This window comes from Rutidosis leptorrhynchoides, unplaced genomic scaffold (genome assembly GCF_046630445.1).
Source record: "Rutidosis leptorrhynchoides isolate AG116_Rl617_1_P2 unplaced genomic scaffold, CSIRO_AGI_Rlap_v1 contig113, whole genome shotgun sequence".
Lineage (NCBI taxonomy): Eukaryota > Viridiplantae > Streptophyta > Magnoliopsida > Asterales > Asteraceae > Rutidosis > Rutidosis leptorrhynchoides.
This window is the reverse complement of record NW_027266368.1, coordinates 18,360-90,448: the sequence shown is the minus strand read 5'-3', so window position 1 is coordinate 90,448 and position 72,089 is coordinate 18,360. Positions and strand designations below refer to the sequence as shown.

At 31.5% G+C, this 72,089-nt stretch overlaps 5 protein-coding genes and 3 pseudogenes across 5 annotated transcripts; 1 reads left to right on the top strand and 7 right to left on the bottom strand.

The window, feature by feature from the left end:
* The window catches only part of LOC139881101 (cycloartenol-C-24-methyltransferase-like), a 15,031-nt pseudogene extending 3,636 nt beyond the window's left edge, over positions 1–11,395 (bottom strand).
* Positions 11,396–11,987: 592 nt separating this feature from the next.
* Positions 11,988–17,564, bottom strand: LOC139881094 (cycloartenol-C-24-methyltransferase-like). The gene is made up of 13 exons (XM_071865625.1): positions 17,482–17,564; positions 15,454–15,520; positions 15,107–15,180; positions 14,891–14,975; positions 14,508–14,563; positions 14,110–14,164; positions 13,596–13,643; positions 13,374–13,457; positions 13,113–13,229; positions 12,800–12,883; positions 12,592–12,717; positions 12,386–12,483; positions 11,988–12,045 (listed from the first exon to the last, which is right to left on the bottom strand). Exons 1-13 carry the CDS (start codon positions 17,562–17,564, stop codon positions 11,988–11,990), a joined length of 1,035 nt encoding a protein of 344 aa, XP_071721726.1.
* An 8,663-nt stretch (positions 17,565–26,227) lies between these two features.
* On the bottom strand, positions 26,228–43,976 carry LOC139881100 (cycloartenol-C-24-methyltransferase-like; annotated as a pseudogene).
* LOC139881095 (ACT domain-containing protein ACR12-like) lies at positions 30,574–33,010 on the bottom strand (annotated as a pseudogene).
* Positions 43,977–45,122: 1,146 nt separating the features above from the next.
* Positions 45,123–50,230, bottom strand: LOC139881092 (cycloartenol-C-24-methyltransferase-like). Its single transcript, XM_071865623.1, has 13 exons — positions 50,148–50,230; positions 48,551–48,617; positions 47,918–47,991; positions 47,678–47,762; positions 47,167–47,222; positions 46,818–46,872; positions 46,652–46,696; positions 46,422–46,505; positions 46,170–46,286; positions 45,952–46,035; positions 45,732–45,857; positions 45,535–45,632; positions 45,123–45,180 (listed from the first exon to the last, which is right to left on the bottom strand). The coding sequence occupies exons 1-13, from the start codon at positions 50,228–50,230 to the stop codon at positions 45,123–45,125; spliced, it is 1,032 nt and encodes a 343-aa protein (XP_071721724.1).
* A 5,008-nt stretch (positions 50,231–55,238) lies between these two features.
* LOC139881099 (cytochrome b5 domain-containing protein RLF) lies at positions 55,239–56,611 on the top strand. Its single transcript, XM_071865628.1, has 5 exons — positions 55,239–55,271; positions 55,387–55,762; positions 56,126–56,260; positions 56,373–56,423; positions 56,535–56,611. Exons 1-5 carry the CDS (start codon positions 55,239–55,241, stop codon positions 56,609–56,611), a joined length of 672 nt encoding a protein of 223 aa, XP_071721729.1.
* A 3,017-nt stretch (positions 56,612–59,628) lies between these two features.
* Positions 59,629–60,378, bottom strand: LOC139881097 (uncharacterized). The gene has a single exon (XM_071865627.1). The coding sequence runs from the start codon at positions 60,376–60,378 to the stop codon at positions 59,629–59,631; it is 750 nt and encodes a 249-aa protein (XP_071721728.1).
* Positions 60,379–64,663: 4,285 nt separating this feature from the next.
* Positions 64,664–66,598, bottom strand: LOC139881096 (protein TEEBE-like). The gene is made up of 3 exons (XM_071865626.1): positions 66,518–66,598; positions 65,586–66,111; positions 64,664–65,184 (listed from the first exon to the last, which is right to left on the bottom strand). The coding sequence occupies exons 1-3, from the start codon at positions 66,596–66,598 to the stop codon at positions 64,664–64,666; spliced, it is 1,128 nt and encodes a 375-aa protein (XP_071721727.1).
* Between the last annotated feature and the right edge of the window lie 5,491 nt (positions 66,599–72,089).

The following is a 72,089-nucleotide window of genomic DNA, read 5'->3' as shown; positions in this document are numbered from 1 at the left end:
ACGGCAAAATCTTTCTCCTACACAACCTTCCACGTCGTCATCATAATGATAATTATACCAAAAAAATAATCGATAGTGTTCAATATAGGAAAGTTTTAAAATCCATTGTACCTCAAATCCTGCTTGCTTAAGAGCCTCCAGGCATTGTTTAGTGGTTCGAATATCCGGCAAGCCATTCCCGATCTCGATTTCGGCCTGTATGTACATTATCATGGTGTGAAGAAAAATATCACACCCGCAACAAAATACATAATATTTTATATTTTTATGTTAATTCATATGGACACGAATTTAATCTATAACCTTCATTAATTAGATCAAAGATAGATCCAAGATCATATGTCTGGTAATTTTTTTTTTTTTTTTTAAATGTGGAAATGCATAAGTACTCGGTTTCTAAAAAAAAAAAATGTATAAAAAATGTATTAATTGTTGAGTAGTTGAACAATCTTAAAATTAAATATTTTTAAAGTAAAAGTGGCGTTAAATGTCAAAATTAGGGTCCATTTATACTTATAAAGATAAAAAAGTAAATGCGAGCCAATCAAAATATGTACAAATGATTAATACGTTTATTTTTTGTAAAAAATTATGAGTTGAATATAAAAAAAGAAAAAGAAAAGAAGAGTAAATGTGAAAGCCTACATCTATAATAACATACAAGAATCGAATTTTCGAGTTCCCAAAATATGGCTAACACTGGCTCGAAAAAAAAAAATATATATATATATATATATGGCTAACACTTTAACCACAAACCCACTCAATCTTTTTATGCTTAAAAGTATATAATTAAGATACACGTCTATTAGGATAAATATAAAAATACTAAAAACCTTAAGAAAATTACCTTTATATCTTGGTGTTCTTTGCTCTCGGGATTGAAAGAATTGGTCATACACCATTCAAATGCACTAAAGCATTGCCCTGGCTTTAGCACCCTGTAGATTTCTTTGTAGCATCCGTACTGAGAAAAAAGAAGTAGATGTACGAGAAATTTCAGACATTTCGAATCAGTTCAGCTTTAAATCAAATTGGAAATTTAAGAAGTTGATTTCGGTTCAATCTCGAGTCATTTTATTTATTTATTTAAAAAGGCACATACAACATTTGGTGCGTGACAAGTAGCTTCACATGCATAAATAGCATCAAAACTGTTGTCAGGAAGTGTCATTTCATACAAAAATTAATTAAGTACACTATTATTTGGAGATAATAAAATATTTATACTGTTTGCATTCACCTATACTGATTTAATTTAGAATGTTTCAACACTTATAAGGTAATTAAGTATATTCGCAACATAATTTATGTGTGCACCTTGATGAAATCACATGTTTTGTCCAATCCGGCTATACGATTTAGCTCCTGACAACAGAATTTTCATTTTGATCATGAATATTCAATCGTGGAAAGGAACGAAATATAAATCAAAATTTAAACAAATAACCATAAAATCGAGACGTAAAGATTAAGAAGTTAAGCATTTTTTTGATGAACAAGAAGTTATGTATTATGTTGAATTTACCGACAGATATATATATTGGGTATGAATATTTATATTAATAAATAATTAAATTTCGATATGAATACATTATGTGTTACCTTTCCTCTGTTGATTTGATACTCATGGTTGTTTATTCCTGTCACTGATGTTAAACTAAAATAAATTTGAATCACGAACCATTAATCCGAAGCATCATAAAAAAGAAAAAAAAAAACGAAAAAGAAAACCATTAATCCGAATTTATATCGATAGATTAAAAGCTTTTTTTTTGTTGGTCAAACGAATTGAATTTTACATAAAATTAAGAAAACCGATCGAAATAAAACCAGTTTGATAATTGATCAATTCGGTTAGAAGTTGACTCGGTCCTGAATGGGATAGATCATAAAGAGGTAGATTCAAATTGCTGATGGGCCGAATTAAGGCTCTTTGTCGGACACATCCATACTTTTAGTGACAAATGAACCAAAACGGCACAATTAAATCCTTGATAAATGTACCTGAATTGAGCAATCTCTCTTAATGGGCCTCCAATTCCACATCCTACGTCCAAAACCTATTACAAACAAACCTCGATTAGTCGATTATATAACAACCGGAAAATTAATAATCACCTTATATTAATAATTTTCTTCAATCTAAACATGCGATTATTTTTAAAATCGTATATCAAAAGCTAATAATATTGATTAGTTGATTAATTATAATGATCTCGATATTCTTAATTTAAAGATGTACAATTTTTTTAAAAATGTCAACAAAAAGAAAAAAAGTCTTTTTGGTGGTAAACTGCTCACTACCATCATTGAAGTTTATTTTATTCTTTTTATTTTTTTGGAATACAAACCATAAAAGTCTTAAATATTTAAAATAATTAGAGTTGACGAACCTTTTGTCCAGGTTCGAGACTAAGTTGTAAAGTAATAAAATGCTCATATCTTTTGATACCATCTCGCATACTCTCTCCTTTCAAACTAAAATTCAGTACAAGAATGAGAATTAAATATAATCTATATATTATGAAACAGAAAATGTGAAAGTAGAAGAAGAAGAAGGCAAACATGTATAAATTAATTACTAATAATTAGAATCGATGAATGTATTAGTTGACCTGGGTGCAAAGTGGAAAGATTCAACCCACTTACATGTCACACACAACTTAATATAATGACATTTTGGACTCAATTTTTATGAAAAATATGAAGTTTATATTTAAAATTTCAAAAAATTCTATTTTTGTCGTTAACCGAAATTATCTAATTTCTGCCAGCAGTCTGGTCCCCTCTCACGACGGTACCGCCGTAGACCATCATCAAAAATTGATATTTCTTTTACATAGTTCGATTTTTTTCGATGATCTAAACGTGATGATGATGTTATTTTTTTCATATTTAATTATTTTAGTGTAGATCTAAACTAAAAATTTCGAATTCAAATTTTTTTTTAATCTAATCTCTACATTTATTTATATATGTTAAATTAGACATTCTAAAAATTATTTTTATGTGATATTCAATAAAAAAAGAAGAGATTAATGATTTTCATCCGTCGTAGACGGCGGATGTAGGAAGTCAGCTTTCAAGGACAGTATGGATGAGGTTTTTTTTTTTTGAGATAGAAGGATAGCAAGAGATAAACGGCCCAAAATTAGAACATCATAATTACGATAGAATTGTTTTTTTTTTTCTTTTTTTAAATTAATTTTGATAGAATTGTTAATTACAGTATGTATGTATTATCTATATTACCCTTGATCTACGGTACCACTGTAGACTCAGTAGACTGTACGTAATTTTTTCTTTTTTCTGAAAGTCGACTGTACGTAAAATGAATATCGATATCTATCTCATACATATAAGTATATGAATAATAATTATCGTTAAAGAATGATACTACTTACTGTAGCTATGATAAAAAAAAACAAAAATAGATACAGTACTGTTGCTATTAATTGAGAGCTAGCTTTAATTAAATCGGGAGTCTTTTTGTTTGGATTCCTAAAGTAATTTTGATATAAATATTCAGTGAGCAGCTCGCGTTTTCAGCACCAACCGCCTTAGAAGGACAAATGGCAATTCAATCAGGTAGTCTAGTTTCATTGTCAGAGCTAGCAACGATTGATAGTTGTGATAATTCAAAATGTACCCATGGATGCAATGGAGGTCTCGTGGAATCTGCCTTTCGATTATGGCTGGCAAAAAGGTTGTTCGGACAGATACGAGCCGAGTGGAGTCGAGCCAGATACGAGCCGAGTGGAGTCGAGCCACAAAATTTTTTGATCTTCAAAATCGAGGTCAGAGTCCGACTCGCTTTCGATCTCGAACCGATTTCGAACTGTTCGTTTAAAATTTTTTTAAAAAATACTTTGATAAAAAATTAATGAAAAAAATACTCACTTGTTAAAAAAAAATTTCGAAATACCAACTTATTAGCTAAATTTCATTTCAAATATAATAATATAATTATCCGTATAGAAGCTTGTCACAAGGTCATAGTACTTGTTAACTTGAAAATTGAAATTCAATAAATGGAAAACAAGACCTCATAATTTACACATTATCATAATAATAAACTATATATCTCATACGGCATAATTATTAATCAATATATAACTAAATAAAAATTTTCACTCATATGATATCATTTAAAAATAATTTATATTCAAATTAAATGATAAAAAAATTAGGACCTCTTGATTTAATGATTATCAAAATAGATTTTTATTTTAAAAGTTATAGAATCGACTCTTCAAAATCGTAATTCTATAAAAACTGTTTAAATTGAGAGAAGATTATCCCTCTTTATATTGTGCAATTCAAAACCGTTGAATAAAAAAATATATATAAAAAAAATTATAATCAAATTACTTTTATAATTATTAATTTATTTTTGATTTAAAAAAAGTAACAAAAACTTATCATAAGGGAGCCTAATATCATACCAAGTCAGTGTACTGAGCTGTTCTCTTTTCTCGCGGGTGCGCTACAGTCTTAGTGTTTGAAACGGAACTGTAAACGGAAATAGAGTAATCGAAAACATCGTTTCCGATTATGGATTAGAGTGCGGTAATTAAACAAAATCGGTAACAACGTTACCGATTATGCTATAATTAAGTATAATTAAACAAAATCGGCAACGTTGTTACCGATTATGCTTTGGCTTGCATGATAATTAACCAATAATTAACCAATGATTAAGCAAAAACGTTAACAGTGTTACCGATTTTGCTTAAGCAAAAACGGTAACACCGTTTCCGATTTTCATGTCCAAAAAAAATTAAATATATATACTTACTAATTAATCACTTGCATATATATACTAATTAATCACTATACACTTGCATATATATACTTACTAATTAATCACTTGCATTTTCGAAAACACTGTATTCGATTTTCCTTCATATATACTTACTAATTAATCACTTACATATATATACTAATTAATCAATCATTTGCATACACTTGCATATATATACTTACTAATTAATCACTTGCATATATATACTAATTAATCACTATACACTTGCATATATATACTTACTAATTAATCACTTACATATATATACTAATTAATCATTATACACTTGCATATATATACTTACTAATTAATCACTTACATATATATACTTACTAATTAATCACTTGCATATATATACTAATTAATCAATCACTTGCATATATATACTTACTAATTAATCACTTGCATATATATACTAATTAATCACTATACACTTGCATATATATACTTACTAATTAATCACTATACACTTGCATATATACTTACTAATTAATCACTTGCATATATATACTAATTAATCACTATACACTTGCATATATATACTTACTAATTAATCACTTGCATATATATATATTAATTAATTTTTTGCTTAATCCAAAATCGGAAATGGTGTTGACGATTTTGCTTAGTCCAAAAATCAACCAATCACAGCAATCCAAACCAAGCAAAATCGGAAATGGTGTTGACGATTTTGTGGAGAACCAAAATCGGGAACCATGTTACCGATTATGAGTGTAATTATTGTGTAATGATGTGCTTAATAATGTAATTCGTTTACACCGTTACCGATTATGGATTAATTAAGTGTAATCCGGATTACTAAGCAAAGTCGGAAACAATGTTTCCGATATTTCTAATACTCTCCACCTCACAATAACAACCACAAAATCTGTTCACATTTTGGATTCAAACCACGTTTATGTATTTACTTGCTTTTCTCGCTCACCGCCATAAATAGTATGGTACTTCTCATATCTGAAGTACACAATAGCCAATAAATGCCACATGCACAACTAATTATATATAGTTACGTTACAATTAAAATTTACTTCCCATCTCTTAATACATACTATTTAAATTTTTTTAAATACATTTTATAAAAAAATAATATATTCATTAATATTAAATAAATATATTTTAAAGTGAAAAAATAAAAGAATCATGGATATATGGTTGCACTATTCAAAATTAACAAAATAAGATTGACACCGACAATTTATATTTTTTTAAATGAATAATTTATGAAACTCGTTAATAATATCAACTGTTAGACGAAATTATTATGTGAATAAATATTCAATTATATATTATAAAATTAACGATAATGATATTGAAATACGTTGTCATAAATATAAACCAATAAATATATATTATGTTTGATTATGGATAATATATTATTATTATGGTCTGTTTGGAAGTCACTGTATAACTATACGACTGTATAATTATTAGATTGCAATTATATGTTTGTATAATTACGTTTGGTTAATATTATATAATTACGTTATAATTACAAATGTTATGTGTGTACAGTTGGTATTTATAATATTAGATTATAAACAATATAACAAGAAAAAAATATAAACCGTATAATTACACCAATTCCTATGGGAGAATGTCGAAATTGAAACTGTGTAATTACATCCTCCAAATTACACATAATTACATAATTTCAAATAATTATATGATTACCCAAACACAATTACACAGTTTTTCAATCCCCACTTGACTTTCCAAACACCCTTAAAATTATAATTAAACAAAAAGTCTTAACCTCATTTTAATGCATAAAACCGAAATTAAGAGGGTAAGACAACTTAACTTTTGTGTCGTTTGTCTTTCTAGAAAATTTACAAATAGATATTTATATTACACATCACCCACTTATCATCAGAACCAAATTCAAACCATTAAGGCGGAAATATTAACTCACGTTAACGAAAGTAATGTTTCTATCATATTCTTCCTTATTTCCCTTAATTAATAACCATACGACCGGACCTATTAATGCCTCCGATCACGATTTCATCACCTATGTTTTCCCAATCAACGTCCGGTGATGACATCCTGTAACACCCATACTTCATATTAGAGGTGAATAGTATAATACGATAGAAATTAAATAGAGTAGTATGATTTGGTAAAATAGATTATAGATATTCGAGTTGATAAAACTAATAGTCGCAAAACGTTAAAAGCTACACCATATAAATTTTATAATATTTTTCTAGAACAATTTAAATTTAATCATGGGAAGAATAGAGCCATAAGATAATAAACTTGCACTATCAACAAAAATATATCTATTATTTAGTCAACTAAAATTTACATGGTAATCGAAACAATAACTGTAGTATTCTTTTTCATCTTGTCAATAAGAACTAATTATACATCCCTAACATATTTTCAACTCTACATACCCATATTGTTAAATTACCATGTACATTTTCCAACTTGTCAGTCAACTTCTCTCGATAAATTTCACTTGCTTTGCCACAATTCAAACATAAAATAGGAAACACTGACAATCACAATGCAATTGTCAAAAAGCCTACCGAGAAGGTCGTTGAAGCCTCTCCTAAGTTTATTAAATGAGATCCAATAATTCAATAGACGAGAGGCTCGTTATAACAACAATCACAGTTCTAATGCAAGACACAAAATTCATAATACAACCAGTCCAAATATACAATATGAAGTTAAAATCTCTACCTAAATTAAGACTAGCTACTGTCTAAATCGAAAACTCAATCACCTTCAACAGAAAACTAATCCAAGCTAACAACAACTGTCTATTCCGGCCAATTAACTATTGCCACCGCGGAACTCAAATCCCGGCGAACTGTTTTCCAGCCAAATCGACGCAAACCAAGACGAGCAGAGCCGAGTGGACGCGCGACGGTCGTGGGAAAGGAGACGCTGCCCGCATCGCCATCCATCGAATCTTTAAAAAGTGTTAAGTCGTCCAAAACACCTCGATTCAAATTGAAACTTATATAGAAAGAGTCATTAGTAAGCCTATTATAACATATCTAAAAATTAGACGAAATGAAAGATTTTTAAATTTAGAATCGAGACTTAAAACCTTGACCTAGGCCAAACCGTTTCGAATTAGGGAAAACTAACCTTACCATTGTGTTCCTCATGTCGAAAACTAATGGTTAGAGACTAGAAATCATGATAATCGGCGACGAACGCCGCCGGTCACCGCCGACGCCGTATATCTTGTCGAGAGAAAATTTTGAGTGAGAGAGAAAACATAAATAAATTAAAAGAAAATTAAAAGGAAAAGATGTTTATATTGACTTTGACTAATTAATTACGCACATAATGATATTTACATAATCAAATGGACCGGTAATATGACCAATTCAATTTGATTAACATTTATATTTTCATCTTATATAAAAAATCATACAAAGATAATAACATGAACAATAATCAGAATATTCATGCTAGATGATCAGAATCTAATTAGGATAATATAATTAAAAAACAAAGATATAGGAGTTAAATATTATGTTGATAGTGATAACTATAATCGAATAAATTAGTAAAATGTTTTGTAATATTACGATAGTGAATAATAAATTTGAATGAAGAAATATAATTTTTAAGATCAGAAAATAATTAATTATATATCCTCTTAGTAGGTAACGGGACTACGAATGATATGGACGCTATAGCTAATATCGATTAGCAAATTTCAATCTCCAATATTGTGAGTAGATTTTTAATTATAGAAGACATATATATTTTTATTATGTATCTGCATGCATATTGTTTGTATATATAATATATATAATAGCTATTTAGAATTGGTTGTATTATATATACAAATATACATATATATACGAATTGGAAAAATATCTTGAAATAAATTGATATATATATATATATGTATATATTTTGGGAGAAAATATTATGAACTATATGATAAATAATCATAATATATATAATTTGGGGAGAAAATATCTGGAAATAATTCTAAAATAAATTTAGCGGATAAATGTTCGTAAAAAATTATAATAAATTACTATTACATGTAACCACATGTGGGAAACGTGGATAAATACATAAATCGATTCCTGAGTTCGACGGAACTCAGAATAGGAATCCGCGCTGGTTCTATGGAATGCCTAGAACGGTTGTCATGACACGACGCTGGGCTACGGAGGGTCTATGAGCCGTAGTTCAGTAGCTCGACCAGAGCCTGGTTGAGGAGTAGTAAATGTAGTTGTTCTGACTAAGGAGACTAGACTTTATCGATCACCGATAGAGGTTCGATAAGTAGGATAAAGTGGTTATCATAAAAATTGAAATAAATAATTGCTCTATAATTGGCTGAATTGATTGAAAGTTGATTTTTATTTCAAACACATAAAATTATTTGATATTAAAATCATCGACTCGCCTAGTCGACTGGGTTAGATATTGGTGATGCATTACATGATAATATTTTTAAATATTACCGTGGGTAGAATCTAGAATATATATAAGGGAGGAAAAAAAAATCCTCTTATAATTAACGGCCTATTCACGAGATTTTATATCTCATAAACGTTGAATTAAATTTTTACAGGTAACGAATAGTTGAGAAGTTTAGTGTGGACTAGTAGAATATGATCTTGTACGAAGACTGAGATAGATTACTCCACAACCTCGAGCAAAGCATAGTATTTATCTTTATTAAATAACCCATATGGGCGACACTTGTACCGAAGTGTGTCTTAGACTTAACCTAACTGCTATTATTATAAATTTATATGAAACCGAATTATGTTTTAATATATTATGGTGGATATAAAACTCGAATAAAGATTTATTTGTTAAATTGATAAGTATGAAAAACAAAACCCCTAACGCCCTCGAGTGATCTCCCTTCCTTAGAGGGAAATCACGAGGAGGTGTCACACATCCCCTATTTTTTCCCGATCATGGTTTCACGTTAAATCTCCCTAACAGTGAAATCGAAAATTTGAAAATTTTGGTGACGAGATCTATGAAAGAGGAAGCGAGATCTGGTGGTGTGGTGCAAAAGTTCTATCAAATTTTTGACAGAATAGTGTGATTTGGTGGTGTGGGGATGAAATTCGGTCGGGCTTTCGAGAGCAGCGGTGAAGGTCAAATGGTTTTTGGGAGTGGTGGCGAGATCTGGTGGTGTTGCGATGACGGTCGATTAGACTATGTAAATAGTTTCGTGATTTGGTGGTGTTGTGACGACAGTCAAATGGCTTTTAGCAAAGGCGGCGAGATCTAGTGGTGGTTGGGACAGACGTAGATCGGGTCGAAACTTGAAAGAACTTGATTTGTCAGGTCGATGAACAATAACGGCAAACGCAATTGTTTTCATAAAAGGACTGTTACTTTTGTTTTTAAAGTGGAGGTGATGATTAAAATTTCCGTTAAAGAATATTAAATGCTGAATAGATATATATATATATATTTACTTATAATTTTTTTAAAAAATAATTAATCCGTAAAAACATAAAAAATTCAACATGTAAATCTTATTCAAATTATAAATAAAAATATCACATGTCAAATTTTAATTCGATAATAAAATTTACAGCGAGAACAATTACTCCATACTATAAGATAAAGATATGCTTATTAAAAAAAGAAATTCATTTCGTTGTCATATTTGAGTTGCTGAGTATGATAAAAATATTCGACTTGTTCTTATATATGTGATATGTCAGTATTATATATCATCTCATTGGACAATAAAGTCTACAAGTAAGATCGAGCCAAACACTCGAGGACTTTTATACATAAAGTTCATTAATCAATAATTGAATAATTAAGTTCATTAATCACATTTTTTTATGTAACGTGCTCAGCAATAAGCGAATAATTAAGTTTTAGTAAAAAAAGGAAAGTTGTCGCGAGGATACGTAAATGAGATAATGTAAAATATGCAGATTGTGATCCAAGCAATAATTCATAAAATGTAGCCATCAGTATATATAATATTTTCTTTAGCCCACAAGGTATTATGTATTTATATATTTCTATTAATATTTTTATGTAAAAAAAAAATCTAGCTCTAATTGCAGCTCTTCCTAACTTATATTCAGATCTATCCATGGATACAAGGCAGTTGAAAGACTAATACCTGCATTTCCTTTATTAAGTAATCAAAACAGTATAGTTTCCAAAGATTAATCAGATGTACACCATATACACCATATATATGCTTATTATATGATAGTGATTTACAAGCAAAAAACACAAAAAGATTTCGGATTCCATTGTAGTATTGTACTAAATATATATATGGACGGTAGAGTTTTCCTAAATTAAGTTAATTTCGAGGCATGATCTCAAACCAGAGAATCAGTAAGTAACGTTTTAAAATTTTAATTTTTGTTTTTTTGATAATAATAAACTGTATATTTAACGTATATATATGAAACTTTATTTCTAATTATGGAGTGTTGGAAATAATATCATTTTCATTTCATGGACAAAGGTGTTCTTCGTCAAGGAATTAAAAGCTTACTCTTCAACAGCAGAGAGGACATGAGTTTTCTCCAGACCTCCACCGATGCCCGAGGCAAGATCCATTGCTCCACTTTTCGACATCCTTCAGACTGAATTATATTCTCCAGAACCAGTCAGAAAATGCAAGAAAATGAATGGAAACTATTGATCATATATATACTCTATACTAATACTATAGTTCTAATATATTAAAATAACTTACTAAAGAGATAAGAGGAAGTTTAATTATATAGTGTAATTGTCTCTGTGTATGCTTGCATGCAGCTGCTCGTGCGTGGTCTTTAGGATCGGTCTTGTGTATATAGAGAAAGTTTTTGTACGGAGTATTATAGTAATATATAAAGTAAAGAAATATTTAAAAAAAGTTACTGCTTTACCCTCGTTAATCTTTCAAAAGTTAGCCGTATCCGTCTGCCCCTAATCTAAAGGATCAGAGGAAGTTTATATAGTGTAATTGCTTTTTGAATGGAAAAAAAGAAAAAAAAGAGCAAAATGGATAATTAAAGTGGAGTGGAGGGAGTATTATAAAAAACAAAATAAAAATGTAAACAATACATTGCATGGCTAAACAAAACACACTCTTTTAAGTAGATTCAACTTCTATTTTGCTGATGCATAAAAGAAGTCTAATGGTTATTCATCGGTTCACAGTACATCAATATAGTGCATGCTCTTAGTCTGAAGCAGGTTTACGAGCCAGAAAGAAATACATTGGCGTGAATATCTCTTTCCTGAATAAAAATTGTACAATAAATAAGTACATATATATAGATGGAAACAAGAGTATGATCATGTACTGATGTTAATAAGTAACAAGATTTAATGTGTAATTTATACGAAAGATTTATACATGGTCTAGTTGCAAAACAAACATGCATGACTAATCATATCTCAACGTCCAAATGCTTGAATTAAATTGAATTGGGAGATGTCAGATCATGGCAATATTCCTAGCGCAAGTCCATCATAAAGAAACCAAATTCATTCAAAGATTTCAATATTGAAGCTTGATTACCACAAGAATTAGTCTAAATCGGCCAATAGAAAAATTAATTTTTAAGTGTCACTTACTTTCCTCCAGCTACCAAACCTTCAGCAGCTTGTTCTAGGAATTTTAGAACTCTTAGACTTCCTTGCGGAGCAATTCCTACAGCTTCCAGGAACTTAACCTGCAAAAAATTGGTTTCGATCGAGAACAGACAAAAAATTAGTGATAATATAACTACAAAATTAGGTTGAGTACATATTATTATTAATTTATATATATGAAAGCTTACCATAGTTCGAGTAACGAAACGGCCTAGGCCTGTTGTACGAAAGTTAGTCAACGAGAACTGACTAGTGTCCAAGAGGGAATACCATGGAATCGGTGAGTCCGCGGCGACATCTTTCTCCCACACAACCTTCCACGTCATCATCATAATAATTATAAGAAAAAAAATTGATGTAGTGTTCAATATCGGAAACTTTTAGAATCCATTGTACCTCAAATCCAGCTTGCTTAAGAGCCTCTAGGCATTGTTTGGTGGTTCGAATATCCGGCAAGCCATTCCCGATCTCGATTTCGGCCTGTACGTACATTATCACAACGTGAAGAAAAATATCATCCCTCCTTCATATCAAAATACATAATGATTGTATTATTAGGTTTATTCATAAGAATATAATATTTAGTCAACAATCTTCACTATATATATGTCTATATAAATAAATCTAAATTTAGAAAATATAGTGTATTTTAATATGGAGGAAGTAATAAATTATGGTATGCAATGAAGTTAAATAGTAAGAAATTTACCTTTATATTTTGGTGTTCTTTGTTATTGGGATCGAAAGAACTGGTCATACACCATTCATATGCACCAAAACATTGCCCTGGCTTTAGCACCCTGTAAATTTCTTTGTAGCATCCGTACTGAGAAGAAATAAAAAATACTGCATGTTACGAGTAATTTCAGGCATTTCGAATCAATTCAGCTTTAAATCAAATTGAAGTTTGAGAAGTTGATTTCGGTTCAATCTCGAGTCATTTTATTTATTTATTTAAAAAAGCACATACAGCATCTGGTGCGTGACAAGTAGCTTCGATTGCATAAACAGCATCAAAACTGTTGTCAGGTAGTGGCATCTTCATGAAATCGGCCTACAAAAATTAATTAAGTACACTATTATTTGGAGATAATAAAATATTTATACTGTTCGCATTCAACTATCCTGATTTAGAATGTTTCAACACTTAAAAGGCGATAAAGTATAATCACAACATAATTTATGTGTCAACCTTGACGAAATCACATGTTTTGTCCGCTCCAGCAATACGATTTAGCTCCTGACAAGAGAATTTTCAATTTGATCATGAATTCAGTTGTGGAAACATACGAAATACAAATGAAAATCTAAATAAAATAACCTTAAAAATCGATAAGTAAAGATTAAATAGTTGAGTATTATATTTATATGTAACAATACTATTAGGGAGCCCATATTACACGAGATATATATACACATATATAATTATCAGGAAAAAAAAAAAACATAAAAATTGGATATCTGTCAATCATGGGTTGCAAGAGCGGTTTTTTTTTTTTTTTTTTTTTTTTTTTTTTAAAAAAAAAAAATTAGGGCTTTGCACTTATATTGTGCCACGTGACGCAAAATTAGATAATGAATGTTATATATTCAGTATTATTATACAGGTATAAAGAGATAGATAGATTTACCAATAGATATTAAAATAATGGAAAATAGACTGTAAAAGCATGAATAAAATTGGTATAAATACACTAATGTGTTACCTTTCCTCTGCTGATTTGATACTCATTGTTGTTTAATCCTGTCACTGATGTTAAACTGCAATAAATTTGAATCACAAACCATTAATCTGAAGTATCACAAAAAAAACCATTGATCCGAATTTATATCAATCGATTAAAATCTATTTTTTCTGTTGGTCAAACAAACTGAAAAAAAAAAACCGAACTGAATTTTACGTAAAACTAAGAAAACCGATCGAAACGAATGAAACTAATTTGACAATTGATCAATTCGGTTAGAAGTTGATTAGATTCTAATGGGACAGATCCAAAAGAGAGAGAACTCAAATTGCCGATGGGCCGTATATAGCGTTTGTCGGACACATCCATACTTTTAGTGAGAAATGGACCCAAACTGTCCAATTGATTCATAAATGTACCTGAATTGAGCAATCTCTCTTAATGGGCCTCCAATTCCACATCCTACGTCCAAAACCTATAACAAATGAATCTTGGTGAGTCGATTATATAATAGCCGATAAATTAATAATCTCGTTAAATTAATAATTTTTTTAATCTCAAAATACGATTTTAAAAATAATTATATATAAAAAATTAATTAAAATCTCGATTAATTAAATGATCCCATAATTATTAATTTAAAGAGATTCGGCAATACTGAAAATGTCAAACAAGAAAAATGTCTTTTTGGTCGTAAAACTTCTTACTATCGTTATTGGAGTTTATCTTTTACATTTTTCCTTTTTTCGGAGTACAAACCATAAAAATCTTAGGTATTTTAGAATAGTTAGAGTCGACGAACCTTTTGTCCAGGTTTGAGACCAAGTTGTAAAGCAATAAAATACTCATATCTTTTGATACCTTCTCGCATACTCTCTCCTTTCAATCTAAAATTCAGAAAAAAAATGGATTTATATATAATCTATATATTATGAAACAGAAAATGTGAAAAGAGAAGAAGAAGACAAACATGTATAAAATTAATTAAGAATTAAAATTGATGAATGTATTAGTTGACCTGGGTGCAAAGTGGAAAGATTCACCCCACCCATACTCATGAAAGCTTGTCACAAGGTCATAGTACTTGTTAACCTGAAAATTGAAATCCAATAAATGAAAAACAAGACCTCATAATTTACACATCATCAGGATAATAAACTATATATCTCACAAGTGATAATTGTTAATCAATATATAACTAATTAATTTTTCACTCAACTTACATCTGATATCATTTAAAAATAAATTATAATCAAATTATTTTTAATGTTTATTAATTTAATATTTGATTTAAAAAAAAAGTAACAAAAACTTATCATGATGGTTTATTAAGGCACAATACTAAGGGAGTGTAAGATCATATACCAAGTCACTGTACTGAGCTGTTCTCTTTTCTTGCTCACCACCATAAATAGTATGGTACTTCTCATATCTGAATGATGCAAATAAATGCCATATGAACAACTAATTATCCTCAAAAAAAAAAAAAAAACTTATTATATTGTCCCGCTATTCAAAATTAACAATAAAAAATAAATCATATAATATATAATCTAATAGTGTATTTATTTTACTTAGGGATAGTACCATTCAGTAAGACTAACACTGACAACTTATAAATTTTTTAGAATGAATTATTTATGGAACTCGGATATATTAAAAAAGAAATTCATTTTGTTGTCATATCTGAGTCGAAGAGTATGATAAAAATATTCGACTTATTTAGACTATTACAGAGTCTGCAAAAAAAATTAATTCCGGATCGGGTTGTTGCATCCTTATATATATGCCGGTATATTATCTCATTGGACAATAAAGTCTAAGTAATAGTAGGTTATGAGCTGAACATAAAAATAAAGTAGGTTATGAGCTAAGAATACATTTAGCTTGTTTCTGTAATTAGTTCTGGTGTGTAATGACTTCGTATGTTTCATCTTTTTGGACAATAAAATTATATTTTGACAAAAAAAATAAAAAATCGAGCCAAACACTCAAGGACTTTTATTTTTATATATAAGCTCATTAATCATTAATCGTGTGCATGTCATGTTTTTATGTAACGTGCACATAATTCTCTTTTGTTTTAATAAGTGCGGGTTCCATTCTTCATATTATATCAATAAGTGAATAATTAAGTTTTATTAAAAAAGGAAAGTCGTCGCGAGGATATATAAATGAGATAATGTAAAATCTGTAGGTAGAGTGATCCAAGCAATAATGAATAAAATGTAGCCATGGTAACAGAGCAGCAAATTATAAAGGAATAACGGTCAAAAAATCGGAATCAAGAAGAATACGAAAGAACTGTTTTATCAACGCGAGAGCTGTATGGAGATGATTGTTTAGTAAAGGACGACTATGGCTGCGTCTCTTGCCTTTACGCCGATCAAGCCCACTGTCAAACGAATCATCCTTACAGTAATCTCACAGAAAACAAAGGGGGTGCAATCGTATTATTCCGAATCAATTCATTGATCATTATATCTTCCTAACTTAATAATCAATTAGCGGACATAAGGACCTTAACTATTAAATTATCATTCTACTGAGTATAAAAACATATATGCTGATTAAAACTTGAAATGGAAAATGGAAAAAAATGATTTAGAAAGACATATTTATTTAGGGAGATTTTTCAGATTTTTTTTTTCGTTCTTCCCTCCCCATGGAACATACACATATTTATATATTTTTTTATCAGGTTAGTATATATTTATATATTTTAATTTATATTTTTACTTATAAAAAAATTCTAGCTCTAATTGCAATTCTCCCAAATTTATATTCAGATCTATCCATGGATCCAAGGTAGTTGAAAGTCTAATACCTGTATTCATAATGACTAACTTTCATGGCGCGTTCGGTTCGTATTTGGAGCATGCTCCAAACATTCTCGATTCCTTTTATTAAAAATGGCAAAGTAAAAACACATTTTGCTCCAAACAGGAAACGAATCGTAGCTTAACTAATCAAAGCAGTGATGTACAATATTGAGACTATAAAGTATAGTTTCCAAAGATTAATCATCGTGTTCCTGATGGTTTAGACCAAAATTCGGGACAATATTAGGTTTATTTTTAAGTCTTACTACATGTAAACCATGTGCTTATCATGATAGCGATTTACCGGCTAAAAAAAACGAAAAAAATGAAAGATTTCCAATTCCATTGTACTATTTATTTATGTGGACGGAAGAGTTTTCCTAAATTAAGTTACTTTCGAGGCATGATCTCAAACCAGAGAATCGGTACTTAACGTTTTAAAATTTAAATTTTTCTTTTTTGATAATAATAAACTGTATATATCAAAGTCTATTTCTAATTATGTAGTGTTGGAAATATATTATTTTCAATTTCATGGACAAAGGTATTCGTCAAGGAATTAAAAGCTTACTCTTCAACAGCAGAGAGGATATGAGTTTTCTCGAGACCTCCACCGACGCCCGAGGCAAGATCCATTGCTCCACTTTTCGACATCCTTTCGAACTGAAGAAAACTTAATTAGATTCTGGAGGATGAACCAGTCAGAAAATGCAAGAAAATGAACAGAAACTATTGATCATATACTCTATACTAATACTATATATACATCTAATATATTAAAATAACTTACTAAAGAGAGAAGAGGAAGTTTAATTATATAGTGTAATTGCCTCTGTGAGTTATATAGGCAATAATAGGCTTGCTGCTGGTTGTGCGTAGTCTTTAGGAATATCGGTCTGTGTATATATATAGAGAAAGTTGACGATTTTTCTTCAACGTAAATTGTAAAAAGGTTTTGCACATAACGATAATATTGATGTATTTTATGATTGTTTATACATATGTATGTCAAAAAAAAAAAAAAAAACCATTAGAATAATGTTTCAGTACCTTAATCATCAAATCTCACACGTTTTCGTCAATGATCACTTCAAAGCATTTTTGGATTGACTTAGGAGTTAATATGAATATATATTTTTTTAATAGAAAATTTTGAGTACAACCACAATTACAATGAAATAGTTTCACTGTATCAAGACACTAATTTTAATGAAAGAAAACAGAACAACAAAAGATAAAAAAACAAGGAGAGACCGAGCTATTAGCTACAGTATTACAATGATTTAGGATCAGGTGCAGGAAAAATGCTTCATTAGAAGTTCGTCTCTGAGTTCATCGAAATCGGTAGTGACAATTTGAACGAATTGCCTTCCGCCAATAGATCACCGGGGTTACCATGAGAAACCAACAAAAAAACTAGGGAACGTACAACAGTCCGGCAACAAACCATCAGGGCCCAAAATTCTTCACCGGCAGCAACGCATCAATAAAACCAAAAAACTAGGGATCAATGTACAACAAATAATGACATCAAGGACAAAAGCAGAACACATACAGCAAGTATGGGATGGCAATTAGTTACAGTGCCAAAAGAGGAAGCAGTAGAGCAGTAGCGAGAGTGAGAGAAAGAAAACCTAGTACTACAACTTGTTAGACCAGAAATGATATCACGACAAAGCTGGTTTTTATCCTTGAGCTGCTCACACAGCCTGATTGGACATGCAGTATAATCAATGGAGATTAGGATATTTTAGAGTTTCATCACTTTTCAGGATTCGGGATCCAACTTTTCTCAGAGGAAGCAACACAATCTTCAACTTCAAGCAGTCTGGTGTACCCGTGAAGCAGATTATATGTATCAATTTTGTATGAGCCCCAAGTCAGATTATGGAGCTCTACCTTCTTCATCCTCAATAGATTTTCAAACTAAACATGATTCAGACCAACTTACATTTTTCAGATTCTTTATTCCGTCAAAACCATTGATTGATCCGTCAACTGCTTTGTATGCGTTAAAGCCTTTAACGTTTCCGTCATAAACTTTAACCATCCGTCAATTGCATTGTTTTAACGCTTGCTCCAATGTTTCCGTTAGCTAGAGACAAGGTTTCCGTCAATTGCATTAGATTTGCCATTTGAACTCGTCGTTTCCGACAAGGAAATGGGATATTCCGTCAACTGCATTGGATTGTATCCTGACTTCAACATTTCTATCAAAGACAGGAATGATTCTGACAATTACATTATTTTTCCGTCAATTGCATCCTTCATTTGGTCTTATACACTCCATGAATTGACTAAAATTTCCGAGGAACTAACACAATCCAGACACCATGTACTTCTATATGGCCATCAAAAATCATTTACCATCACAATAAACTTACTGACTTAAGATGGCTACCAACCTATTTTTCTTTTTGATAAAAGGTTAAAATTTTATTAATTAAATAATTAGGTGTCGAGTTCGCTAATGTCAAGCTATCCCTGCACCGACCGGATGAAACCACATGGGAACCGTACGTGTGGGGAGAGCGTCTTTGAAAGCGAACTATCGGAGGAGGATATCCTCAAATACAATTGAGAAAGTACCTATGTAGCAGAAATAACAATGAAGAAAAGAGACTAGCTATTACAATTAAAAAAAAAAACAAGAAACTTGCTCCCGGAGATGATGATAATTCTTCCATACATCAGCTCTTCTCCATTCTTCACTTTTCATATCATGCATCCCCACTAGACCGACTCCTCATGCATCCCCATTTTACTGACTCGCAAAGAAGAAGAATCCTAGAGGTTAGGACTGTCCTGTGATATGGAGAGACCGTGTCCATACCATTCTTTACTGATACTTGGAGACCTGATAGCTTCTATGAGAAGATTAAAAGAATCGTGACTTGCGATTACATAGACTCTGCTTGCTAGGTCAGTTTTATTTACATTGATGTGATAAGCCCTTCAATCTAAGTTACAAAAAAAATAAAAATTAGGACATCTTGCATTAACATGTAGCGAATGTGTTTGATTTGGTATCTGACTTGAGTTGGTTTGGTTTAGATATTATGCAGGTTTGTTTTCTAAGTGTTGTCTGAACTTTGTAATGTTCGTCAATTAGACTTTAATATATAGCATAGAGATGTCATAATGTTTTCTGATAATTTTGGCGCATCCTTTTTGCAGGTGTCGATTTGCTTATGAAGGGCGTAGGAAAAGATTGTACATCATTAATCAGTATCCTTTAAAGTATGTTTTCCATATATTCGACTCGATTTCTTGCCCTTTAAGTTCACATGCATCACTGACCCCTCAATTTCTTATGCAGCTGTCTTCTTTAACAGTGCTTTTCAGATAAATACCATGCCTGGGTAATTGCGGAATTCTTACAAGAGAAGTGCCTTGTTGGTGTGTTGGACGACGGTCAGTGAATAGAATGGTCTGACATTAATTCGTTCTAGTCTAACATGGAAAATTAGAAACGATATATCACCCCTTTTTATTCTTAGGGATAACAATTTGTTATGTAATTCTTGGAACAAGAAAACCTTGATGTAATTTTGATGCATGAAATGATGTAATTTTGCGCATGAAATGCTAAAAGAATAATGTGATTCATTTTGCATGATATGGATTTGTTATTATAAGATCACTTTCGTAATTCTTGTCTTATCCAATTCTAGTGGCCGATGAGCATTACAAAGACTGATCAAGAAGTATTATGTTCCTTTGCAAGCATTACTGATGGAGGACCATATCCTCTAAGAGACAATTTGGGTCGTACTTCCCATTTCTCTTGTCAAGGAAGCAAATTATCAAGAAGAAATTCCTACGCTTGCCGTGCAAGGAAACAACCACAAAGCAAAAAAAGAAAGAGGACTTAGAATGGAGAATCGGAAAGATCAAAGATGGAGTCTCCCTTAGCATTCATGAGCTCGGTTTGATTAATCAATTAGACGATGAATTGCTGGATTTAATCCCACCCGATTTGATTTTCCAATTAATCCCTTATAATTGATGATTTGAACCATGGTTTAATTTCATTTCAGTTTTATGGTGTTTAGGCCGAATATTGTGTTAAGCTAGGGCCTTTTGATTTTCCTTTTGAACTATTTATCATCTGTTAGTTTATTAAAGGCTAGCATTTAACTTTATAACTGCTTTGAGAATTAGAAGAGTTGAGAATTATTCAACTTTCTCAAAGCCTTATATATTGTTGAGGGAAATAAAGGGAAGACAGATTTTTGAAAAGACAAAACGCGGATAGTAAAACCTAGTTGTGAAACGACTCAAAAGGAATCTGAGTTTGTATGTTTTCCCAAAAATATTCTAAGTTTGTCGATTAAATCTGAAAATCGTCTAAGTTTGTCGATTAAATTTGAAAATCGTCACATTTTCTGTCAGTCCAGTTTGACCTCGCCACACAAAACGTTGATTTCTCTTTCAATTTAATTCTTATTTGAGTGATTCCAAAACCACATAAAACTAGACATCTTAAGGTACAGTTTTATCTTTGGGTTTCGTTCAATTCCGATTCTAATTGAACCCGTTATCGTCGTCCAGAATTTGCACCAAAACAGCCGTTATGTTCTGCATGCCAAAATGCAACGCGCATAAAACACAAACTACACATTAGGAAATTCTCGTTTTGAGCTTGTTGGAAAGAAGATATCTTTCTCTTCAATTTTACACCAAGCTTGACCTTTTTCTGATCAGTATTGAGCCCGTAATCGACCACCAAAGTCGACCTTATTTTCTACCCAAAAAACAGTTTTCCCAGTTTCGCTTGTTTTTCGTTTCTCCAATCAAGTTCCCACAAAACCACCACTCCAGACGCCATCATTTACTTTATTCCTAAATCACAAATCTCCCAAGTTTAATCGTGGGAAACTGGGAGCCTTTTGCCTCTGACCTAAGGCAGGTAGGAATTGAGAGACAAGTCCATTATTGGTATACATCAATATTCATATATCATGCGACAACCATTTAAAGTAAATAATTTTAGGATTGTACATTGCTTAAGGATGTCACAACTCCATTTTCGGTAAAGGGGGTGAAACTACAGGGCATAAAGCCTACATATTCATTTTCATACACAACGCCAAATCTAAAGCGCAGGAAGCTAGTAACATTTTTCACAATATTAAGGTGAACCGAAGCGGTTTGTCAGTTTGGTCAGGTTAATTGGACAGTCCTGCTTTGAAATGTTTTATTTTTAGTCTGTTTCCGTCTTACTCTTGGCAAACTAGACTTTACTCATTGAACTTTCAAGGAGAATCAACTAATTTGTCGTTCCCAATCTTCATATATTGCATTTACTAGGAATTCCTATGCTTTGAAATTTAATTACCATGTACATTCATTCATGCTGGAAGAACTGCAGGTTTTGAAGAATCTGGTAATGATTTGGGTGATCTTCCAAGTAAGAGTACAAGCACAATAGTTCCGGAAATGCAGCCTTCACAAGATATTCTTCCGTAAGGAGCTGTTTTTCCATGATATCTAGGAAATCAAACGGAGCACTTAATTGAGAATCATGATGATCCAGAGCTACCTTTAATCCAAATTTCAACGGTTGCGCATGAAGAATCTCAAAGAAATCAATCAGGGGCACATTCCGAGAATCAAGAAGATTTAGAGATGGCTTTAATCCAAAATGTCGAGAAGATTGGAACCAATTCTGGTGGTGATTCTGATGTGGTTTCTTTGGCAACAAAAGCTCCATTTCAAATCGTTAGTTCAGATTTGGTCACTGCCCCAGTTACCTTTACCAATTCAAATTTTATCTTGGCACCTAAGAAATCAAAGAAATCTGTCAATAACGCCCTCGCCACTCATAGGCGTTCCAACAGGGCTGTGAAAAGTGTGTGCAAGACGTAGGTGGTAGATGATTTAAATGGTCTGACTGTAGAGAACTGCAAGGAAAACAAGCTGCAACCCATTCCGGAAGAGCTTGCATCAGTAGGATTACGATTGGGTATGGATTTCGCTCTTGAAGTTGAAGAATCCATAAAAGTTATTGATAAATCTCTTCCTAAACTGCCGGTTTAGAGCTCTTGATTACTCCTTTGCCATGGTACTCATTCTATCTTCATTCATAAGGAGGGTTATCGTTAGTTCTCACCTTCGGACAAAGGTACTTTTACAACTTTTTTGAGAATAATGACGAACTTTGCAATTATCTTGTGCTTAAGCTTTGCTAGTCTATACTTGTTGTCTATTAATCTGCAAGCCAAGGTGGTTTATTTGGGTGTTCGGTATATGAACATTTTCGAGACTTTGATGACATTGAAGATGCTGTTCCTATATGTGGCGATTTAATCTTTGTAACCATGCATCGAGGCGTGTGTTGGTATAGAGCTGCGAACTTATATTTTGTTTCACAGCGGGAAAACTTTTACCATCTTCGATTGGAGTTCAGATATGGTCATACAAGCGGATAAATTGATAGTTTTGACATTTCACTTCATACACTTTTAATGAGCATTAAAGTCTAATTTTTTTCCTATTTAGTGGATGACATGTATCCAACCTAACTTGCACATAATTTTTTCTTCGAATTTTTTGTAATTTGTCCCGATAGTTTGATTGTGGACGATGTTTTCGATAACACCTACGATTTTTACCTAATTTGGAGGACATATCTCTCATCCGAAAACTATCTCAATTGACATAAACAAATTTAACCATTTAAACATTAATAATATTGCTACCTCCTTTATATAAAAAAGAAAAATCCATTTTTCTATACTTTCATATTGTAGGTAACATTTTTGTTATTCTTCTTCTTGATAATTTTAATTGCTTGCATTGAAACAGGATAAGAGGCATAGCTCTAAGAGAGAGATTACATCGATCTCAACCTCACTCATGAAAACCAAAAAAGGATAAAGAAGATGAAGAATAATGATTTTCCAAGTGACAAATCAGCGGAAAATTATAAATGTATTATGTTCAAAATAAACGTGAACATTTGTACAAGATTTATAAAACGGGTGAATATTTGTGGTATGATCGGATTTTTCATTGCCGGTCATACTCCCCTAATGACGGTGATTAACAAAAAAAACCTTGAACCTGCAATGGGAATGCCGGTCAAAGCCTTGAACAGGCAATACCATTGCCGGTCAAAGCTTCTTCTTTTTTTTCCCTTTTGCTCTTTCTATTATGTATTGTGTAGTGTTTTTTGTTTTGATTCAAGACCGGCAATGGCATTGCCGGTCATAACATCATAATTAACTTCCCTAAATACGGATTAGTAAGACTGGCAATGCCATTGCCGGTCCGACTCATTGATGTTCACCTCCGCTTGCTACTGTACACAAAAGTAGCGTACCCGACAAATCAGTCATTTCATAACCCATTGCTATTGTTGGGAAGCGTGATTATGAATGATGTTCACGAGTCTTTCGATGAGATCTCTGATGAGGATTGATAACGCCCAAAAATGTTATAATTTTTTTTCGATTTTCTCATCATTTAGTTAATTTTCTTTATTTTTTGGATTTTATTTTGGTATTATTTTTGTGATGCAAATGCAGGAATTAGGATATTATTTGATGTTTTGATAGGAGTTTATGCAAATATTCTGACTTCATCGTGATTTTTGGACATCATCCGGTGCGAAAGAGAAAACGTGTTCAACATAAAAGTTGTAACTTGATGTCTTAGCTTTCCAAAGCATCAAGAATCAGGTCTTTTGGATATTGGGAGCTCAAGTAATGACGAAAATACGAAAACTGGACGAAGGATGCAGTTCCCGACGCCTTAGGTGTTGGATTCACGCCTAAGGCGTGGGAGCACAGTAAGGCGACGTCCAGAGTGTCAGGTTGATGCCTAAGGCGTGAGATCGACGGAAAAAAAAGGCCAATTCAAATAGGAAACTCGATTCTTAGACTTCAAACCCTTGTACTATAAATATTAGAAATCCTATTCATTAATTGAGATCTGGAGATTGAAGAATACAATTCTTAGAGTAAGGAGATCGCGAAAATATGAGCAACGGCGAAGATTCAACTTATGTTATTTTCTTTGTTGTTTATTATCATGTCTCCAAACTTTGAATTTTGTAATCTCTTCTACACCATGAACTAATCCCTTAATCTAGGGTTGATGAAGCGTTTGCAATTCAATATGTTTTGAGATTGACGTCTTTTCCTATTAATCGATTCATGAATTTATTTTTGTTAAATTGTTCTCAATGCTTTAATTTGTTTGATTACCAAATTGATTGATTGATTATCTTAATCAAAATTTAAGAATAGTGAGATTGAGATTAGAACTTATTTAACAAATAATTGATTGACTTTATGTTTGATTTGTCGACAAAAGTAGGAATATAGCTAGTTGATCAATTAACCTACTCTTGACACGAATTGAGAATTTAATGCAATTAGGGTTAATTCGTACACATTCGACATATATGGTTGTTTAATTCTAATTAGGGACATAATCAAAGGTCGGAAGACACTTATGAATAATTATGGGTATTGTGTAGTAAATTTGGGAATCGAGTGATAGGAATTGATAGTTAATCATGTTCGCAAGACCCTAGATATTCAATCATTTATTGTCTCAACTTCAATATTGCGTGCTATTTTATGTTCTTAGTTTTAATACAACAATCCACTACTAAAATTTGTCTGGACAATAAATCGAATTTCGACACTAGTACTTGATTTAAATTCTTCACGATTTTTTAAGATCGATAATCAGACGTCATAATCCCATTACTACTTGAAGCGACATGTACACTTGCGTGTAAGTGGTTTTAGCGGTGATGATGAGGACGATAACGACGACGACTACGTGGATGAACTAGAAGAATTTACCATTCTCTCCGCTGAATTGTACTAGCTTTGGTTAATCTAGAAGTTTATTTATACAGGACAAAATGCTTTATTATGTTTTGGATTTAGAAGTTTAATTTTACTGGACGAAGTTTTTTCTTTTTTTCTTTTTTTTATTTTAAGTTTTGCGATTGCATTCATCAAAAATTTTATTTCCATTCATTCATAAATTCATTCATATTTTTTTTAATGGATGTCTGTAACTAACAAAGTTATCTCTTACATTTAGCTTAACTAAAACAAGCTTCCGCTATAATTTTCAGTCTCCAATCATGATCGCACTTGGTATACTTTTTTTTTTTTTTTTTCATTTTTTTTTCAGTTCATTCATTTAGAAAATAAAATAAAATGTGAAAAATACATTTCATGGCTAAGCAAAACATATTCTTAAGTGGATTCAACTTCTATTTTGTTGATGCATAAAAGAAGTTGAATGGTTATTCATCGATCCATTGTATATCGATATAGTGCATGCTCTTAGTTTGAGGCAGGTTTACGAGCGAGGAAGAAATACATTGGCGTGAATATCTCTATCCTGAAATAAATATTGTACAATAAATAAGTACACACATATATATATATATATATATATGGAAATAAGAGTGTGATCATCTACTGATGTAACTGATTTTAACAAATAAGAAGATCCCTTTAAAAAGAAGAAAGCAGAAGATTTTAATTTATACGTACGATGATATATACATGGTATAGTTGCAAAACAAACAATCTAAAATTAAATAATTAGTTACCAGTAATTAGTGAGCTAAATTAAAAATGCAAGTATCACTTACTTTCCTCCAGCGAACAAACCATCAGCAGCTTGTTCTAGGAATTTTTGAACTCTTGCACTTCCTCGTGGAGCCACACCTACAGCCTCCAGAAACTTAACCTGCAAAACAATTGGTTTTGAGAACGACAAATAACATATACTTAGTGATAATATAATTACAAATTAAAGGATTGAGTACAGATTATACTACCTATGTCCTTAATTAACCGTTAAAAATTATGTAAATATGATAATTAATTAGGAACGGTGGAAGTTTGTAAGAAAGCTTACCGTAGTTCGAGTAACGAAACGGCCTAGGCCTGTTGCGCTGAAGTTGCTCAACGAGAACAACTGACTAGAGTCCAAGACAGAATACCATGGAATTGGTGAGTCCATGGCAACATCTTTCTCCCACACAACCTTCCACGTCATCATCATAATAATAATTATACAAAAAAAAAAAAAAAAAATTGATTGTGTTTAATATCCGAAAGTTTTGGAATCCATTGTACCTCAAATCCAGCTTGCTTAAGAGCCTCTAGGCATTGTTTAGTGGTTCGAATATCCGGCAAGCCACTCCCGATCTCGATTTCGGCCTGTACACGTTTATTATCACAACGTTAAAAAAAAATATCATACTCTTTTTACATCAAAATACATAATGTTTGACGTGATACGGAGGGAGTAATAAATTATGACATGCAACAAAGTTAATTAGTTAGAAATTTACCTTTATATTCTGGTGTTCTTTACTCTCGGGATTGAAAGAATTCGTCATATACCATTCATATGCACCAAAACATTGCCCTGGCTTTAGCACCCTGTAAATTTCTTTGTAGCATCCGTACTGAAAAGAAATAAAAAAATAGATGTTACGAGTAATTTCAGGCATTTTGAATCAGTTCAGATTTAAATCAAATGAAATTTGAGAAGTTGATTTCGAGTCAATTTATTTATTTATTTATTTAAAAAAATTACATTCATTATCTGGTTCGCGACAAGTAGCTTCAATTGCATAAAATCATCTTCATGAAATCGGCCTACAAAAATTAATTAAGTACACTATTATTTGGAGATAATAAAATATTTATACTGTTCGCATTCAACTATCCTGATTTAATTTAGAATGTTTCAACACTTATAAGCCAATTAAGTATAATCACAACATAATTTATGTGTCAAACCTTGACGAAATCCACTCCCGGCTATACGATTTAGCTCCTGACAAGAGAATTTTCACTTTGCTCATGAATTCAATTATAGAATTAACGTACAAAATATATAAATCTAAATAAATAACCTTAAAATTGATACATAAAGATTAAAGAAAGTTAAGTATTATATGTTGAATTGACTATGTGTTATTTAATCCTGTCACGGATGTGAAACTGCAATGAATTTGAATCCCAAACCATTAATCCGATTTTATATCCATCAATTTAAATTTAAAACTAATTTATATATTTTTTTTTGGATCAATATAAGTTAACCACAGTATGTTATGTGATAAAAAATTTAAAAATAAAATATAATTACAAAAATTGACATGCAGCAACTTCAACCATGCTAATTGAATTTCATATGTATGTACCAAATATTGATCAATTTTCCCGAAATAGAATTTTTAAAATTCAAAAAAAGAATTTCTCAAAACGGTGTTCAGAAAAAAAAAAAAAAATCATCAAATCCGTATCTAACGCCTCCAAGCAAGCTAACGCCGCCATGCCCATTGAAAACATGAGATCCAAACGGCGGCGCTGAGCCATGGCTGCTTGGTGTCGAACTGACGAAGGATTAGGTCGGATCGATGGTGGGGGCCGATTTTACGGTGGAGAGAGATATCTGTTGGTGGCTCATGATGTTGTGGACGGTGGCGCTTGCTGGCTCGTAAAGAGAGCAGGCAGAGAGAAACGTAAGTAATCGTTGCTGGAAAATATGTTTTGTTGTTAGCCAGAAAACAAGTAGTTTAAATTATACACAAGTCAATTAATTGAATTAGGATTAACTTCTAATTCTTGTAGCTATTAGCTCCAGATTACAAACTCTTATATCTATCTCAATCTTGAACAATCTTTCCACATCTGTTTTGGCAAGTGAGTAACCAAAGTTGCTTGAAGGGCAAAATTATTTGCCGTATGAGAACTTTTATTTGGAATGAAAGATTTATTTAGGAAGTGTATTCTGCTTTGGGGACTTTGACGAGAAGTCCTTTCTTAATTTTCTTCTGCGTTATTTCTTTTGGTGTTGTTTCCTTTGACTGGTCATCAACTGTTGGAAAATGATTATATGTAAACACCTCTATATGCAGATACGCATGAGTCAACATGCAGTGATTAATCCAGCAATTACTATCACTCTCCGGATGGGAGCTGGTGGACATGGGGTTCCTCCATTGGGAAGCCCTGATGGCTTGTGATATTACTTCTTGTGTTAAATACTGTGTATGTATTCGTGCCCTCGTGTGTGTGGTCAGGCTTTGGCGATCTTCCATTAAATATTTTGAAATTTATTTTTACACATTCTTCTGGAAATAATTTGTTGGTTCGCGCAACATTTGCTGTATTTGAAAGTAATACAAATGATGAATCTACGATCCTTATAAGTAAAATAAAAATTAAAGCTTTACTAGCATCTCTCTACAAAATGGCCTTTGGTGCTGATTCTTTTACTGAAAAAATTGTAAAAGACGAACATATATTTTATTAAAACGACACGAGATTGTGGCTGGTTGCACAGAGTATACTTGTGTATTATACTTGTAAATGATAGTATGGCATTATGATGCTGCCAGTTTTGCTCTTAACTAAAAACGAAGCATTTTGATTCTGGAAGTTACAATCTCTTTCTCGATACAGAGATGTGTATATATGAGGAGTAAATCTGTGTTTACTTGTGACCTCATGCTGTGTGTTTTGTTTGAGGTAGAGTCAGATATAAGTTTGCATCATTTTGGAACAGGAATCATACTATTAAAGCTTTACAACGTGCGGCAAAGAATTACCATTACATGTTGGAAGCTGAAAAGAAGGTGCGTCCTTTTGCTTTACAAGTTATTACTTGCGTTCCATCAGTGTAATCTATATATTTAAGTAGATTGTGAAGAATAGTGCAAAGTGCAAACTGAAATTTTTAAATATACACAATGTCTTGACATAAATTTAATACTGAATTAGGATTAACTTCTAATTCTTATAGCTATTAGCTCTAAGAATTTGCAGCTATATTCAGAAAATCATTAAGATTAACTCATGACGCAGTCCTCTCCCAAAAGTTTTGACGCAGTGTTTCAATGCGTATTTGATTACATTGGTAGGCTCTTTGTCATGGTACGGCCTCAGAAATTGCTGTTCATGATTATTGGCGAGTGCTTAATTAGAAGGAATGCATATATGAAATATGTTTTGCACTTTTGCTAATTTCAACTTTATGGATACTACTGATAGATGCTGTTACTCCTCGAGCAAAGATGAATCAACAGCGGACTAGGCGTTTTACAGCTGCCAAAGATGCATTAGAAGCTGTGAGTACATTCATGATCCTTTTTCTGTGAGGTGTCGGTAATTTGCTTTGTTAATTGGGTTATTTAATTAAACACTATTAGACTTTGAAACCAGTTAGCTGATTTCACTACCAGAAAACATGCAATTCCCACCAATTGAATTATATAATTAGCAGCGGTTTTAACCGTCGCGAAATTTATTACCAGCGGAAGGCAAAACTGCTGCAAGTTGAGCCAATGCGAAATATTTAGCAGCGGTTTTACGCAACCGGTGGTACTGTTGGCAAGAATCGCTGGTAATTAAATTAGAATTTAGTGGCGGTTTAAGCCGCTGTGAAGTCAAAAAGTAAAAAAAAAAATATATATATATATATATATATATTTAGCAGCGGTTGCTTTGAAACCGCTACTAAGTTCATTTTTAAAATTAAAAAGAATATATATATTTATTTCCACCGATTACATTCTCTCTACAAGTGATTGCAAATCCACTCAAAACACACACATCCTACACTTATATACATTATAAGTAGTTAGCAATATCTGTCTCTGCCTTCAAAGGTAGAAACGCAAGCAGTTGTTTAACACCTGAGAGACGGAACTGTTTAATGCTGCTCCGTCGTAGCTGACATGAATTTATCTTTGGCTACCAATCCCTGTAATTCATGACAAAGAAAGATTGATCAAAAGCAGAAATGAAAATAACGTTTTCATGATGACATTAATCCATTTAAGAGTGTATGGCACCCAACCCACCATAAATAAAGGCACAGAAGCATAGTAATAATGGAGTACCTCTGTGTCTACCTCTGCTGATTCTACATCTAAGTTGGTATCAGCAAGGATTTTGATAATTTAGAATATCAGTCTAGATCGATCTGCCCTCTCCCACATAAAGCAAGCTGGAAAGAATAAATGGTAAGGTTAGTTAAATTACTAATAATAAAATATATCATGTACAAAACTGCTAGGTTAGGAATCGAATTGATTGGAGTGTACATACTTGATGATACTGTAAAAGATTGTTGATGACAGATCGTCGAAATCTTTGTAGCATATCTGGATCTTCACTTCGCGTCCATCTGTAGAACAACCACAATAAGTTTTGAAATATCAGATTATTGCACATAAAAAACAATAATTATCATCAATACTTGCTGCAACTGTTATCATTTATTTTCATATACATGCATGTGTAATTTCAAAAACAGATCAGACTTATTCCCTGCTCCATAATATAAGATAAAAATGAAGAAATATTCGTGGCGGAAAATTTACACAGCAGTGACAGGATTTATGACTCACAATCTTGTGATGATAAGTTTTGTTTGTTTCACTGATCCTTCAGTAAAAACAGTCTCCTTTGTGACATCCGGTCCCATATCTTTCAATGCCCTCATCTACACAATCAAGTATCAAAGGCAGCCATATTACTAATTCTACTTGCAAGTTAAAAGAGAAGAAAGGTCCAAGATAAATAAAGGCACTAAAATCAGCGAGATAAGAGTTGACAATAGCCACTTTACCATGTAAATGAGAGCTCCAAGGCGATCTCCAAAACTGAGCTGTCATTGGGTTACCAAGCCAGATGAGAAAAAGGACACGATATAATAGGATAACATACCAAAATGAGCAGGAAAACTAATACTAAAACAATGACTAAATAATTAGATTTCAGTTAGCCATTGAGGCATAAAATCAAACACTTTCCGGGGTTCGATTGAAAAATCCACAATTAAGTTAAAGTAAGGAAAATATAGAAAAATCCATATTGCTGCTACACCGATGCGTAGCTACAGGAAAAAATCAAAGTCCAACAAGTTGCAATAGATTGATCAATCCACAAACAGACAAATCTCGCTAACCTGAGGAATTGGATGCGGAAAATAGGAGGTAAACTTGACGATCTCTAAATCTCCAGCGGATTTCGAACATTTTGGAAATTAAACAAAACAGGATTTACTCACTTACTAGACGGATTTCAGCAGAATCTCCCAGGAATCAATCCAACCTTCGAACGATATTGAAAAATTCAAAACCTAGTTCCAAAGTCGAACGTGGAGATGCACGATTAATTAATATTAGAAAGGGAAGAGGCGATTCACCGAAGAGAGGCGTTGGAATTAAACCCCAAACGACGATGCCGGTGAAAACTCAATCCCAGAACCCGAATTTTTTTAGATTTGATTTTCATTTAATCAAGGAATGACTGAAAACATACGTGGCCAAGAGAAATACGCTAAGTGAGAATTTTTTTAAATGACATTTTGCTGCAGACAAGAAAAAACTGCTGGGCAATGTAACGATTTTCCATCGTTTTTGTTCAAACCGATTGTAATTGGACCAATTTCCTAACGGTTTATAAGAAAACTGTCGCTAATTTGTCTCGGTTCACAAGAACCGCTGCTAAATCTATCGAACTGTTGGTAATTTGTGGCGGTTTATAAACCGCTGCTAAATAACCGATAGCATTTGACCTTTTTCTGGTAGTGTTTAAGCCGTCTCTTTTTCAAGTTGAATGATATTCTATCTCTGATCATTGTGGCCTTCTTTAGTATTCATGCAAATAATACTTGAGCTTTTATTAGAGGACATTGTGTCAGAAAAATGAAGGGTGCAAAAAATGTGCTGTGTCTATCAATGTGAAAGATTGAAGATTAGTGTACTCCATTGATCTGTTCTTTTTACTTCCCATCTCTGATTAATTTACTTGGTGGCTGAATTCTTATTCAGGATGACACTGTTATTATTGTATATCACAATGGTGCCTTTAATTTGCTAACTGTTGCTTTTCTTTTGCACTTTTGAGTGATGATGGTTACAAGCATGAAATGTCGTGCAGCTGGTATTGGTTCAAGGAAATGACTGATGCTCAGAAATTGTATGCCCTTAATAGTCTGGAGCTGCTTATTTCTCTTTGTATAGCATCGTTTTACAAAGATACTGAATATAGTTTAAATTAATGCAATACAAGCTTGAGCTGCATCTCCATCTATCTGAGTAAGTCGTTGGTGCAAGCAATTTATTTTGATTCTACTTATATCGAACATTTTCGTTATATTATATCATGAAATTTAGGATGAATTTTAATAAATTGCTGAATTTTATATGATTTTATTGGAATAAACAAATACTGTCAAATAATGAGTCTATTTTGGAATTCAATTTACTCATTATGGAATTTATTTCGAGTTCAGAGAGTCCGGAAGAATCTTTTTGATAAAGCTTTGTTTTCAATCTTAGAATCAAATATGTTTGTACAAAATAATTGGATAAATATGTTACATTCCGAATTATTAATTCATTAGATGTAGAATTTTAGTTTAATATCATGTATATATATATTCATTATATAATAAGACATACGATTAGAATTAAAATGTGATTGTGACATTTGGTAATTTTATATTAAAAATTAAATAGATATAAAGATTGAATTGTAATTTATGAAACTAGTCAGTGGGCCCGTCCGTACTTTTAAAAATAAATAGTTTAAATATATATTATAAAAAATTATATAATAATTATTTGCATTAAACATTATTAAATTTATGTCAAATATTATATCAAAAGAAAATTATTTTAACTTTATATGGATTTGAATTATTTTGATTTTATTTCAAAATTTACAACCCTATTAGAATTAAAAATTTATTTTGTTTGAAAAATAAGATATGTCCGTTTTAATTAATAATAGGAAAAAAATATAGCGAATTTTTATTAGGAATAATAGTTTAAATAAAAAAATTCAAAAAAAATAATATATATTTTAATTTGATTAGGAATAATTTTTTTAGCAATATGCCCGTTTGAATAGGAAAAAAAGAAGTTGTGTCCGTTTTAATTAGCAAAAAAAAATATATAATGGATTTTAATTAAGCAAAATTGTTAAATAAAAATATTAGAAAAAAATATAGTGTATTATAATTTTATTAGGGATATGTTTTTATTGTGTTTTGATTTCCTAATTAGAATATAAAAAATCATAGACTTAAAATTGTAATTTGAAACTTAATTAAACTCAAATTTCTAAATGAAGAATGTAGTTTAATAAAGAAATTTAGAAAAAACTAATATATATTATTATTTGATTAGGAATAATTTTTTTACCAATATGCCCGCTTGAATAGGAAAAAAAGAAGATGTATTTATTTTAATTATGAATAGGAAAAAAGAATATGATGAATATTTATTAGGAAAAATTGTTTAATAAAAGAATAGAAAAAAATATAGTGTATTAAAATTTTATTAGGATTTTTTTAAAAAATAATGGATAGAAAATTGATTAGGAATAAAACTATTATATTAAGAAAAAGTAATTGATAGAATTTTATTAGGAATCATTATGTTTTTATTATATTTTGATTCCTGATTAGAAAAGGAAAAAAAATAATATAATTGAATTAAAATTATAACTTGAAACCTAATTAAACTTAAAGTTCTTATATACATGTGTCAAATTACTATTCGTTAATAAAACGTCATATGTCGGATGTTGATTTGACAATAAAATTTACAATAAAATTACAATTGAGACAAATTAAAAAAATCTCTCTATTGTCTATAAGATATTAGAGTACTTGAAATCATCATTAGATGATAATGCGGGGTTATAATTATAAGTTTTAAAAACTTACCTCGGTGGAAGCGCATTACTAAAAGAAAAAAATAAAAAAAAATTAATTAATTTTTTTGTTTGCTTTTTGGTGGTGGAAAGAAAACAAAGGGTGTAAAATAGAGAGAACAGATTGATTTTCACAAATCAGAGATGAGAAAAGCTGTGTATTGTGTTATTTGGGATTAAATGGAGCATCAAATACGTTTGTTTTTTTCAAGTAAAGAGGAGAGTCAAAAAATATTAACAAGAAAAAATATTTGGGTAAGTTGAGCATAATTTTTTAATCCTTAATTTAGAATTAAATTATTGTTTAATCAATTTTTTGACTTAATTTTCGGACATCACTTTGCTCTCAATTAATTTTTATTAAGCCGTGAATGGAAATGGCGGTAGTTTTCCAGTTAATTTAATAGGTGTTGATTATCATCCTGGTTTAGATTGAGATTATACTCACTGTTAATTGTGAATTTGGTGTATTGATCTTTGAATAGCATAATTATGTAAGTAATTTTGAAGAAATCCACAATAATAAGTTAAAATTAACAATATGATATAAAACTTTGAAAATGGGAAATGTGATTTGGTCAAATAATGCTCACGCCTGATCTCTTTAATTTTCAGAGTTAAATGTTTACAAGTATTTTAATAAAGATACAATTTGGAATTATTTTAAGATTGTCCTGGTTGTAGAGGTTGTCTTAACTTTAGAATTGGAGATTCTGTAGTAATTTGGAGTGTGTACTGGGAAATGAAGAGTAAATTGAGTGTTTTGAGTTATGGGTTTTTAAACCCGAGTATCTTCAAATTTTAGCTTATAATGATGACCGACATGCTCATATATGTGTGCATGGTGTATGTAGAAAATATGCATCACGTTAGTGGTTTATGGAAATTGATAAATTTTAATTATCGAATAGGTTACGAAATTGTGCAGAGCATGTTATCATCATTGTATCTTGGAATATGAATTTCATCGCAAATGAGGTAATTACCCGATATACTATATGATAATATAATGGTTTTTTAATAAATCGTATTTTTGTGGTTGTATATATATATATTATATATAAATGTGTTTGGAAAGTATGTTTGAGGAATTTGGTTGTGAAAATTAATTATTGCGTATCGATTTGAGAATCGAAACGATATTTTTCGGTTGATTTGGTGAAATATAATTATTGAATCGAAGTTTCAAGCTTTCACTAATTGATTGACTTTAAATCATTTTTATCCATGAATTTTATATTAATTAATGAAAACTGATTTTTAAATGATTTGAAAAATACTTGAAAAATAATTCGTGGAAATAAATTCGAGTTTATTGGTGTAAGCGACTTCCATATAAATTTCTGAAAACTAATTTTTATTCTGGTTTTTGAAATTGGATTCGAGATGATTTATCGAAAGGAAGTATAAATACTTCTATTGACACACGTGTAGGTTATGACCATAAACTGATTGTATGGGACTGTCTATTGTTGGATCCCCTCATTATCTATCATTGAGGCTAGAGTGACATTTGTAACGAACGGGCCCATGGTGAGGTCGAGATATACTTTGTGCTAACCTAAACCAAAAGACGTGGTAAGGCGTATCGTTAGTGTACCTAAACAGGATCTAGGTACCACGTGCCAACCGACCGACTTGGTTAAATGTCGAAGTTTCACTGGATTAACAAACCATTTTGATTTTGCTCAATTCTGATTTGATAAAAATCACTTTAAAAGCAGATTTAGATTTGTGAAGTGTAAACTATGATGAGTTTTGATTAAAAAAAAATATAAATATATTCATTCCGTATTCGTGATAATTAAAGTTTTCAAAATCTTTTAATTGGTTTTGAAACTTCTGCGGATGTACTGAATATTGGCTACCTTTATATTATTATATTTTGTATTTGGTACTTACTGAGTGATCCCCACTCATCCCAAAAAATATATATTTCTTTCCAGATTTTGCAGGACTAGGTTCGATACTCAACCCTCGTCTACTCGAGAACTTATTCCGGGAGCTTGCGATCTTTTTTTTTTGGTATATCTCCCATGTACATTAATCGTTTGGGATTGTAAACTAACAATGTAAATTCTAATCTAGTTAAACTATGTGTTGGTAGAATTTGGTTGTATGACTTACGATTTTTGTCTGGTAGGACTATTGTGGGCGTAGATGTTATAAAGCCGATTTTTCTTTGTTTTTAGTCAGAGGTCGTTATGTAATTATTTAATGAAATCATGTGGTTGGCTATATTTGGACAGAGTTTGATATTTTGAGGCTTGTCATGATCTCGGGTCTAGTGGATTACGACGCCGATCATAACATGGGATTTAGGGTTGTGACAAAATATTCACAGCTCAAATGGATTGTAGTAGACACTAGCTGATGCTAGATACTTCTAAAACAAGCAACCTAAAGATCAAGCTGTCTACAAATGTATATTCTCCTATATGAATTGCAGCTTCTGATTGGTGATGACTGTAAAATCCTCGAGTCTGAATCCGTAGGCTTTAAAGAAAATATTCTATCATTTTTATTTTTACAAGGTAGTGAATAAATGCAAAAATTCCACGTATAGTATTTCTTTTGCCTAGATGCCAAGTCTGTATTCGCCTAGAGTTATAGAATTGACCTCCCATTAATCTATATTTAAACAATCTAATGTAGAGATTTATCATTCTAATAGAAAATTTAATTTAAGCGACTGTCCTTTGAAGATAATTGGTTCATGTTTAATAACTTTTATGCAGTAAAAACATACATGTAAATAAAATGAAACTAACAGATAAATCAAAAAATTACAACTAAATGTTAAACGATTATTTTGATTCATGTTCAATAACCTTTCGATTACCCTAGAACAAGAAAATGTCAAACGATTACTTTATCGACTTGACCAACCAAATTTTTACTTGGTTTTTAATTTAATATTTTTTAAGAAAATCATAGTATTTATTTGACGCTTTACGACTATCTCAATCTTTTTTTAATTATAGCGATTTATCCATACAGATTGTCAAACTTATAAATCAAAAACTTACATCCAAATATAGTTGATACATATTGACCGATGATAAAAAGAAAAGATCCATAAATCAACACAAGTGAATTTTATTGAATTCTAACGTCCATCTTCGAATGTTCGATGAAAGACTATGAAAATGACAAAAAAAAACTGTTCTTTATTTAATATTTTTACTCTTTATATTCATAATATTTAATATAGTTTGTTATATATTACTCATTTAATAATATATGGATTCTTTATTTTTTCAAATACTAATTGCAATCCGTACGCCCCGTACGGATCCCAAATTTTAGTTCATACATAAAGATTAAAGAAAGTTAAGTATTATATGTTGAATTCACTATGTGTTACCTTTCCTCTTCCGATTTGATACTCATTGTTATTTAATCCTGTCACGGATGTGAAACTGCAATGAATTTGAATCCCAAACCATTAATCCGATTTTATACCCATCAATTAAAATTTAAAACTAGTTTAAATTTTTTATTTTGTCAAATGAACTGAATTTTTAACGTAAAACTAAGAAAACCGATTGAAACAAGTGAAACCAATTTGACAATTGATCAATTCGGTTATAAGTTTATTCGATTCGATTCAAAAAGAGAGAGACTCAAATTGTTGCTGGCCTTTTTTGTCGGACACGTCCATACTACTAGTGAGAAATGGACCCAAACTGTCGAATGTTTTCATTATTATCAAGGAATTTTAAATATTTTTAATAAAAAATGGTTAATTTGTGATTGTAATGAAAATTCATTTTACTACGATACAGTATCATTTTAATACATTTCATATATAATTAAACTTTTTAATTCAATTTCTTGAAAATAGTAAAAGCATTCTTGGAAATAGCATTTCCCCAAACTGCCCATTTGATTGATAAACATACCTGAATTGAGCAATCTCTCTTAATGGGCCTCCATTTCCACATCCTACGTCCAAAACCTATTACAAACGAACCTCAATTAATTGATTATTATAATAGTTGATAAATTAATAATCTCATTAAACTAATAATTTTTATTTAATCTCAAAATACAATTTTAATGATAGTTAAGATCAAAAAAAAAATTTTAATGATAGTTATATATCAGAAATTTGATAATCTGATCCTCAATAAACAAAGCAATTTAATAATTTTAATTAATTAAATGATCTTAACATTATTAATTTAATGAGATTCAATCATAGTGAAAATATAAAAAACAAACACGTCTTTTTGGTCGTAAAACTGCTTACTACTTGGATTTTTTTTTTTTTTTTGGAATACAAACCATAAAAGTCTTAGGTATTTTAGAATAGTTGGAGTCGACGAACCTTTTGTCCTGGTTTGAGACCAAGTTGTAAAGCAATAAAATGCTCATATCTTTTGCTACCTTCTCGCATACTCTCTCCTTTCAATCTAAAATTCAGTAGAAAAATGAAAATATATTTAATCTACGTATTTTTTTAAAAGTAATTTAATCTATGTATTATGAAACAGAAAATGTGAAAAGAGAAGAAGAAGGCAAACATGTATTAGTTAATTAATAATTTAAATTGATGAATGTATTAGTTGACCTGGGTGCAAAGTGGAAAGATTCACCCCATCCATACTCACAAAAGCTTGTCACAAGTTCATAGTACTTGTTAACCTGAAAATTGAAATCCAATAAATGAAAATCAAAACCTTCTAATTTACACATTATTAGGACAATAAACCATATATCTCATATCCATAATTAAGTCATAACTGTTAATCAAACTATAACTAAGTAAAATTTCACTCAAATTTAATCTGATATCATTTTAAAATAAATTATAATCATGTCATATATATATATTTATTAATTTAATATTTGATTTAAAAAAAAATTAAGTAACAAAAACTTATCCGGAGTGTACCAAGTCAGTGTACTGAGCTGTTCTCTTTTCCTGCTCACCTTTATAAAAAGTATGGTACTTCTCATATCTGAATTATGCATTAAATGGCACATGAACAACTAACTATATTGTAAAAATTATATCGTCACGCGATTCAATATTTACAATAAAAACAAATAATATAATATATAATCTAAGACTGTATTTATTTTACTTAGGTACGGTACCATTCCGTAAGACGGACATTACTGACAATTTATAATTTTTTTAGAATGAATTATTGATAGAACTCAATATATATGGTTATTCATTTTTTTGGTTGAGAAAATAAATTAATTTTGTTGTCATATTTCAATAGGTTTGATAAACATATTCGATTTCATGTTCTCATTTAGGCTATTGCAGAGTTCGCAATAAATATCAATTCCGGATCGTTTTGTTCCATCCTTATATACGTGATATTTCTCATCATTCTCTAATGTATGAAGTGCGGGGTTCCATTCTTCAAGATGAAGAATGAGGAAGTTATAGATATGACTAATTATGTTTGTATTTAAAAAAAAAAATCATCTCGAGGAAATACAAATGAGATAATGTAAATGTTATATCCCGATTATTTATTAATTAGACGTAGAATTTTTAATTTAATGTTATGCATACATTCATCATCTAACAAGATGCATGATTAGATTAAAATATTTTCGTGATATGTCATGTTATGTTGTAATGTTATATTAGAAATTAAATAGATATAAAGACTAAATTATGATTTATTAAACATGAAAGTATGTGGGATAAATTATGGAAAGCGTGAGGATGTAATTGTAGTTTTGAAAAACTTTAAGATTCTAAAATCTATCACCACTTCGATGGAAGCCATAAAGTGTTAAAAGAAAACAACGGGGCCATAAAATGTTAAAAGAAAACAACGGGAGAGAAAAAAAAAGTTCTGGTATGCACAATTATCGTAAAACGGACGAATGGAGTATCAATCGAAATTTGATCGTTCTGATTTTTGGATATAATGTTCCCAACACGTCCTTATTTATTCTGGCCAAAGGAATTTCAATTCCAATGAATGGTTTATGAGATATCTAGTTCGAAATTTACTGTTGTTGCAAGATGTTTTGATGCTGTGTATTTCGGGTTTTTTTTATCATGAAAATTTCGACTATATGGCATGTATTATATATGTATAGAAAGCTCTATATGTGTACTTTAGTGTGTTTCAAACGGTTCTTAAATTGGATTTTTTTAGATTAAATTATGTGTTTTTGAATGGCTGAAGGTCTATCTGTAAAATTCAAGATAGGTAGTCTGCTGATGCACTGTATTGCGTGATGTTTTCGATCCTGATAAAATCATATATATGATATGTATAGAAAGCTGTGTGTGTCAATTTTAACATGGTTCAAACGATTTGTGAATTGGACTTCTAGAACTGGAGTTAGGTGTTTTTGAATGATAGAAGCTCAATCTGACTAGATTACTGATTTGTTGATGCTCTGTATAAACTCATCCATATGGCATGTATGTTATATGTTGGAAAATTATGTATGTCTATTTTATCATGCTTCTAACGTTTTGTCAATTGGTATTCTTTAACTTAACTTATGGAGTTTTGAATGTGGGTATGCCATGCTGCGTAGAACCAACAAGTTCCGTGAATTTGAAAAATCATAGTAAATTCAATTAATGGAATTAGACCACGTGGAAGATCTATTTAGACAGATAAGGAAGTTGAAAGTATCTAAAATTGGTTTATTCATTGGTTGTTGTGTGAATAAATGAGAATTATTTTGAGTAAAAATATTCACCCTGAAAATTCAAATTGGTCAAGTTTGTTGTAAAACTTGTTGTGATATGTTTCTAAATAAAAATTTGTGTGCATTCAACATGACATTTAAGTTGCATTTCATGCATTCATGACATCTCAAAGATGTATGGGTATCGGTATGGATTGAGAGAAGTTGTCATAACGTCTCTAACTATTTTAGGTGACGTAGTTCGGGTTGGAAAGCGGGAGTAGGCAATCGAGTAGTGGCGTGCGAGGGGGGTGTTTTTCGACATAGGAGTTGCGTCGCAAAGAAGGTTTCAAACTTGAGTCTGAGCATGTGGTCACGAGTGTTTTAGGATAGTTGCGTTGGAGCAGAGGTAAGTACCTGATACACTATATACTAATATAACGATTTTCTAATAAACCGTATGTTTGTGGTTGTATATATATGTATGTATATATATTATATATAAATGTGCTTGGAAAGTATGTTTGAGGAATTTGTTTGTGAAAATTAATTATTGCGTATCGATTTGAGAATCGAAACGATATTTCCTTATTTGTTTGGTGAAATATAATTATTGAATCGAGGTTTCAAGTTTTCACTAATTGATTGACTTTTAAACTATTTTTATCCATGAATTTTATATTAATCAATGAAAACTGAGTTCTAAATGATTTGAGAAATGCTTGAGAAATAATTCGTGGAAATAAATTCGAGTTTATTGGTGTAAGCGACTTTCATATAAATTTTTAAAAACTAATTTTTGATTCTGGTTTTTGAGATTGGATTCGGGATGATTTATCGAAGAGAAGTATAAATACTTTTTATTGGCACACGTGTAGGTTCTGGCCATAGACCGATTATATGGGACTATCTATTGTTCGGTCCCGTCACTGTCTATCATTGAGGGTAGAATGACATTGGTAACGAACGGGCCCACGGTAAGGCCAAGGTATGCTTTGTGCTAACCTAAACCAAAAGACGTGGTAAGGCGTATCGTTACTGTACCTAGACAAGATCTAGGTACCACATGCCAACCGACTGACTTGGTTAAATGTCGGAGCTTCACTGGATTAATAAACCATTTCGATTTTGCTCAATTCTGACTTGATAAAAACCACTTTAATGGTTTGGATTTCAAATCGATAAATCCACGTTTCAAAGCGGATTTCGATTTGTGAAGTATGAACTATGATGATATTTGATAAAAATATAAATATATTCACTCCGTATTCGAGATAAATAAAGTTCTCAAAATCTTTTAATTGATTTTGAAACTTATGTGGATGTACTGAATATTAGTCTACATTTATATTATTATATTTTATATTTGATACTTACTGAGTGCGTTGTCACTCATCCAAATACTATATTATTTTTCTTGCAGTGCATAGTTTAGGCGACTCGAGGAAGCGCGTGAAGATTTTGATTTTCTTTTGTTATATAAACTTTTATAATTTTACGAATAGATGTAAATTACATGTTGATAGAGTTGAATTGTAAAAATATAAAAACTTATTAAGTTATTCATTAAATTATATTATAATTTAATACTTGTGAATTCGTAAATAATAATTAGGTTGATCTTCATCTCGCTTGAAAAGATTAGGACGCCGATCGCGATCATGATGAATTTTGGATCGTAACAGTAAAATATTTATGTAGTGATTCAAACAACGACAGACCATAGTCATAAAAATACAGTCTGCTACTCATAAAAAAAAAAAGTCCCCCGTGTACATATAATATGTTCTTTCTAGCCCACATGATAATATGCATTTATATATTTTAATTATTTTTTACTGATATATATAAATCTAGCCCTATTTACAACTCTCGTGATTTATCCACGGATTAAGATAGTTGAATGAGTAATACCTTATTCATCAATTCATAAAAAAGAATATTTTATTCATCAAAAAATAAAAAGAGTAATACCTCTTTTTTCGTTTTTTTTAATAATAATTTTTTTTATTCAACAAATTTAGACTACATAAAGAGATAACGAAATTGGATTACATAAAGAGATAGTCTTCTACCAACTAAAACTTTTTATAATTAAAATTATAATTTTAGAAAATCAATCTCATAACCTCTAGAATAAAATCATCCCGATAACCATTAGACCAACAAAACCTAATTGGAATAACTTCCTTTGCTAATTAATAAAAACAGTGATATATGAGACTAGAGTGTAGTTTCCAAAATTTAATCAGTGTGTTCCCCGATGGCTTAGACCAAGATTAAAGACAATAATATATACCAGGCTATCATAATAGTGATTTACCGGCTAAAAAAACGAAAGATTTTGGATTCCATTGTACTAATTATATATGGACGAATAGTTTTTCCTAAAGTCAATTTCGAGACATGATCTCAAACTAGAAAATCAAAAGTAATTAACCCTAAAAAAAAGAAAAAGAAAATCATAAGTAACGTTTTAAAATTTTAATATTTCTTTTTCGATAATAATAAATAGTACGATTAATTAACGTATATCAAACTCTATTTCTAATTATGTAGTGTCGGAAATATATCATTTTCATTTCATGTACAAAGGCATTCTTTTCGTCAAGGAATTAAAAGCTTACTCTTCGACAGCAGAGAGGACATTAGTTTTCTCGAGACCTCCACCGACGCCCGAGACAAGATCCATTGCTCCACTTCTCGACATCCTTTCAAACTGAAGAAAACTGTAGTAAATTCTGGAGAATAAACCAGTCCAAAAATGCAAGAAAATGAACGAAAACTTGTGATTATATACTCGCAACTAGCTAATACTATATATTAATATGCTAAAATAACTTACTAAAGAGATAAGAGGAAGTTTAATTATATTGTGTAATTGCCTCTGTGTTATAGGCATGGTGATGATGTGCATAGTCTTTAGGATAGGTCTGTGTATATATAGAGAAAGCTGGCGATTTTCTTCAAGGTAAATTGTAAAGAAGTTTTTGTACGGAGTAATATATAACGATAATATTAATTTAATTTGTGAATGGTTATACAAATTTACGACCAAAAAAAAAAAAAAAGACCCTTAGAATAATGTTTCAGTACCTTATCATATTCCTCATCAAATTTCACACGTTTTCGTCAATGATCACTTCAAAGGTAAATTATATTTTAATATTTATTTATATGAATCTTCAAAAAAAAATTTATTTATACAGTGAATAATAATACATGTCCATTTAAATAATCTTAAAAAATATAAATTATCAAAGTAATTCGATTGGCGCTCACAAAGGGGTTAATTAAATATCGATCGATCCATGTATGGGATGGGGTGGAGTTATCTTCAAAGGATAATGAATTTTATGACCTTGAGAACTATATCAATCTCAGGTGTAAAACCTATTTTTTATTTGGATATGCATTCCTCGTTTAATTTTTTTAAGAACGCTCCTATGCTGGAAAGTTTGGAGCTGAAATTTAGTGTAGATATGGGAGAAATGCAGTAAATACTAAATTGAATCTAGAATTACTTCTTCAGCAATATTGTATGTCATTACTAAAACATAAAGTGTTTTACTTAAAAAAAAAAAAAAAAAAAAAAATGGAGTAGTCTCCGATCATGATCGCACTTGATATACTTTTATTGCATTATTTTTTTATTTAATGCATAAATTCATTCATTTAGAAAATGAATTAAAATGCAATATAAAAAATAAAATAAAATTGTAAACAATACATTCCATGGCTAAACAAAACACACACTTTAAGTAGATTCAACTTCTATTTTGTTGATGCATATAAGAAGTTGAATTAATGGTTATTTTATTCATCGATTCACAGTACATCGATATAGTGCATGCTCTTAGTCTGAAGCAGGTTTACGAGCCAAAAAGAAATACATTGGCGTGAATATCTCTTTCCTGAAATAAAAGTTGTACAATAAATAAGTACATATATATAGATGGAAATAAGAGTATGATCATCTACGTACTGATGTTAATAAGTAACAAGATTTTAATATGTAATTTATACGTACGATTTATACATGGTCTAGTTGCAAAACAAACATGACAAAAAAAAAAGACTAATCATATGTCAACGTAATTCATTATGCTAAGTAGCCAAAGCATTTCTCAAAATGACGATAGAACCTAGTCTCGATTTGATTTAGTTTTCATTATCCAACTTCAACTTGATTGGGTTGAAATAATCTAAAATTAAATAATTAATTACCGGTAATTAGTGAGCTAAACTAAAATTTAAGTGTCACTTACTTTCCTCCAGCGACCAAACCATCAGCAGCTTGTTCTAGGAATTTGTGAACTCTTACACTTCCTTGTGGAGCCATTCCTACAGCTTCCAGAAACTTAACCTGCAAAAAAGACAGACAAATAACATTTACTTAGTGATAATATAATTACAAATTAAAGGCATGAGTACATATATTATTTATATGTATGGGAAAGCTTACCATAGTTCGAGTGACGAAATGGCCCAGGCGTGTTGCGCGGAAGTTACTTAACGAGAACTGACTAGAGTCCAAGACGGAATACCATGGAATTGGTGAGTCCACGGCGACATCTTTCTCCCACACAACCTTCCACGTCATCATCATATATGATAATTATAAAATAAATAAATATATATTGATTTTATTTGATTTTATTAAATATCCGAATCTTAATTTTTACCTCAAATCCAGCTTGCTTTAGAGCCTCAAGGCATTGTTTAGTTGTTCGAATATCCGGCAAGCCATTCCCGATCTCGATTTCGGCCTGTACTTAATTACATTATCATCAGAATGTGAAGAAAAATAATATGGTCCACTAAGTATATGTACTTCAAACATTATTGGAAGGAGTAATAAATTGTGGCATGCAATGAAGTTAATTAGTAAAACCTTTATTACCTTTATATTTTGATGTTCTTTGTTTTCTGGGTTGAAAGAATGGGTCATGCACCATTCATATGCACCAAAACATTGCCCTGGCTTTAGCACCCTGTAAATTTCTTTGTAGCATCCGTACTGAGATTAAATTAGAAAATAGACGTACGAGTAAATTCAGGCATTTCGAATAAGTCCAACAATAAATCAAATTGAAATTTGAGAAGTTGATTTCGGTTCAATCTGATGAAGTCGCTCCAAAGAAAAATCACATACAGCATCTGGTGCGTGACAAGTAGCTTCAATTGCATAAATAGCATCAAAACTATTGTCAGGAAGTGGCATCTTCATGAAATCGGCCTACATAAATTAATTAAGGACACTATTATATATTTGGAGATAATAAAATATTTATACTGTTTGCATTCAACTATACTGATTTGCATTAGAATGTTTCGACACTTATATGGTAAAGTAGAATGTTTCTACATAATTTATGAGTTAACCTTGACGAAATCACAATTGTCCACTCCGGCTAAACGATTTAGCTCCTGACAAGAGAATTTTCACTTTGATCATGAGTTCAATCGTCGAAATTAACTTACGAAATATAAATAAATAACCTTAAATCGATACATAAAGATTAAAGAAAGTTGAGTGTGTATGTGTTACCTTTCCTCTGCTGATTTGATACTCATTGTTGTTTAATCCTGTCACCGATGTTAAACTGCAGTAAATTTGAATCACAAACCAATATTAAACCGAATTTATATTCATCGATTAAAAGCAAATTTATAAATATTTTTTATTTTGCCAAACGAACTGAATCTTTAACGTAAAACTAAGAAAACCGATCGAAACGAATGAAATCAATTTGACGATTGATCAATTCGGTTAGAAGTTGATTCGATTCTCAATGAGACCGATCCTAAAGAGAGAGATTCAAATTGATAATGGTCCGCATAAAAACTTTATTGAGAAATGAACTAAAACAGCCCAATCATATCCTTGATAAATGTACCTGAATTGAGCAATCTCTCTTAATGGGCCTCCAATTCCACATCCAACATCCAAAACCTATTACCAAAAAGGTCAAAATACTATATCGATATATTTGGTATTTTATATCGTTAGGTTCAGATCTATATTTAAATGAAATTATTGATTAAATATATTTTATCAAATATATGTTCAAATAATTGAATTTAAAGATACAAAATATTATATATATTACGGTTTTTCTAACCAGTACAATATTATATAGGATAAATATTTAATAAAACATTATATTATAGAAAAATTGTAAAATTTATCCATACAAAACTACACATGATATATAATTTTTTCAAAAATTATGTTATTTTTCATAAATATTTATAATCTTTTCATAATAATGAAGGATTTTTAATGCTTATCGAATGTAATATTGCACTGGTTAGAAAAACCGTATATTTTGATATAAATAAAATATAATATTTTAATACAATCCATAAAATATTCGAGTAATTTAGAATAGTTTAGAGTTGACGGACCTTTTGTCCAGGTTTGAGACCAAGTTGTAAAGCAATAAAATGCTCATATCTTTTGATACCCTCTCGCATACTCTCTCCTTTCGATCTAAATAAAATTCAGTAGAAGCATGGCAATATTTATAATCTATATATTCTGAAAATATTCAAAAAAATAAATCTATATATTATGAAATAAAAAATGTAAAAGAAGAAGAAGAAGGTAAACATATATAAAATTAATTAATGAATGTATTAATTGACCTGGGTGCAAAGTGGAAAGATTCACCCCATCCATACTCATAAAAGCTTGTCACAAGGTCATAGTACTTGTTAGCCTGAAAATTGAAATCCAATAAATGAAAAACAAAACCTTTATAGTTTGCACATTATTAGGACAATACTATATATCTGATAAGTCATAACTGTGTTAATCAAACTATAACTAAATTAAATTTCACTCAAATTTGATCTGATATCATTTAAAAATAAACTATGATCAAACAATTTTTATACACTCTCCGATCCACTTCAAATATCGCGTAATAAAAATTGCGAATCTTAAAAAAATAATTTATGATAGAAAAAAATAATACGTCTATCCATTATTTATTATGCCAAAGACATAAATAATTTCTGCAAATAGAATAATTGTTAAAATTAATATAAGGATAATATTGGAAAGAATAGATGGATTTCATAAAACAACATTTAAAGTGGACCAAATCAAAATTTATAACTCTATATTTGAAGTGGACCGAAAAAAATATTTATTAATTTAATATCTGATTGAAAAAAAATTAACTAACAAAAACGTATCATGATGTTTTTTATTTTTTTTTAATGAAAATCATGATGATTTATTAAGGCACAATACTAGGGAGTCTAAGATCATACCAAGTCAGTGTACTCAGCTGTTCTCTTTTCTTGCTCACCTCCGTAAATAGTATGGTACTTCTCATATCTGAATTATGCAATAAATGCCACATGAAAAACAAATTATATCGTAACGCTACTATTAAAAATTATATCGTCACGCTATTCGAAATTTACAATAAAATTAAATCAGATAATAATCTAATACTGTATTTATTTTACTTAGGGATGGTACCATTCGTTATTCGGAAAAAAGGGATGGTACCATTCAATAAGACTGACACTGACAATTTATAATTTATTTAGAATGAATTATTTATGGAAGTCGTATATTTTTGTTAAAAAAATGAATTTACTTTGTTGTCATATTTCATTTGGTTTGATAAAAATAATCAATTTGTTCTCATTTAGACTATTACAGAGTCTGAAATAAAAATCATTTATATTATCTCATTGGTTAATAAAGTCTAACTAAGATCGATCGAGCCAAACGCTCAAAGACTTTTATAAGTTCATTAATCGTGTGCACATCATTTTGTATTTATTTTATTTTTTTAGTTTATGTAACGTGCACATCATTCTCTTTTTTACGTGTTAAGTGCGGGATTCCATTCTTCATATTATATCAATAAATGAATAATTAAGTTTTATTAAAGAAAGGAGAGTCATCGCGACGATATATAAATTAGATAATGTAAAATATGTAAGTAGTGATCCAAACAACAACGAATTTAGTAATAAAATATAACATACAGTGTATATATAATAATTTTTTTTATCCCACAGGATAGAACGTATTTATATACTACCTCCATTTCAAAATAATTATAAATTTTTCAATATAAATTATATATAAAAATTTGTATCTATTTTGAGACGGAAGTAGTATTTCATTAGTGTTTATACGTCAAAAATAAAAAATCTAACCCTAATTGCAGTACTCCAAACTTATATTCAGGTACATGGATCCAAGACAGCAGGAGTACTCTTTCACGGTGGTATTACTAGTAATACCTGTTTTCCGTTTTAAAATGGAATAATTTATCTTTTTTCCCCCAATGAAATTCGACTTCAATACCTTTGTCTTAATCATTAGAACATTATACTCTTGGTTAATAACTTCCTTTATTAATTAATCGAAACATTGATATACGATATTGAGACTAGAGTATAGCTTCCAAAGTTTAATTATCGTGTTCCTGATGGTTTAAACCAAAATTAAAGACGATATCAGGTTTATTTTTAAGTCTTATTACATGTACGCCATATACACCATATGCTTCTCATGATAGTAATTTACCGGCTAAAAAAACGAAAGATTTCGGATTCCATTGTACTAATACTAACTACATATTGGACGAAGAGTTTTCCTAAAGTTAATTAATTTCCAGGCATGATCTCAAACCAGAAAATCAGTAACGTTTTTAATATTTTTTTAATAATAATAAACTCTATATATATATTACGTTAAATAAACTGTATGTTTAACATGTATCAAACTCAATTTCTAATTATGTAGTGTCGACTTTCAAAAGAAATATTATGTAGTGTCGGAACTCGGAAATATATCATTTTCATTTCATGGACAAAGGTATTCGTCAAGGAATTAAAAGCTTACTCTTCAACAGCAGAGAGGACATGAGTTTTCTCGAGACCTCCACCGACGCCCGAGGCAAGATCCATTGCTCCACTTTTCGACATCCTTTCGAACTGAAGAAAACTTAATTAGATTCTGGAGAATGTACCAGTCAGAAAATGCAAGAAAATGAACGAAAACTTGTGATTATATACTCGCTACTAGCTAATACTATATATTAATGTGCTAAAATAACTTACTAAAGAGAGAAGAGGAAGTTTATATAGTGTAATTGCCTTTGTGTTAATAGGCTTGATGCTGTGCATAGTCTTTAGGATCGGTCTGTGTATATATAGAGAAAGTTGGCGATTTTTCTTCAAGGTAAATTGTAAAAAAGTTTTTGTACGGAGTAATATATAACGATAATATTAATTTATTTTGTGAATGTTTATACAAATTTTTGGCCCTTTTTTTTTTAAACACTAATTTTTTTTTTTTTGACCCTTAGAATAATGTTTCAGTTTACATAAAGAAAAAATGTTTCAGTGCCTTATCATATTCCTCATCAAATTTACACGTTTTCGTCAATGATCACTTCAAAGCATTTTTGGATTGACTTAGAAGTTAATGTGCATATGTCGTTTTCAAGTCTCGATCATAACAAATTAAAAGTTTCGGGATCAAGATGTAATTATTAAGAGTTTAAAACCAATCATGAAACTTTAGAAAATCGAAGGACTCAGTGTTATTACCCTTTTTTGGTTTTAAAAGTACATGAAAACTTAAAAGCCAAAATTAAGCACTTAGTCCCTCATAGTTATTTTTTTTTGCTACATTGTTCCTCATATTTCAGTTCAAGTCTTTAGTCCTTACATTTGATATTCAGTTAGGGTATTTAGTCTCTCAGGGTTAAACTTCCGTTAAAATTTGCTCGTGTGTCCAATCTAACCAATGACATCACGCCACGTGTCGCTTATTGGAGAACTTTAACCACATCACTTTAGTTTGTCACTAATCCAAGCTGATTGGGTTAAACTTATCCATCTTCCCAATCATACCTACACAAAACGTGATTTCCCTCTTGGTTATCGGTTAAATCGGTTCAACCTTCGGGTAATCGATCGGTTGAACTGAACCCGAATAAATTTTTGGCTTAAGTATAAAACTGAGATTTGGCCTCACTCCCTTAGGGTTTTTAACACCCTTCGCCCCCTTCCTTACTTGGTCACTCATCGCACTCACCTAAAACCCCCTTGATGCTCTGCTTCTAATCTCCGACAACCACAACTCGTCACCGCCTCCAATCTCCGACGACCATCCTCTCTCTTTCTGCTGGCTCTCAATTCGAGTTCTACCTCGTCACTCATAGTTCTTTGTCAAACATCAGACTTTGAGTCTTTACCATCCATCTCCACTCCTTTCTCCAAACCCGATTCTCTCATCACTTGATTAACCATCAAACACCATCAACAATTGATAAACTCTAGATTTTAGAGTTTATTACTTTTTTATATTTGAGTTTTTGTTATTAAATCGAGTATTAGTGTTTATTTTAGTTGGTATTATGTTTGTTTTAGTTTTTCTTTATGTTTGTAGGCAAAACATATCAAAACAAGTAAAATAGATGGGAGTTTATGCACAAGTTTTGACTTTATCGCAAATTTCTAACAATGTCCAATTAAAATCAACAAATGTATTTAACATGAAAGTTGTAGCTCTATGTCTTAACTTTCCAACGCATCAAGAATTAAGTCATTTGGACACCGAGAGCTCAAGATAGAAAGAAATTACGAAAACTAGATAGACAGAGGAGAAAGCCGGCCCGACTGCGGCCAAAAGCAGCGCAGCTGCGCCCGGAGGATAGGTTGCGCGCCCAATTTTTCCTATTTCGCTCAAGTTTCCTATTTTTGACTTGTTTTTAGCCCTTAGTATAAATAGAAAAACACAATAGGAGTTTTAGATTATTCAGAGAAGATCATAGAGAGCTAGGAGCAAGAATTTCTTTCGTTCTTCATCTATGAATCGTGTAATTATGCTGCTCTCTTGTAAGTTTGCTTTAGTTATGCGCAGCTAAACGCTTTGTTTTAGGGCTTTGCTAGATCTATAATCTAATTCATGTTTATTACTGAGTTTCATGTTTAATCTAGTTATTGGATTCCAATTTTTTACATTGTGTGCTCACTGCTTTCAATTGCTTAGCTACCAATTGATTAATTGTTCTTAACAACAAAACGAGAGTGTGAGTTTTGGATTAGAACCTGAATATAGAATCGCATGTTTAATATATTCACAAGAAATGATGAGTTAATTGCTATTAGCATAGAGATAAAGCTAATGGACTTGCGAACTTAGCTCGATATATTACTCATTGGAATTGCTTTACCTTCTAATACCATAGAGATATAGGGTTAGAGTAAAGTGATTAGGTTAATTCACATAGAGATATGCTTTTAACTGTTAATGGATATTTGATAATTGGAATGATTTGACGAAATTAAATATAAACTTAGTAGGAACACCGATGATGGTTATAGTGAATCTGAATGCCCTAAAATCTTCGCATCTATGATATCAATCGTTGTTTTATTTGCTTTATCTTAATTTGCATGTTAGTACGTTCATCATTGCTCTATTCATTCGTTTGACCTAGTTCACAAGGAGATAATACTAATATTTAGTAGTTGTTAGAACACATTTCTCTGTGGGATCAACATTCTTTCTTATCATTATATTATTTATGGCGACGCGTGCACTTGCGTGTGCGATTTAGCCCAACAACAATCGCCAAAAAAATGAATTGAATGATGCTACAATTCAGATCCGAATGATGCCACGATTTCGATCTGATGTTGTGGGGTCTGAATTCGATGATGGAACTCCAAAACTGTAAGGAAGAAAGTCATGAAATCTATAAAAACGATGAAGAGGTTGAAGAAAGAGTGGATCTTGTGATTTTTTTGTTTTTTATAATCTGGATCTGTTATTTTCTGTCTCTTTTTTGTCTTCTTTTATATTATATATAATATAATACTACAATAAGTTTATTATTCAATTAGTGTGTCAATAAATACGGATGGAATGGAAATATTGTTGCGTCAAATTGAAACGATATGGATGGATGGATTCTTTTCATTTTAGTTTACTAGTGAGTATAATCTTTAGAGCTTGTAGCTGCACTTGCCCAAAAAAACAAAATTCGATACTTTACAACTCGAATCGAATCACTGATTGATTGATTGATGCTTGTTCTAGTTTTCTTTTCAGCTTCTTCTTCGTTATGTTATCCAATTTTGGGTTCTTCACTCGACTTTAAGCTCTCTGGTCACTGTGTTTCGTGTCACTGTTTGAGTGAATTGATTTGATGGATCTAGGTATTTAGTGGAAGAGATCAGTAGTAATATGCTCTTCTAACTCAAGGGGTTTGATAAAGGAAGAAAAGTTGTGATTTTTATCGGGTGAAACGATATGGATGGAATATATATGGATTGGAAATTGCCACAATGACATTTGACTTTTGAGATTGAACATTGGGAAAAAAAAATTAATTCGGTTATTTGTCTGTTAACCAAACCGAACTGAAATAATTTGTCGGCTACTTAAGCAAGAGCCAAAGCGCATTTTAACCTCAGCCAAAATTTAATTTGGATTCGGTTCAACCGATCGATTACCCGAAGGTCGAACCGATTTAGCCGATAATCAAGAAGGAAATCACGTTTTGTGTAGGCATGATCGGGAAGAGGGATAAGTTTAACACAAACAGCTTGGTTTAATGACAAACTAAAGTGATATGGTTAAAGTTTTCCACGTAAGCTACACGTGGCATGATGTTATTGGTTAGATTGGACACATAAGCAAATTTTAATGAAAATTTAATTTGAAGGACTAAATATCTTAACGGAATACCAAATATAGGGACTAAAGATCCGAACTGAAACATAAAGAATGATATAATCAAAGAAAATAAACATAAAGGACCGAATGCTTAGTTTTGCCAAACTTAAAAGCAGCAAGCAAATTTTGACGTCGAAGAATCGAAGTCCACCATTACCATTCACCAGAATCACCACCACCAAGCAACCACATAATTGGTTTAACGATCAATCTCGCTGTAAGTATGATGTCTCCCTATACTTCTCTTTAATGGGTTTCAATCGGTTGGCAATAGCTAATATTGTAAAAATTGTTATGAGCGATATCATAAATGGAGAAAACTCGTACGATATGTTATGATCTTGTAATTTATTTGGGGGGCGTCCTATATGAAATTGTAATGCTTTGCTTGTATACAGAATTTTGATTCCATCCTTTTAACGGGATTGTGAAACTAAAAGGCTGATGATTAATTATGAAATTGAATTTTGAAACTTTGACTTGAAGTTAAGCTGATGTTTGCTGTTCAAAGTTCAAACGATGCGAAATTGAATCGAAGCTCTGGTCAATGCGAAAATGAATTTCCTTTGTTTGAAATCGGAAATTTCTAAGGTTAAGAGTAGATGGTTTTTGTTGGTTCAACCTGTATTCTGTGTTGGAAGTTTAGAAACATAAGTTTAAGGATAGGAAGCAAGAATGTGGATGAGAATGGTTGGTTGTGATGGCTACGTGTGCAACTTTATATGTTAAGAATTTGAAAATGGAACTGACAAGTGGATTTCTAATCTCTTATACTGGCTGCTTGAAATTCGAAGAGCGTCTTGTCAACCTGCAATGTAGGTTATATTGATCTGAATCTGATTGTCTATCCTTCAAAAAATCATTTTCTAATTAAAACTGGTGCTTAATTAAAGATTAGAGCTGGGTGATTGTACAATGGTTTATAAACAATATCCTGGGAACTTAGGATTAACGGTGAAACAATTAGAACTTCCTGTTGAAGAGTGTCGTCTCATAAATTCACAGTTCTTCTTTATCCTACCATAATAACCTTCTTTTTTTTATTTTTGAACCGTGGCTGTCGTTATTGGATAATTTGTTAACATGGGCAGTATCAATCACTACAAAGTTCTATATTTGTTTTTTTGTATCTTACTGATAACTCATGTCTTATGTTTGTAGAACCGATTGCATCTGGAGAAAGGAAAACTCTACTGTCCTAAGTTCTTGTACTCATTTTGAGCTCCTAATTATTGGATCAAAATGGAGGATGACAGTGATTTTACGTTTGCTAAGGCAAGTTTTATGCTTTCAGTCATTAACGTGTTTTCCCCCCTCTGAAACGCTTAAGCAGCAGAGTGCAGACTAGCATTTCATGGAACATTCTAAAGCTTTTTTTTGTTACTTTTAGGTCAGTGCACCTGTTGACCAAGACAGTTCTGAGGCTAAGAATCTTGCATCAGATATTGATAGTATTACTATCAAAGATAAATCTCTAGATACTAATAGAAATAGTGGGGAGCTTTGGAAATCACCGAGTAATACCAGCTCCACAAAACAGGAAACTGTTGGTTCTTTGTCTTTCAATGTTATCGATGCATCCTCCTCAAAACAATCCATTGATATCTCAAGAAAAGAGGCATTTGGAGATGGCAGCACTTCAGCGACAGATACAAAACAGAAAACCCCAGGGAGGAAGGCCACAGCTCGAGCCAAAGTTCCTTTCGAGAAAGGTTATAGTCAAATGGACTGGATGAAGCTTACAAGAACACATCCTGACCTTGCAGGTGAATTTAGTTTAAAGTACAATTAGAATGCTGGTGAATAATTTTTTTATTAATACTAGTTTCCTTCTTAATGATCTTAGTCATTGGTTTTGGTATGATTGTTGAGTATAAATGTGTGTGGTGTGTTTTCACTTATGATTGCCTGACTTATCGTTTGGGCAGAGACGTGTGTTGAACCATAAGCCACTGAGATTACATGTTTTGCTCTATGTTATACTACTATTTAGCAACTGGCACTTGGTGTTTATTTAATGCCACTGTTATTGTATTTCAACTGTTGAAATGCTAGTATGAGTTTGTCTGAGGTTGGGATATTGATTATGGATAAAGATTTTTGTTCATTCATGGATTCTTGGCATTCAGGATTGAACGGAAAGTCAAGCAAGAGACTCATTTCCATGGATGAAGTTAAACAAAACCGAACAGGGGATGCTATGTGGACTGTACTAAAAGGTCGTGTGTACAATTTAGCTCCATACATGAAGTTTCACCCTGGAGGTATCGATTTATATTTGTGCTTCTACTATCTCTTCTGACGGAACATGTATAGATTCCTTGTTCTATCCATGTCATGATGTTTTCTGATTATTTTGGCGTATCTTTTTTGCAGGTGTTGATTTACTTATGAAGGGCGTAGGAAAAGATTGTACATCATTATTCAGTATCCTTTAGTTTTTTCCATATTCGACTCAGGTTTCTTGCCCTTTAAGTTAACATGTATCATTGACCCCTCGATTTCTTATGCAACTGTCTTCTTTAACCGTGCTTTCAGATAAATACCATGCCTGGGTAAATGCCGAATTCTTACTAGAGAAGTGCCTTGTTGGCGTATTGGACGGCGGTCAGTGAATAGAATGGTCTGAGATTCGTTCTAGTCTAACATGAAACGATATAGCACCCCCTTTAATTCTTCGAGATAACAATTTGTCGTGTAATTCTTGGAATAAGAAACCCTTGATGTAATTTTGATGCATGAAATGCTAAAAGAATAATGTGGTTCATTTTGCGTGGTATGGATTTGTTATCATAAGATCACTTTTTCGTAATTCTTGGCTTATCCAACTCTCGTGGCCAATGAGCATTAGGAAGAAGTATTACGCGTCTTCTATCCTTTTGCAAGCTTTAAGCCTCGTTTGGGTTAGCGACTGAGGCGACGGATAAGATAAGTTTATTCCTAAATCACAATTCTCCGAAGTTTATTCGTGGGAGCCTTTTACTTCTTACCTAAGGCAGGCAGGACTCGAGAGACAAGTCCTTCAATATTGGTTTACATCACAATATTCAAAAATCATAACTCCATTTTCGGTAAAGGGGGGTGAAACTACAAGGCATAAACCCTAGCTAACATATTCATTTTCATATACATACCGAATCTACAGCGCAGGGAAGGAAGCTACTAACATTTTTCACAATATAAGGTGAACGGAACCGGTTTGTGTTTTTGGTCAGGTTAATCGGACAAACTCTAGCTACGGAACAGGCCCTAACATTTTTCAAAGGGATGTATAGATTTTAGTCATCATTGTTCAAATTGGAAAATGATAATTTTCCTTTAGTTGGACTTATTCTGATTTTTTCTTTTCCATATACAAAGGGAGCGATTTAGAACTTTTAAAATGGATTTGATTCCAATTTTTGTTAAATGTGCAGAGTTGACTGAGGAATCGGCAACCAAGCTAGGTAAAATTTCAGACTTCTTTGTGTTTTCCGGGTTGCTCAAGCTCATCGGCTCTGCTAGGAACCGGTGAGTTGATTTATATATACACTTTCATGCAGTATATTCCTCTAAAAATAATTGAGTAATCTATCAATTTTTGGTTTAACTTTTTCTCTGAATATTTAATCAACCTTCCCTCCGTAATTGCTTTTCACTTTTTCTATACAAGATTATACTATATATTCTGCAACTGCTATAAGAAACAATGTTTTCTTTAAGTAGCAAGGGTTTATCCAAAATGAGTCGCATGTTACAGAGAGAAAGTTGCAAAAACACGTGTTACTGTAGTAAATTTAACTTACCATGGGAAATCTAATGCCAATATTCCGATTTCTGCACAAAAGAAATTTCAAAGGTTTTTGAATCATAAACTCCAATCTTAAGTGTAATGAGCTTTCCATTCAGCTAAACTTAGAGAATATGATCATAAACTCATATATCTAAGTGACCTTAAGTATAGTAGTACCTACTGAATCTAAATATCTAAAAGCCAAAACATAAAAATAAATAAATATCCCAACTTTGTTAAGCTAATTAAGAGGAAAACGGCTGTTCATAGTCCCATTTCAAATATACGATGATCATCTACATTACAGCCGTAAACAATCTGTAGATAAAAAAAATTAGAGATTAAAATTGTGGCGAATTATGAACCGAATTTTTGAATACTTTTTAAAATATGACAATCAATTAAGGAATAAATCATAGATCCTTGACGGTCTTATTTCTTGATCACTATCACATCTTTAAATAGCATTCAAGTAATACCCTTTTGATTTCACCGAACTCACTTGTGGAACTGCCAATCAAGATATCTTGTAGAATTTGTCACATCCCATAAACAATTCCTTCTGGATGTGAGAAGATGAACCATGAACATACATTGAACAAACAAAATACAGCTTTGTACCAGCTGAGCGAGTCCTCGACTCAGAGTTACATTCATATCTCGAATCAAATCCATTGCAATCTCATTTTAATTTGATTTACGGATAAGTTTTAGATCTCATTATTATTTATATGAGAGACTTATCATTTACGTGATCGTTAATTGAATCAATATAATTCCATCATCAATCAAATTGCTTCAATTATAAGTCTCAACTCAAACTGTCATTTTATAGTAGAGCCTTATCCCTCACAATTTACTATACTCAATCTTATCTTTAGATTATAAATTGTTCTTGTTAATATTGGTTCAGTAGCACTTAACTGAACTAATCCATCACTTAAGAATAATCAATTAGATCTTCAAATAGAATTTAAAGCATTAAAAATGTTTTTGAGTCCGTTGAAAAAAAAGCGTTTCTTTTATCATCTACAATTGCCGCATCAAATTATGCAATGTTATCTCATATATAGACACCTTTAAAATAGGAAACAAAATCACTTGTAAGAAATCATGCGCATTGGCTTAGTGGTTATCGGGTGGATTTCATCTTGGAGGTCGTGGGGTCGATCCTCCATGGATGCGGGGAGGACTATCCCTTTTGTGTAGTCCAAAAACCAATAAAAAAATGGAAAAAGTAAGTACTTGGTCCCGGAGAGGACTACCCCCTTTGTGTAGCCCAAAAACCAATAAAAGAAAATCACTTGTAAGAAAATAAATGGAAAAAGTAAATACTTGGTCCCTTATGTTTAATTTTAAAATTCACATCGTCCCTAATGTTCTAATCCGGATACATGATCCCTTACTTTGCATGCCGTTAGGGTATATAGTCCCTCTTCATTAACTTCCGTTAAAACTCGCCGACATAACACTTTTAACCAATAATATATCGACACATGAATTGACGTGTACGAAAATCGACACCTCACTAAACTCGACTAATAGTATATTGAGAGTTAATTGATTATGAACTCTATTTTAATTTTATTGATATAAAACTACAACTGAACCAATACAAGGACAAGTCTATTTATAGACAATAGACCGGGACTAAAGTAATAGTTAAAGTAATTAGAACTAGTAACTGATTTGACTCTTTTAGACTTCTAATTTGGAGGATCTCCATGCTTCTTATAGCATTTGTCAATAATGTGACCATAACAGCTACAAAATGTGCATCGAGGCCTTTTAACAGACTTAGAATTGGACCTGGAAGAAACATAATTGTTTTGCTTGGAAGCAAACGCAATCATGTTAGAATCAAGAGGCAGAGGCTTGGCAAGTGAGGAACATTTTCGTTCCTGAATCAATACAAGTATGAAGATCTTCTTCACAGAAGGCCAGGACAATCAATAGTTGAGAACGAACATCACTAAAACTATCATTAAGACCTCTCAAAAAATTAATCGTCAAATCATTTTCACGATAACCTCGCACAACGTCAAGACCGCAGATGCATACAGAAGAACAAGCGCAATTTGAAATAGAAGTCATATTATCTAATTTATCCGATAGGATTTTCGGACTGGTATAGTAATCAGATATAGAGAGATCACCTTGAGTCAACACTATAATATCAGATTGAAGATCAGAGATGCGAATGAAGTCTCCTCTGCCAAATCGATCCTTAAAATCACACCAGACATAGGCGACAACTTCAATCCATTCGACGCTCTTTGCAATCGATGGAGTAACAACAGCTTGCAGCCATGAGACGATGATATTATTAGCTTTTTCCCAGGCGATGAATAGTGAATCGTTCATAAGAGGCAGTGGAAGTGAGCTATCGATGAATAGAACTTTGTTTTTGAGAGACAGAGCGCGTCGTATCGCACGAGACCATGATTGATAGTTGGAGCCGTTAAGTGGCGGAGCAACCAGAGAGAAAGCCGAATTCTCGCTAATGTGAACATAATAGACGCTAGAAGGCAGATCTTCAACACAAACAAAAGAAGCATTATTGGAGAACGCCAGTGCTTGAGAAGTGCTCGAAACATCATCGTTCGTCATCGTAGAATCTCAATCAAAGAGTTGATAATCGATGCGATGTGGATCGGATGAAAGGAAAAACGGTTAATGGAAGTGGTTTTCAACTGATACCATATTGAGAGTTAATTGAGTTTGAACTCGATTTTGATTTTCTTGATATAAAACTGCAACTTAACCAATACAAGGACAAGTCTATTTATAGACAATAGATAGGGTCTAAAATAATACAAACTATATTACAGGGACTTATTTAAAGTCAACTATATTAGTCTAAGTACTAAACTGTATATTATAATAGGTTATAACCTTATCCCAATAACCAAACAATCAAAACAAACATTCACTTTATTGAATGCACATATGCATCAAAATATAAGAATAATAAGTAAAAGAATATTTAAAAGAAAAACAAACATTCACTTTATTGAATGCACATGTGCATCAAAATATAAGAATAATAAGTAAAAGAATATTTATCTTTTAATCGACTTCCGACTTGTTTTTAGACAATACCAACGATTTTATTTCGGTTTGGAGGGTTGGATGAGTTTCATTCGAGGATTGTCTATAAATTGACTTGAATTCACTCATCATTTTAATTAATAAATTACCTCCTTTATCAAAATAAAATAAAATAATAATAAGTCAAAGAACACAACGTGGAGACTCAATATAGAAAAGTGGTACAAAAATTTATATCGTACAAGAACATAGTTAGTAGTTACCTTGAATTCACGAATTAGTTTTCCCTATGTAGTTTCCCATACTTATATGGTACAATCATGTGACCTGCAATTGATATATACACCATACATGTGATTCGAGAAAATGTATCCTTCAATTCAGAAGAAGGAATATGCATCATCAAATTATGAGAGAATAACAAAAATCCATATCCTAAAAGATTGCAGAAGCTTTTATTATGTATGTTGATAGTGGAAATGGCCTATGTTTAACGCATTGTGTTTAAGGAGAAAACATAGTGTAATTTTATTGATCGAAGAATTAATTTCGTTTACAGTGGAAGTACATATATAGCGGACTACATTGCTTAACTATCACACAAACTAGTCAAAGTAGCTGAATCCATCGTGCATTACACGCTCCGATGATGACATCATATACTTTGTTTTTCTTCTATCAAGTTGATGAAGAAGACAATCATGATTCGATTGGGCTTGATTCTTTATGTTGAGTTGGCCTTTATTTTAGGCTTTTCTATGGACCTTTTGTAAGGCTTTGATTTGCTTTGATTGATTTCGTTGACTTTGTCTTTGACTTGAGTAAGGCAATCATTAAGACTAATGGCTGTCCATTATATACCCCGTTTATATTATTCAGACTCCACCCTCAACACAAGTCACTGCAAGTGTTTGACTTTTCTTATTCACTTCTCTTCATTCACATTGTAAAAAAGTTAGGCCAAAACACAATGACGGAGCTAGGGGGCACGACAAGATTAAATGAATCGAATGTGAGGCTCTTAACGCCCTACACATCGGCAATGAATCAAAATTCGATACCATCTTAAATGATTTAATGAATTTTGAGAAGGACCATGAAACTAACTCAATCTAAAAGGTAGCTCAGCAGGAGATGATTACTTGTGGCCTCTAAACAAAGAGCAAATTGTAGGAAGTTTTTAGGAGATAGACAAGTACTTTCTCTCATTTATCCATTTGGTGGAGGCCATTGACGATTGCAAGTTGATCTTCTCAAACGATGATTTTTATTTATTTTGTTTACTTTATGTATCGATTTTGAATACTTCTATATTTGTGTAAAATTGCTCAATGAATGTACCAAATTCGGTAGGATTTCTCGATTGACATTTCCAGAGAAATAACATTTGTGTAAAATTGCTCAATGGATGTATCAAATTCGGTAGGATTTCCCGATTGACATTCCCAGATGATCTAAAGATCTATCCATCGATAGTATGGTATAGGGTGGTTAGAAAGATTTTTTTTTTGAATTTCGAGACGGGTGATATCAATATTGTCAACTATAAAATATAATGCTAATTTGGAGTACTCAATTATTTATTTAAAAATGTTTATATGTTGGAGTGGTTACAACTAAAATTTAAAATAAAAAAATTGAGAGGAAGAGATAATGGCGGCCCTACTTGAATTCAACACTATTCTCGCTTTTCCAAGCAAATACAAGCAAAACAAAAATGAATCGCACAAAAAACTGTTTATTATTCATTTATGCTTATATTTTATCTTGATTTTTTTGTTCATTTCCGTTATGTTCATATTAAATTAGTAGTATATTTTAAATCAATTGAATTATGATATAATTTTCTTAACTAAACTACCGTTTATAAATTTTATTTAAAAATAAATCAGTCATATTTAACTAAATAAATAAAAAATGAACTTAAAAATATGATAAATTTGTGATTAAATGAGTTTAAAAATTTGAGCTAAAATGAACTATCATGTTCGTTCGTGTTCATGTTTGTTCATTAAAAAACGAACATAAATTTGTTCGTTCGCCTACGATAGTGTTTAAAAATGAACATACAGGAACGAATGAATATGAGCGATCAAACGAACATATGAACACATATTGCCACCCTTAATCTGGAGAAAGGAAACTTTTATATGCTCCAAAGCTACGTTTGAAGCTTCTAATTATTGGATCAAAATGGACTAATGATTTCACCTTTGATCAGGCAAGTTTATTGTTTTCAGTCATTAACGTGTTTTTGGCCTTCATTTATCAATTTCCTCACAGAACAAAATCCCTATCAAATTCAAATATACAGATTTTGTTGATCCTTTTTTTCTTTTGGATTGAAATTTTCTAAATCTTCTAACACGTTGAACCATATAAAATTTAACTGTTTAAATTTACCAAGAAAGAAATAAGATCGAATTACCAACAATGGTGGCGGCCACAAAGAAGGGAATTCCTATAAGGAAATCCTAAGTCCTAACCCCAATTCATCAGTTCCTGCATCTCATTCCTCTCTTTTCATCTCCAAGAACTCCTAGTCGAAGTGACTAATCAGGTCAGCATAGTGGTGTTGTGTGTGTACCAAATAAGAAAATAGCTAAACGATCAGTAGTACTAGCCTTCGAAGAGCTTACCGATCTGTATCCTTGTAGAGCTTGCCGATTTATATCGACGTTGTTTCCGAGTTAGTCTAGTTGAGCTTACCGATTTGTTCCGAGGGGTAGGCTTATTGGGCTTGTAGGTTTGTTTCCGACTTCCGAGTAGTGTTGTTGGGATTTTAGAACTTTCCCGAGTTGTAATCTTATAGAGCAAACCGATATGTTTCCGACTTGTTGCCTTGTTAGGATTATAGTCTATTTGTGTCCGAGTTGTTGCCTTGTCAGGCTTATAGTCGATTTGTTTCCGAGTTTTAGTGTTTTTAGAATTATTGAGTGTTTTCCGAGCTAAAGTTTTGTTGAGCTTACCGATTTATTTCCGACTATTAGGCTTGTTGGACATAAAACCGACTTGTTATTGAGTTGTAGTGTTGTTGGACTTATCGAGTTGTTTACAAATTGTAGTCTTGTTGTTTGAACTTACCAATTTATTTTCGAGCTTCTCCAACGACTTGATGAGCCATAATAGCTTTCTTGATACTTACCGAAAGATCTTGGAACTCTATTGCAGCTCGATATACTTGGGATTTCGGAAAAATTAATTCTCTAGGAAGATTTCTGCAGCTTTAGGAAACCTCTCCCATTTAATAGACTCTTAATCTAGTAAATCGTAACAAAAGGATCCTCGAACTCCAACCTTTTTATGGCTCTGTTGATGGAGAGTTTAGTATATGACGTTCGTTTCACGTGTTAAGATCAAATTGTTCTTGAGAGCACAATAATGCGTGGTTATTCCCCTTCGATGGGGAGGTACCGATGAAAATTCAGGAAATTAATCAGAATATTTTATATTTTGTAGGGAGGATTCTCCGAACAAGATAATGAATGAGTGAGATGAAGAGGGTTTGGAAGAGATAAGAAGTCATTTAACTTGATCTTTCTTCTTACCTAAGGATGAGGCTAACGTAGAAGTTGACTGACAAATCTTTTTTGTTTTTGAAATTGATTTACATCATAAATTAATATATCATGCTTGAATGGACATTTTAATTAATATTTCTTGATTCATTGCCATGGATAACAGAACACTATTCGATGACATAGCAACTTCTTCATACACCTCCAAACTACTGAAAAATAGATAAAACAAGATCATGCCTTTCCTCGAAAGAAACAAATGGGGAAAGCCAAATGTAAAACGTGGCATAAGATAACCCCTCTGATATTAATAAATGACTCGAGTTCTAAGCAAGAGAGACAACCCGAACTTGATCAACGACAGGGCCACAGAGAGATCCAAAGTCATCGATTCTTGTGTGGTAGTAGGAGCTATAGAACGTGACTCTAGTCCTAGCTGAAACTGCTTTAAACTTGAAACTCGCGGTTTTATACTCGCCCTTTCCTCGAGAATTGAACGGAACTTTTAATGTCTCTTTAGCAGCAAATGCTTCTACCGTCATCATTCCATGGCAGCCATTCCTTGCATCTCCCACGTCAAAGGTAAGGCTATAGACTTTGTTTGGAATGGTCCTCAGAATTTGGGCAATTGCACTTTCTCTCCCTGCAACGAGTTCGACAGCTGCAAATCCATGGGGAACATTGAAGTGCTTCGCATCTATGAACTTCACGGCTTTCAGAGACTCGATGATCCAGCCTGGGAGTGGGGACGTCTGATCTTCTTGTCTTGGAGGAAGAAGGACACCATTGGTTGAGTTGACCAAACGATGAGGACCTTCTTCAAAACTAGGATTCTTGACTAGATTGTCTGCATGCAACAACCATTTAAAGTAAGTTAGTTTAGAATTGCACACTGATTAAGGATGTCATGACTCATTTTCGATAAAGGGGGTGTAACTACAGGGCATAAAGACTAACATATACATTTTCATACACACTACCAAATCAAAAGGACAGGAAGATTGTAACATCTTTCAAAATTTAAGGTAGGAAGTAAACCAGGCTGGCCAAAAACTAAACTGGCCGACCGAATCCAACTAGACAGAGCTGAAACGAACCGGTTTGTGAGATTGGTCAGGTAAATATGACGATTTCACAGCAGAAAAGAGCTATTTAAATACAAAAAAAGTAAAAAACTGACCAAAAACTTACAAAGTAGAACTGAAGCGGTTCAGTCAACAGGCATAAAACCAGTTAACATTAGTTTACCTCTAGTGGGTCTTGGAGGGAACAGCTCCTTGATAGCAACAGCATCCAAGAGTGGACCACAGGCAGGATCCTCTTGAACTCCAGGATTGTGAAATGTGACCTTAGAGATGGCTGAGTTTGCTCTAAACCCGAAAGCATAAGTATCACCACCATCACTACTATACAATGTCTGCAAAGGAAGGTCTCCTGATTGTGGCCCAGCCGAGACTCTCAAAACCTCTTCTTGAGCACAAGTCCTCGACGCCCCGAATGTTAGTGCGTACAAAGATCCAGGTTTCACATGTATGTATTGGGAAATCGAGGCCTCGTTTCCAAGCCTCACAGCGTGGACCCCATGAGCAACGGCGAAGTACATCCCCCCCGGTTGTGGGCCTCCAGAGATGTATTCAACGCTTCCATTGATCACCCATTTGGGAAGTGCATATCTTCCTTTGAGGACTGTTTTGTGGATGTTAGATTGTTTTGGTTGTTCCTCAAAGTTTCCATTTGCCAGATACCCTGAAGAAAAGCAAGCAGGGGAATGCAACTGAAAATGAGAAATGTATTGAGCTATTAAAACTATAAGGATGCATAACATTTAGTCAAAGTTTTAACAAAAATCGGAAATTGATAATATTCCGTCAAAAGCCTGAAAGTTCAAAAGAAAGTTTCAAAGCTTTTTGAATCATCAGCTCCATTGTTAACTGTAATGAGCTTCCCGTTCACCTAAAATTAGAGAAGATGAACAGAAACTCATAGATCAATCGACATTTAGTTCCACTTACGAAACCAAAAAATCTAAAGCCCAAAGCATAAAATGAAAAATATTAAAATTCCCAACTTTGTTAAGCTTAACAGGAAAGCAGAAAATAGAAATCTAACAATTTTTCAACAACAAAAGAAGAAAAATGAAGTAACATTGTGATGAAAGTATAATGTTCCATTAGTAATACCTTCGAAATTTGTTGTAGCTCCAAAGCTGAAACGACGACTAGCAGGAAGAAAGCTAGCAACAGATAAGGTAAAGTTTCCATTTTTTTTAGTATAGACAGAGTGAAAATGGAATGTGTAAGTAAGGATATTTATAGTGAGTGGGTTTTTTCGAGACATAGTGAGTGGTTTAGAAGAGTGAAAAATATTTTGTCGGATTCTTATAACATTATTACACCAGAATGATACTTTACTTTCTTCCTCCCCTTGATTCAAGGAGAGACAGAAGCGTAATTAACTATACTCTTTTCTTCAAATTCTGCTTCTTATACTAATAATCATCTCCATAAAAACAATTATTGAACCTAATTGACCATAAATCTTGCATTTAATTGTGTAAAGGTGTCCATGCATGTTAATTGATTGATTATTTCAAGAAAAAAAAATTGTTTGATGGCTTAGAGTTTAAAATTTTGTATTCTCATTTTTTTTAAACTCTCTCATACATTATTCAATTCATATATAAATATAATATAATTTTTTGATAGATCAAGTTACCTTTTTATCCTCTCAAATTTTTATTTTTACTTTTTAGTAATAGGTTTATTTTTTTAAGTAACAAGCTAGTTATTTGACGAAACATTCTTTAGCATATTTCAATTATTCAATACGAGTATATAATTTATTTAATTTATATAATATTCTTCCTAGAAAACAAAAATATTTAATTTTTTTTTTAAGATCTATAATATTTAAATTGATCGGATGATGTGTGGGAACCATATGACAAAACTAAGATTCGATGAACCATGACCAAGATTATTGTAGAAAGCGACGTAAAATTTATGGGGTCATTTTTTGGACCCACTATCCATGTGAATGGCCATATAACTAAATCATTACAAAATCTTCCCCAATTTAACTTAAAAAACAAAATCTTACTCTATTTTGTGTCGAAAAATAGTCATGTTAGTTTTACATATGGGCCCATTATCCAGGGGAATATACATAAATCTAAGGTTTCGTTGTTCTCGTTCGACTCGAGTCGTCTCAAAAAAAAAAAGTTTTACATATGAGCCCATTATCCATGGCAATATTCATAAATCTAAGGCTCTATTCATAAATCTAAGGCTCTGTTGTTCCACTCGTCTCAATAGTTTGATTGTGATTTTGGATGATTGAAAAATAAAAGTATAATATAATTATTATCGAATGATTGGTGTGTGATGAAATATATATTATAATAATATTAAAAATTATAATGATAGTTAATAATAATATATATAATTTATATTTAACAATAGTCAGTGATATGAGTTAAAAATATATTTTGAGCTAAAGTGAATCAAATCGAATCTAGACGAAACGAATCGAGACGGATATGTAGAAACAAAAATGAACAGAGCCTAAATGTTTTACCGATTGAACAGACTGATAGTTATGATCATGGGAGGATTAGGATAATTTCTATTCCTAAAGTAAGAAGGTAGATGAAAGATACAATGTTATGACACATTTGATTCATCCTTTATAACTCTCCAAGAGAGCCTTCCAATGTCAACTGTGACTTCTACAAGTTTAAATGTTCAAGAAAATTGGGAGACAAAATCGAGGGATGAGTAGAAGGTATAACTCATTGAGGAAGTGATTTCAAGTTTGTGAATCGGAGGAGGGTAGATAATTTATTGTTCTGTACGTAGGAGTAGCCGTTACTGGTAAAAAATTACCACATGTCAATTTTTAAATAAATTAAAATTAAAAATATTTTTATCATATATTTTAAAATGAAAATAGTGAATTACAATAAATAATCCATATGTAGATAGAGGATGACTCTAGTGGAGCATAAAGTCTTTTCTGAAAAACGCTGATTAACAAACTAAACAAATGCAAACTACACATTTGATCAAAATGAACCCTGTCAATTTCACACCAAGAATGTCGAGAACCTGCCAGTATAGTTATCATTGCCAACTTTGTAGAGGCTAGGGACAAAATAAAAACGATGATATGTTTACTGAGTAAGTTAATAAATGGACTTACCGTAGTTTCAAACATTACACCGAACAAAGCTATGACTTGAGATATTCTTTGTTCTCCGTAATCCAAGAGCCTGACCTTTCCTACATACTCCTCATAAGCCTCAAATTCAATTGGTGAACCACATATTCAATATTTCCTTACATTATTTTATTGGATAAAATATTTTAACCCCTCAATTTAGATTTGATACATGATTTTCTTCCTCTTAATTCCATAATTAATTTAATCCCCTATTTTTACAAAATAATATATTATTATTTCTTTTGTTAAGATTTTCAGTTTGTTGACCAAATTTTGACCGTTAATTTTCAAAAATAATATTTTATCCTTTTAATATATTTTTAGTTATGATTTTAATCTTAATAAATATCAAAAAAATTATTGACCAATACATATTTATATTTAAAATTATAAAATTATCAATTAATTGATCATAAATCATAATTTGATAAAAAAAATATAATTTCTTAAATTTCATTCACTACTTAAATTTACTTTTAATATAAATCTACAATCATATATATAATAATGATTTAATTATAATTTGAAAAAATTAACCATTAAGATAGTATATATTCTAATTATTATATGAAAAATGATAAAAAAAATATATTTAAAAGAATAAAATAATATTTTCACAAAATTAACGGTCAAAATTTGATCAACTAACTGAAAAATTAAAAAAAAAAAAACTTAATAATATATTATTTTTATAAAAATAAAAAAATTAAATTAATTATAAAACTAAAAAAAAAAATCATATATTAAGACTCACTTGAGGATTAAAATGTTTAACCTACGATGTAATGAAAGTCACGGATTTTGCGAGTTAAAGGTAATGGCATAAGAGAAAAAAAATTGCTGCTCCTTTATACTGTACACCCCAATCAAATATTGAAAACTGTATTATATTTAGAAAACACCACGTGAGCCCAAAGGTTCTGTTTGTTCTTAGATAATTAATTATCAATTAGCCATTTTAGATAAATTTTTTTCTTTTCAATTTTATGATTAGGGTTGATCAGTCCATGCCCATTTTAGGGTACATATTGTGAAAAAAAAAAAAAAACAATATATACCCTAAATGAATTGATCAACATTAATTTGTTATTCTTTTTTTTCTTCCTAATATTCCAGTTTTTTGAATATTTTTTCACTTTTTTTATTAAGCCCACTCTAGATTTTCTTAATTTAATATGGTTTGTTATTCACATAGTACAATAATAGTTTATGGATAAACACTGAGTTCCAACGGTAGGAAGACACAAGATCCTGTGAGAACAAGCAAGAACACACTACCACAAACCCAAAATTAAAGAATAGAAACTAAAATATACTAAAATCAAATTATGATCAAATCTTTCATTATTTCGATTTGATTTTCGATTCGTAAGGGTTTGATGTCGGTATCTAAATTTATTTGGACCTAAATAAAATAATTTGGGTGACGGATTCTAGGGTTTCTCTCACACAAATACAATCAAATTTTTTAAAATTGATAAAAAGATGAAAATGGAACTGAAACTTGTATTCTTCTGTTCTAATTGAAAAGGACGATTACAATGAGTTTATATAAGCGTCCAAGAGCCTTAACCTAGCTGACATGAAAATTGAAAAAAAAAATTTACAAGCTGGAATTGTAAAACCAGAATTGCAGAAAACCGGAAAAATACAAAATTAGATTTGGTTTTTTTTTTTGGCACGATATCTATTTCCGAATCTTCTATTAATCTCACATTGCTTTTCACTTCAGGGTAATTCCACAACGCATTTACTTGTTAGTAAAACTGTAACAGCAACATAAATTATTGTACATCATCGTCTCCTCCAAATCGTCAAAGACGCCATTTTTAGTTGACTTTTTGCTTGACTTTCATTCTGAGCTTGATCAAGTTCACAGCAGCATATAATCTTCTTCTTCATACTTCTATTAACGTGAATAAAACTTAACTTGATCGAGAACAAACTTCTAATTCAACTTTGATTCAAACTTAACTAAACTTGGAAAACATAGTAAACCCACTACTGCAATCTTCATTCAAGCTTTAGAATTTCAAGTTTAACATTCAGACATCTTCAATGACTCTTCCTTAACGATTTTAAATCAATGAATTCAGCTGCAACAATTCATAATAAAAATCCCCAATTCAGTTCCCAGATTTCAACTCGAGCACACATTGTGGATTCCAGACCATGTCAGACTAAATTGAACTTGTAAACTACTTCATAATGACTAAGTGAAGCTACCCACATTGCCAATTTAAGCTAATCTTATTCGAATTGCAGAAATTAAAATTCAACTTGAAACAATAAAGATAGAATCCTAACAAAGAGGGATTTTTGATAGGACGAACCTTACATCAATCGAGTGATATGTTGTTGATCACGACGACTTTCTGAATCTGTTCGACACCATCCTGACCTCCGACATTACATGCTCCGACCTGTAGGAAGTGATTTCCATTTTCTTCAGTCCGATCCTCAACGTTCCTATAATATACACCAAGGTCCTTGAACTTCTAACCACGTGCACCATTATCTTTTTGTAGAAATCATATTCTTCTTCCCTGCTCGACTTTCCAATGCATTGCTTTGTTTCTTCCATCTTCACAAGCTTCACAAACAGCCTTAAGATCGTCTTCTCAATCAAATTTGTTTACACATGGTTCTTCTTTCTAGCTTTCTTTTTCTTTAAGCTTACTTGCTTCTTGTTCAAGTTACCATTGTTGCTTGCTTCCTTCTTCTCCTTTCTTGCTACTGCTATCATTCCTTCAATGGGTGTGGAGTTCCTTGAGACAATCCAAACCAACAATAGTGAATGAAGTAAATTGTACGAAAAAAATAAGAAAGTAATTACAAGTGGAACCAAAAAGACCTTATGGGCTCACGAGGTATTTTCTAAATATAGTACAGTTGGCAATATTTGATAGGAATGTAGAACATAATGCTGCTCCTAGAGGAGGAGCAAATTTTTTTCATGGCATAATTTTTTATGTGGCCTCAACGAGATACAGTTTAAAACCTTTCATAAAATACAAGTTTTGGTTAAAAACTTAGAAGATATGAAAGATCAATCTCAAATCTAGGAATTTCGATTGAAAGAAACATATATGTTAAAATAGAAAACTTGACAGAAGCTTTAAAAACTATAACTCTAATTAGGTTATAATTGATTGAAAAATAGGTCGACTTTTCTACACCTTCATTTTGTAAGATTTTTTTGTTTGGGCTTTTGGCACTCGGTCCATGCTAGTCATCATTGACAATACGTTTTACATGTAACGCATATATATGTATGTATTACATTTAACACCAGTGTGGATTTTTTATTTACCACGTGTACCAATCATATGCTCAGACGTGTCATTTTTAAGGGGTAATATGATAATTTGAGACTTCCTAACTTATCTTAAGATTCATATGCTTTTTTCTTTTAATATAGTACAGTTGGCAATATTTGATAGGAATGTAGAACATAATGCTGCTCCTAGAGGAGGAGCAAATTTTTTTCATGGCATAATTTTTTATGTGGCCTCAACGAGATACAGTTTA

Excerpts from the sequence above, each read along its gene's own strand:
- LOC139881094 (XM_071865625.1), bottom strand. The coding sequence starts at position 17,564 with ATGTCGAAAAGTGGAGCAATGGATCTTGCCTCGGGCGTCGGTGGAGGT. Across the intron at positions 15,181-15,453 it reads CAGCTCAGTACAGTGACTTG|GTTAACAAGTACTATGACCT; the intron begins GTATATGATCTT and ends TTCAATTTTCAG. Across the intron at positions 13,230-13,373 it reads CTTGTCACGCACCAGATGCT|TACGGATGCTACAAAGAAAT; the intron begins GTATGTGCTTTT and ends ATTTCTTCTCAG.
- LOC139881092 (XM_071865623.1), bottom strand. The coding sequence starts at position 50,230 with ATGTCGAAAAGTGGAGCAATGGATCTTGCCTCGGGCGTCGGTGGAGGT. Across the intron at positions 48,618-50,147 it reads GTCCTCTCTGCTGTTGAAGA|ATATGAGAAGTACCATACTA; the intron begins GTAAGCTTTTAA and ends TGCATAATTCAG. Across the intron at positions 46,506-46,651 it reads ACAATTGTGATTTCGTCAAG|GCCGATTTCATGAAGATGCC; the intron begins GTTAACTCATAA and ends TAATTTATGTAG.
- LOC139881099 (XM_071865628.1), top strand. The coding sequence starts at position 55,239 with ATGGAGGATGACAGTGATTTTACGTTTGCTAAG. Across the intron at positions 55,272-55,386 it reads GTGATTTTACGTTTGCTAAG|GTCAGTGCACCTGTTGACCA; the intron begins GCAAGTTTTATG and ends TGTTACTTTTAG. Across the intron at positions 55,763-56,125 it reads AACACATCCTGACCTTGCAG|GATTGAACGGAAAGTCAAGC; the intron begins GTGAATTTAGTT and ends CTTGGCATTCAG.
- LOC139881097 (XM_071865627.1), bottom strand. The coding sequence starts at position 60,378 with ATGACGAACGATGATGTTTCGAGCACTTCTCAAGCACTGGCGTTCTCC.
- LOC139881096 (XM_071865626.1), bottom strand. The coding sequence starts at position 66,598 with ATGGAAACTTTACCTTATCTGTTGCTAGCTTTCTTCCTGCTAGTCGTC. Across the intron at positions 66,112-66,517 it reads AGCTACAACAAATTTCGAAG|TTGCATTCCCCTGCTTGCTT; the intron begins GTATTACTAATG and ends TCTCATTTTCAG. Across the intron at positions 65,185-65,585 it reads CCCTCCAAGACCCACTAGAG|ACAATCTAGTCAAGAATCCT; the intron begins GTAAACTAATGT and ends TGTTGCATGCAG.